This window comes from Sturnus vulgaris, unplaced genomic scaffold (genome assembly GCF_052056855.1).
Source record: "Sturnus vulgaris isolate bStuVul1 unplaced genomic scaffold, bStuVul1.hap1 Scaffold_195, whole genome shotgun sequence".
Classification (NCBI taxonomy): domain Eukaryota; kingdom Metazoa; phylum Chordata; class Aves; order Passeriformes; family Sturnidae; genus Sturnus; species Sturnus vulgaris.
Genome location: NW_028276170.1, coordinates 6,300,488 through 6,370,914, shown reverse-complemented (window position 1 = coordinate 6,370,914; position 70,427 = coordinate 6,300,488). Strand labels below are relative to the sequence as shown.

At 51.9% G+C, this 70,427-nt stretch overlaps 1 protein-coding gene and 1 pseudogene across 2 annotated transcripts; one reads left to right on the top strand and one right to left on the bottom strand.

The window, feature by feature from the left end:
* Positions 1–17,220: 17,220 nt before the first annotated feature.
* On the bottom strand, positions 17,221–24,906 carry LOC148218037 (class I histocompatibility antigen, F10 alpha chain-like). Of its 2 annotated transcripts, none has more exons than XM_088158152.1 (8): positions 24,759–24,906; positions 23,109–23,372; positions 22,331–22,603; positions 21,341–21,613; positions 21,141–21,248; positions 21,007–21,042; positions 20,856–20,887; positions 17,221–19,176 (listed from the first exon to the last, which is right to left on the bottom strand). In XM_088158152.1, the coding sequence occupies exons 1-7, from the start codon at positions 24,829–24,831 to the stop codon at positions 20,862–20,864; spliced, it is 1,053 nt and encodes a 350-aa protein (XP_088014278.1). In that variant the 5' UTR covers positions 24,832–24,906; the 3' UTR covers positions 17,221–19,176; positions 20,856–20,861. The 2 variants fall into 2 exon arrangements, with proteins under 2 accessions (XP_088014278.1, XP_088014279.1); XM_088158153.1 differs by having other exon boundaries at positions 17,221–19,162.
* Positions 24,907–36,881: 11,975 nt separating this feature from the next.
* LOC148218036 (class II histocompatibility antigen, B-L beta chain-like) lies at positions 36,882–39,921 on the top strand (annotated as a pseudogene).
* The last annotated feature ends 30,506 nt before the right edge of the window (positions 39,922–70,427 follow it).

Genomic DNA, 70,427 nt, shown 5'->3' with positions numbered 1-70,427 from the left:
GAAGCAGGAGGGCGTCCAAGCAGGGCTGCGGGGTCCAAAACAGAGAGGCAGCTCCCGGCGTTGGGATGGTGGGGGGGTAGCAATGACCTTTCTGCTCCGAGAGCCAAAAGCGAGCGAGAGCCAGCAACTGCCCCCACCCTCCTTTACCTGCTTCCAATCTCACCGTGTTCCCCCTTTCCCTCCCCCCACCCTCCGAGAGAAACTCCCAAAAAACCAGGGATGCCCTCCCTGGTGCTGGGACCCAACCATCAGTGCTTCTTAGCATGTCAATGGGAAAAAAATTCCACAGGCAGAGAGGAAAGGAAAAACCAGCCCCCAACAGACGCTTATCCAGTTCTTCACTGATTTGAGGTTTATCAGCTGTTGCAGACACTGGGATGATGGTACAATGTTTTAATGTTTGGTAATCACCTAATTTCACAAGTGTTTTTAATTATATCTGTTATCGGAAATGTTTTGGTTTGTTGTATCAGAATTATTCCCAGTTACTGTAAGTTTTTGGTTTTACTACATGTATGGTTTTGAACTTCCCTTCATGTTCATGGCAAGAGTAATGCATGCTGGTTTTAAATCAAAAAAGGGGGAATTAGCTCCTAAATATTTACATATTTATAAAAAAATGTTTTGCAATATTTATACCAAAAAGAAGTAAAATATTTAAATGTAAGGCTCTTGAATTGGATGTACAATGACAACGTCTAATTAATTCCTTAACTTAAGGAGAAGGTATGCATGTGTTTTTACCATCAACAACTTCAAAGTAGTCACCTGTTCATTCAGCCAAACATCAATTGCCTCCAAGAAAATGAAGCCCAGTGAGAAGAAAAAGAACCTAATCACCATGCAGCCTTCGTGGCCAGAACAAAACCAGAAGTAGGACTGCCAAGACACGGCTGTGTCTGGAAATCTACAGGCAAATTGCCAACAAAAGCCTTGTGTCATCATCATGGTATAGCATTCCTACTAACCTTCTTCAGTTATTCCCTGTTCCAGGATCCAAGAGCACATTCAGTGATGTCAAAGATCAACATTTCCAGCTAATGGACTATTTGGACTTTAAAACAATGGTCATTTATTCCCATTTCCCTAGGAGACATTGGACATTATTCTTTTGTTTTCTCATGCTGTGAAACCCTGTGTCCATGACATGATAGAATTTGCTAAGTTTTGTTGATTGTAATCAGTCTTTTGTGTATCTTGTCCCATATCTAACAGATAACCAGTGATAACCTTAATGAGATAACACACTCACAAGAGAGAGCTATTTTAACATCAGAACGTATAAGCCTTTTTGAATTAACAAAAAAGGGTGAGATGTTGCAGTCAGGTATTATAAATTCTAAAAGAAAGGTCTCATAAAATCAGGTCTTGCTCTCTGCTAAATCAATAGCTAGCCTGTCACTTCTTCTATGTGCAGCTAAGTAACTTGCTTGTTCCCAGGTGAAAACAATCTTAAGCATGAAAACAATTAACACAACAAGCTATTCTGGTAAGAGAACCATTTGCACCTGCAAGAAATAAGAAATCTGTCGTGCTGGGGACAAGGACGTTCATTCCCTTCCAGGAGCCCAATGCCCGGCTGGGGCTCCAGGGCAGGGGGTCCTTGAGCAGCTGCCCCAGAACCTCCGCCAGGGTCTCCCAGCGCAGCTGGAGCCGCTCGGCCTGGGGTCCCCAAAGGCCTCAGCGAGCCCCAAGTCCCTGCCAGGAACCCTCAACTCCCTCCAAGCCAGCATCCCCCACAGCCCCTGCAAGTTCCCCCCATGGCACCGGCCGTGGCCGTGTCCCCACATGTCACTGGCCATGTCCCACCATGTCCTCACCCATGGCTGTGTCCCCACCATGTTTCCATCCCTGTCACTGTCCCCCACATCTCCATCCATGCCTGTGTCCCCCCATGTCCCCACAAATGGCCACATCCCCCTCCATGTCCATGTGTCCCCATGTCACTCTCCATGTCTGTGTCCCCCCATGTCATTGTCCCCCCATGTCCCCACCCATGTCTCAGTTCAGTGTCTTTATTTTTACCCCAGTGTTGGATGTTTTAAAGGGATGAAAAGAAATGAAAATCAAATCCAGGCCCAAAGAAAACGATTTCCATGTCTCTGCAGGCTGAGGATTAACGTGCTTGGGAGGGAGGGAAGAACATTTTTTGTAGGAGTTTCCACCCCACTGTCTCCAAAATCTTGGTCTTTGCCCCAGTCCATCACCATTTGGCTGCAGAAGACACCCCTGGGCAATAGGAAATTAAAATCCTGGAATCACTGAGGTTTGATGTAGTGGTTTTGGTTTATTAATTTGAAACTTTTTTGTGAGAGAGGATTAAGAAGTAGACAAAAAACAGGTTTAACTTTAAATGGTACAAAGAGAAATTTTATTACTATAAACCAGAAGAAATATAAACTTAGAATAAAACTTGAGACAACTTTATTTCTTCCACACAATCTTTTTTACTACTGAAAACAAAGAAAAACATCAGGCAGTTTACCATCTTTAAAATAGTTTTTTACTAATTTACTTCAAAGAGGAGACTTTTTTTCAGTCTATGGAGATTTCTTCACAACAAACAGTTTTCTTGTGGTTTGGATGTTACAGTGATTAAGATAATGGAAATCTGATCACTACCTAAAAACCCTTTTTTCAGACTAAAAGTTTTTCTCACAACTTTTATTACGGACTATATTAACTTATGAGGCACACTTTAAGGATTATAACCGTTTAAACAAAAGCTTAGTTTATTTTTGAGAACAGAGGTTTTTTTCTCTTTTTTTTTTCTGTGGAACACCAGGGGGATTTTGATTATTTAAACGTAGATTACAGCAATTTTAACATGTGCTTACTTTAATATTACTGCCTTTGTTTATATTTACAGTTAGAACAGTCATATTCACTTCGTAATATTTTTATGTGGTATAGAGGAAACAAGAGTTTTTTTCTCCATATTTTAAAAAAGAGAAAATTTAGTTCATGAGTTTTCTCCTTTCTTTATTTGGTGTTTGACTTTTCTTTTTGTTTGATTTCGATGTTTTTATATTGTTTCTGCGTGTATTACTATTTTGGGTTTTTAAAATTTATTTTATTTTTTATTTAGGCGCGAGAATAAAGTATCTGTAAAGTTTTATTCTGGGCATTCCAAGAGTTAATACCTTGCCCAGAGGGCAGCAGATGGTTTTGTGATTTTTTCCAGGTGGGGCAGTCGGAGTTATTTACAATAAAGAGTCTTTCAAGGCCACGCTGGGGGCTGGGTGAGGACTGTAGGGTTTAGTCAGAGGAGTCGTGATGAGTTTCTGGTTTCATGGCTGTTCTCCGGCGCCCGCTGCACTCAATTCCAGCCACGGGCCGGGGGTTCTTCCTCCACCCTGCCCAGCAGGGCACCACCAGAAGAGAGGATTGAACACAGAAGAGCCAAATCCGCCCGTGCAGCCCCCGCCGAGCCTGAGCGGCGGCCGCCGGGGCCCCGCTCCCGAGAGCGCTGCGAGGAGATGGTGGCGCTGGAGCGGGCCGAGGAGCGCATGGCCGAGCTGCAGCAGGAGAAGGGCAGCCTGCGGCAGCTGCTGGAGGACGTGCGGGCCGCCCTGCAGAGCAGCGGTGCGCGGTGCCCGGCGCTGCGGCTGAGTCCGGGCCGCCTTCTGCACCGCGCTCCCGGCGGCGGCTCGGGTGGCCCCGAGCGCTTCAGGAGAGATGCTGCTCTCGGAAAGTCAGTGTTTAGAACCCCTCCACCTCCGGACTGAGACCGAAGTTGCTCGTTCATCCTCGGCATTAACTTTCCAGTAAAGTTTAGTTACAAGGGAGGCTTTTAGGAGAAATGTATGGAACCGGTGTGCCATTAAATATGTTTGTGATGAGCACTGTTCAAAGTGTAGGGGAGTTCAGCTTAACAAACCCACGTGTACAATGCTGCTGCTGCTTCTCCTGCACGTGCAGCCAGGATGTGCTGATAGCAGATGCTGGGTATGCACTGCTGCAGGGTTTTTCCTGAAGTAAGAAAGAACTTTGGGATTCTTCCCTGCACAAGCACGTGCAGTGCCTCAGTCATAAGTGCCTCAGAAATATCAGAAGTGTGTCTTCTTCAGAGTGTGGTCACAAGGGTTCAGAGTTGGAGCCAGTTCTGCGGGCAGGCTGATGAATAGTCTGGGGCTCCTCTGCAGAGCCCCATTCATTCTGGGGCTGCTTTCTGCTGGTTCTGCTGGACTGGCTCGAGTGAAACACACACCCAATTAACAGCAGTTAAATTACTCGGGCATGAAACAGTGGGGAACAGGCAGAGCAGTGAAGGGCAGCATGGACCAGTTGTTCTGGCAGGTCTGACGAGGTCTGGTTTGATACAGCACTCACAGAACTCTGCTCCACTTGCAGTAGATGACTGTTCCTCTTTACAATATCCAGCAAGGCAGGTCAAAGACACTTTTACAATTTTCATCTTCAAAAGGGAGAAGAAATCAGCAGCAAACATGAAGTAACCAGTCAGAGCTCCTGGGCAGAAACAAAAGAACAAAGAGTGATGGAAATAAACAGGTGGAGCAGGGATCCTTATCTCTGTGGGAGATATCCTCTGCTAATGGGCCATCTGGTAAAACCAGGTGGGGCAGTGTTCTTTTCCACAACCCATCCTTCCTCCAGGAAGATATCTTCTGTTAATGGGCCATTGAGTGCCACTGCATGACTGATAAAATTCCATCATCCCATTGGGAGATGCTCCAGCCGGGGGGAGGAGCCAAGCCTGTCCTACCTAGATAAAATCTGAGCTTTGGAACACCAAGGCAGCCCTTACCCACTGGTTTCCAGAGGACAAGAGCTACCAGACCTTTCTACAGCATCACTGCTTCAACAAGACCACTTCATCGGGACTGCTACCACCACCCTAACTAGCGGGGAGTCAGGTTGTATTCTGATTCTGTCAGGTGTTTTCTTTTCTACTGTTGCATGTATTTTAATTCTCTTCTCTTTTTTCCTATAAAACTGTATTTCTGACTTGGAGTCTCTCACTGGTTTTGCTTTCAAACCAGCACAATTTTGGAGGGGATTTTGGCTGAATCTTGATATTTGGGGAGTTTTTGATCCGTGTGTTAAAGTTTGGAGGATTTTGGATGGGAATCTTGGTGTTTGGGAGGTTATTACAGACATAAAATGCTCAATGACTTCCAGTGATGAACTTGGTCAAGGAGGAGCACCCAGTTTATGGAGCTCTCTTCTTGTTATTTCCCCCTAAACCAGGAATTTTCATTCCCCAGGTGTGCGCAGATGGAGGAGGCAGAAAAGCCCCAGAGATCTCTCAGGAGGAGGGGCTGCAAACCCAGCCCAGGGAGCTGCGAGGAGGAAAGACCCTCCCTGAGCCGGGAAGGCGGCCGGAGATCCAGGCAGAGCTCAGAGCTGGTGGAGAAGCCTCCTGGAGGGGAGAAGCCCCACAAGTGCTTGGAATGTGGGAAGGGTTTCAGGTGGAGCTCCCATCTGATCCAGCACCAGGTGGTCCACACTGGGGAGAAGCCCTATGAGTGTGGACAATGTGGGAAGAGCTTCAGAGACAGGTCCCATCTGATCCGGCACCAAAGGATCCACACTGGGGAAAAGCCCTACGAGTGTGGGAAATGTGGGAAGAGCTTCACAACGATTTCTCACCTGATGGAGCACCAGGTGATCCACACAAGGGAACGGCCCTACACCTGCTTGGAATGTGGGAAGAGCTTTGGGTGGAGCTCTGACCTGAGAAAACACCAGCGCATCCACACCGGGGAGAGGCCCTACGAGTGTCCCAAGTGTGGGAAGAGCTTCTCACAGAGCTCTAACTTGACCCAACACCAACGGAATCACCACTAAGGGAAGCCCTGTGAGTCCCCCGAGTGTGGGAAGAGCTTCGTGCTCTGCTCCAGCTCCATCCCCCGTTGGGCAGAGCCCTGGTGGTCCGTGGTCCTGATGATCCCCATTGTGTGGGGGGAAGTTGTTGGAGAGATTTCTCTCTCTTTTCCTTCTGTTGCTATGATTTGGTTGGGAATAAATTCCCTCGCTGTGCCCACGCTGTGTCTGTGTTGCCCATTTTGCTGTTTGGTGTCTTTGCTTGTCCCGTCTTAATCTGATCCTGGAGCTCCTGGTTAAACTCTATCTTCCTTTGCAGCTGGAGGGGCAGGGTCAGAGTGGCTTTGGTGGGTGCCTGGCATCAAGCCAGCATCACCCAGGCCATGGGCACCCCTGAGATCCCAGTGTGGTGATGCATTCCCCCACTCCTAGAGAAAGTGCCCACCCAGACTGAGGTCAAGATGAAACATGGTTATGACTGGAGCCCACTGTCTTGTGACCCTGCCAGCAGAAATCCAAAAGGAGACCTTTGAGCTCTCCTGGGCCACCATGGGCTGTGACCAGCAGTCTCCCTCTGAGGGAGCCTCTCAGAGCCAGCAAACCCTCGGCTTTGCTGTGCCTGGAGGATCACTGAAACACGACGTGTCCTGGGCCCATACCCTCACTGCTCAAGGCCCCATCCTTCGGCCAGTGGGAGATGCAAAAACATCTGAAGGGAGGATTTCACTGAGCTCTCGGGGGAATTGCCTGCACTGACTGTTCCTGTCTGTGTGTGTGCCCCTGCACATATGCTATAGCAAATCTGGGATAAATACAGCTTTCCTAGATGTGGAAGTACCTTGGATATCTAAGGCCTGTATGCCAGGTTTAGTTATAGTTATGAACTTACTTAAATACTTTTGTTATTCTATTGCTAGGTTGTTAAATGTAAGTCATAAGCTAAGTGTTGTTTTTCTATTAAGTTGCTAAGTACAACACGGAAGTTATAGCTATAAGTTAGGTTAAATGCTGTTAAGTGTTACTGCTCTGTTGAATTGTTAAGGTTAAGTTATAAGTTTAGTTAGGTATTAGTTCATTGTTGTACCTCTGTTGGATTGCTGGGGCTAAGGTATAAGTGATAAATTAAGGGAGAAGTTAAAGTGCTGCTTAGTGTTGATTAGGTTTTAGGCCATGTTCCTTTTAATCCTTGCCTGCACTCTCTTTTGTCCCATGCACCTGAACACAGCACACACCCACCCACACTCTCCTTGAGAGTTCTCAGTTCATTTCTGTTTTGGTTGCCTGGATTTTGTTTGGTTTTGTTGTTGCTTGTTTTCCCTTGTTGTGCCTCAGCTGTCCTGTAGGCAGTAGAGTGAATCTTGCCAACAAACATGTGCTTTGTCATTTAGTATTAAATCTGAATTTTGTTCATGCCCTTGTCACCAATTTTTAAGCGATCTTAAATACTCTCATTAATGATGAATGGATAAATGGATTTCAATGGATTTCAATCTCATTCATGACAGCACCACAATGTCCCGCATCACCGAGGGCCCTGACACACGCCCGTGTCACAAAGGGCCACCCCCGGCACCCAAGAGCAGAGGGACAGCCTGGAAGCGGCCCGGAGCAGCCCCGGCCTCGTGGCCTTGTAGCCCCTGGCGTGGCCAGAGCCCTGGGAGGCTTTGGCAACGGTGGGAGCCGGCAGCCCCAGCCCCGGCCTGCAGAGCCCTGGGGCTGCAGCCCGGGCTGGCCGGGGCAGGAGGAATTGGCCGGGCCGGACGTGCCAGGGCCTTGTGGGCAGTGGCTCCGTGTCCCGCGGGAGGCCGGGGACGAGGGGTGTCCCTCAGGGCTGTGCCCGGGCACCGGGGCTCGTCAGTGCCTCGCTCAGTGACACCCAGGGGCACCGAGCGCAGCCTCGGCGCCTTTGCAGGGCACGGGGAGCTGAGCGGGGCAGGGGCACCACGGAAACACCGAGTGCCTGCCCGGGGCAGAGCCGGGGCAAAGCCGGGCTGGAGAGCCGGGAGAGGCTGCTCAGAGCTGGCCCGGGCACTTGGGCACCTGGGAGACAGAGCCCGGCTCTGGGCTGACACTGAGCCCAATACCTGAGAAATCACAGCCGGCTTTTCTAGACACACTTCATTATTTTGTATTTTCTCAACGTAACTTTCTATCTATTTCAATGTTCATTTTACTTTTCTTTTTACCCTTTAGAAATAATTCCATTGTATTTTGTTATGTGTGAGGAGGGATGTGCTGGGAAAGGTTGCAGGTAATGGCGTTTTTTATTCAATATAATTTCAAATCTGAGATGTGACAAGTCCAGACTTTGACTCCAGCAGCAGTGTCTGGTTCCAGACTGCTCTGCTTTTCACAGTGACATCTCAGTTCATTCAAATCCAGCAGTCAAAGCCCTGGAAACACGGAAAAGCTGGGAATGAGGTTGAAGCCCTTGGAGGCTTTGCTGTGTCCGTACATTCCCCATCTCCCCTGGTGTCCGTTCAGCCTCTCCACTCCTGTCCTAGAGCACATTGCTGTACCCAGAGTTCAGTACGTGCTTTTACAGATAGATACATGTGATTATTGTGTACACGATTCTCTTGCAGTGAGTTACTGTGATGGTAATTCCATGATCCTCTGCTTTGTGCCCAAAGAATGGTTATTGTATCTAAACCCCGGCAGCCCGGGAGGGGATGTGTGCGGGGCCGGGGCGGGGAGAGGCTCCTTGTTCATTCCGCGGGCGTTTTGAAGCCTCGCTGCTCGGGTTTTCCGCGGCTCTCTCTGTGCACCGTGGGTTTCTGTTTGGCTGAGAAGCGGTTTTGCCCAAAGCAAACAAAGGATTTTTTTTCCCTTTTCTTGGCTCGGAGAGGCTGCAGGGGCAGCCTTGCCGTGCCTGGAGGCGAACTGAGCAGCTGCTGTGTCGCAGCCCGGGGGCTCCGCGCCGGCAGGAGCGGAGCGGCGCCGCTGCAGCCCAAAGCCGCTGCGAGCCGGGCCGAGCCGGGAGAGAAAACAGCCCGAGGCTTCAGCCCCGCTGCTTCGCCTGCCGGGACCGTGCCCGCGGAGCCCGGCTGGGGAGGAGTTCAAGGGCAGGCGAGCCCCGGGCTTTCCTCTCCTTCGGGACAGCCCCTGGTTGGCTTTTCCCCTGGGGGAGAAGCGGCGCCACCTGTACAATGTGTTGTTGCTGCCCGAAACCCCAAGTAAAACACAAACTGAGTGTCAGTTTATGCGGTGCTTTATTCAGGGCCCGGGGACCTGCGGACTCGCGTCCCAAGTCAGGATCCCTCTGGTTCCCTTTTTAGAGGGTTTTTTATACCCTTTTTACAAATGGTTTATGTGCAGAAGTACACATTCTTCTGTAGATACATTCACCTTGAAGATAGCATTTTGGCGTCATAAATCCTACATGGTTGCTTATCTTAGGACTATAGTGTTCTCTTCCTCAATCTCTCTCTGGCGCCACTGCCTTAGGACTATAGTGTTCTCCCCCTCAATCTCTCTCTTATGCCACTGCCCACCACCAGTACTTTATTTATGTTTAGACTTTAACCTTATCACTAACGGTTCTGCATGCTCTTAGCACAGCACATTCTTAAGTTAGTTTCCCAGGGCCTACTCTGGGGACTGCAGTCTTCAAGCCTTAGCATTACTACTACTATTATGGTTTATACACTTTATATTCTAATATTCAGGATTTCTAGTCCATACGGTAACAACTCCCCCCTTTTGAGCATTCTTTAGAGTCTTCTGCAAGGATGCTCAATTCTTCCAAGTGATAGTTTCTAGATATGATGGTGGAGGGTTGTTTCAGGAAGTTGGTTGAATCACTTCTTTTCGAGTCAGGGCCTTCATGATTTGCCGTGTATGTGTTCCTTCTTTAGCAATTATTCCTAAAAGACACCTATACATAATCACAATTACTACAATGATTATTACAATCATTATTCCATTTTGAATAATTGAGGATAACCAACCAGAGACCTGGATTCCTAAAGAACTGAATAAAGCTCCAACCCAATTATGTTCTGCATTCTTTTGTACTTCATGTATGTTTAGTTCAATTCGCTCCAATTGACCTATATCCTTTTCTACTTCCTTTGTGACATTTGGGATATGTACACAACAGTGATCATCCCTTCCTTGTAAATATCCACAAACTCCGTGTTCCTTTAATAAGAGCAGATCTAATGCCATTCTATTCTGGATTGTCATCCTGGTTGTGGCTTGTAATTGTAGATTAAGATCTCTAAATCCCTTTTTTGTTACTGCTGCCAATCTTTCTGTCTGCTCTAGTAATTTATATAACATTTCCCGGTTTCTATATGTAGATACAGGTGCAAATAAAGATTCAAGCATCCAACCGAATTTTACACTTTCCCCCGGCTCGTACCATTCATTCTCTAGATTTACTGCTTCGACTGTCTCAGGGCTTAATCCTCTTTTCATCCTTTTCTCTTGGTCTTCCTTGGTTAATTTGGACTGTTTCCAAAATGGACATAAGGTTGGTATCCCTAACGTTATTTGAGTAATCGGACCACCTATCGGTAAATGTGTAGTCCATTGGCCATGTCCCATTACCCAGACTGAATTTCCGGGGCTTCGTACTGTGGTTGATTGACAATCTTTCCGAGCTCCTTTTAATTCTCCCGTTATTGTATGGTTGTATCTCTGACACTCACATCCCCATTTCAACAACACCCGAACGGGTACTAATCCAATTTGGGATTCTGGGGTATCACAGGTTATGACTTTACTACAGTTCCAACCTGATATTTGGGCTAGTCTGTTGTGGTGCACTGTTTCAGCTTCGAGGGCCCCTGGATATTCCTGTTTTCTTGACCACTCGATACACCAGTGTATTGATCCGATATAACTATAGGGTTCCAGTAGGCTAGGACCCCAAATTGCTTTCCATTGCTCCCACTCTTCTTTCCCTTCTTGACACACTATCTCATGATAATAATCTACTACAGGTTTTCTTCTTTTCTGATTTACTTCAAATGTGCACCACCCAACATTTTTGTATTGACCTATTTCAGTGAATACAGAATTTGGTAATTTTAAACATTCCGATCTTTGCCCTGGGGTTGACCACTGTCTTCCATAGGTATAAACCTCTTCTACTATTCTAGTGCGATTTCGTAGCTCTCTGTGGCATTTCCTCATTCCATTTACTATTTTTGGGGGCATTTCTCCTAATGGGATGATTCCCCACAGTATAGGGTCACTTGCTGCCTTTGGCAAGGGCAAACACGCTGTTATCGCTGTTACATTTTGCATTTTCCCAAAATCCCTAATTAATCCCACTACCAAATTCTCTTGCCCCAATTCCTGTTTCTCATTTTCCATTTCTTTTGCTTGTTGGACCATTCTAGTTGCTCTCATCCTGCAAAGATTCCCTAATTTGAGAGTGCAATTGATTCTCCATGAAGGACCATCCCACATGTCAATTCTCATACTTGTGGGTGTTACTTGTATTGGATAAGAATGCCCTTCTGTCTTAAAACCCTCCACCAAAATTTTTACATCTAAGTTCCCATAATCGAAGCTTTCCCTAATCCATACCATGCATGAAAATTGACCAACCTGGGCTTTTTGCAAGTGTGAGATCATTAGGGTAGTATTACCTTTCTGCTGTTTCATATCCCAAATTGTCACAATTCCTTCTGAAAATACCTTATTTGTAGTGATCAATTTCCATTTCGTCTTTACTTCATCGAATCCAGCTCCCTGGTCATCAGAAAACAAACAGGTTAGATTTACATTTGCCCCTTGTGGTACAATCACTGTTGGTTTAGGGACAGTAACTTTAACAAAGGCATCTCCGATACGAGCAATGCTCAACATTAACATCGCAATCAAGGCCTTGCCCTGAACACCAGTTTTGTGTCGGTTAAAGGTTGGACTTCCCATCGTGACGGGACTTTCTTGATTCGGGTGTAGTGTATCCAATTGTCGATCCCTTGGACATTTACGGCTGTGTATGTAGTCATAATCACTTGTCGGGGACCGTCCCATGTTTCTTTTAGCGGTTCCACATTCCAGTTTTTTATGTAGACTTGGTCTCCAGGCTGTATATCGTGGACGGGATTCTCCAGAGGCAAAGGTCGATTCCACTGCAATGCTCCCCGTAGTGCTGTAAGAGTCTTATTGAGAGACAAAATGTAATTTACCAGTACCTGATCTCCCACCACATTAGGGTCCCCTTTGTAAGTTGCAGCATGATAGGGTTTGCCGTATAAAATTTCATACGGACTTACTCCTACCTTGTCTCTAGGTTTGATTCTGACCCTTAACAGAGCTAAAGGTAATGCTTGAGGCCATTGTATCTTTGCTTCTTGGCAGATTTTCTTAATTTGGCCTTTTAGTGTCTGATTCATTTTTTCTACTTGTCCACTAGACTGAGGTCTCCAAGGTGTATGGAGATTCCATGTTATCCCAAGTACCTTAGCCACTTCTTGCACTATTCCTGCCACAAAATGAGGTCCCCTATCTGAGGACATCCCTAGCGGGATTCCAAACCTAGGGATGATCTCTCGAAGTAAAGTTTTAATCACTTCTTTTGCTTGGTTTGTTCTACATGGGAATGCCTCTGGCCAGCCTGAGAAGGTACATACATAGACTAAAACATACTTATACCCCTGTGCTTTTGGTAATTCTGAAAAATCTATCTGCCAATAATCTCCTGGTTGTGGGCCTATTTGCAATTTTCCCATTTGCACTTGCCTACGTGTCATTGGGTTGTTCTTAATACAAACTGGACACATTGCATTGATCCTTTTGGCCATTGTTAACATCTGATTGGAGATTATTTCTTGTTTTAGAAATTGCACTAAAGCTTCTGCTCCCCAATGGCATTTGTTATGTTCAATTTCTAATATCATTCTCATTATTTTTGTTGGCAATATCACTTGTCCTATGGCAGTTACATACCATCCGGCCGCATTCTTCTTAGCTTGTACTAGCCGTGCTAATTTTTCATCTTCTGGTAGGTATACTGGTACTTCGTCCATGAAAGCTTCCGCAGGGTTGGTACGTGCTGGTAGCAACGCCATTTGGGTCCATACCTCGCGAGCAGCCTGTCTGGCTGCTCTGTCAGCCAGACGATTTCCCTGGAATGCTCTTTCTTCTCCCTGCTGGTGTCCTTTTACATGCATTACTGCCACCGCCTGGGGCTTATGTACTGCTTCCAGTAGTTGCACAATTTGTTCTCGGTGTTTAATTGACGAACCCTGTGAATTTAATAGTCCTCTCTCCTTCCATAATGCCCCATGTACATGTATTACCCCAAATGCATATTTAGAATCAGTCCAAATATTTACTCTTTTCCCTTGACTCAATTCCAAGGCTCGGATGAGGGCTTGGATTTCAGCTTTTTGTGCTGATGTTCCGGGAGCCAAGGCTCTGGCTTCTATAACCTGTCTTAGAGTTACCACTGCATACCCGGCGTACCTGGTTCCATTCTCCACGAAACTAGATCCATCGGTATACAGCTCCCATTCAGGTTCGTCTAAGGGCTCATCCTTTAGATCCTTGCGGGTAGCGTATACCTGTTCGATGGTCTCCACACAGTCGTGTACCAGGTTGCCTTCTTCTTGGGTGGCTCTAAGAAATTCGGCTGGACTGAGATGGTTAGTTACCTTCATTTCAACATCATCATGTTCTCATGTTGCCTGGTATTGCAGCATACGGCTGGAGGAGAGCCAATGCCCCCCTTTTTTTCCAAAACTGCTATTACCATATGTGGGACAAACACTTCCATTTTCTGCCCCATAGTTAGTTTTCTAGCTTCTTGTATCAGAAGCACTGTTGCAGCAACAGCTCTAAGGCAGCCAGGCCATCCAGCGCTTACTGGATCCAGTTGTTTTGAGAAGTATCCCACCGGGCGCTTCCATGTTCCCAATTTTTGTGTCAACACCCCAATCCCCAGTCTTTGCCTCTCATTTACATATAGTTGAAAGGGTTTTGTGAGATCTGGCAGCCCTAATGCAGGTGCCTCTTTTAGAGCTTGCTTCAAGTTCTGAAATGCCTTTTCTTGTATTTTATTCCATTTAAATTCAGGATTCTTGACTGCCTCATACAGAGGTTTTGCTTGTAGTCCAAATTCTGGAATCCACAACCGGCACCACCCTGCCATTCCTAAAAAGGACCTTAACTCTTGTGGATTTCGAGGTGTCGGTATAGCACATATGGCCTGGATCCGGTTCACCCCTAATTTCCGAACTCCTTGTGATATCTCGCATCCCAAATAAATGACTTGTGTTCTTACCAGCTGGGCCTTTTCTTTTGACACTCGGTATCCAGCTTGTCCGAGCATGTTGAGGAGTTCAATGCTGAGTCTTCGACAGATGTCTTCTTCTGTTGAGGCTAGAAAAATATCATCTACGTACTGTAAAAGAATAAATGAGGAAGGTGACTCCTTTACCTGAGTTAGTCTCCATTCTTCTAGTTCCCGGGCTAATTGGTTTCCGAAGATGGTTGGAGAATTCTTGAATCCTTGTGGTAAGCGTGTCCAGGTGAGCTGTCTTTTCCGTCCTGTAGCAGGATTTTCCCATTCGAAAGCAAAAATTTTCCTACTTTCAAATGCCAAAGGGATACAGAAGAATGCATCTTTCAAGTCAATTACTGTGAACCATTTAAATATCTCCGAGACAGCTGTTAGCAATGTATATGGATTTGCTACTACTGGATGAATATCCTTTGTTATACTATTGATTGCCCTCAGATCTTGAACTATCCTGTACTTGCCATTGGACTTCTTTACCGGAAATATGGGGGTATTGAATTCTGATTCACATTCCTGTAATATCCCTAAACTGACAAACTGATCTATTAAGGGTGCTACTCCTTTCCGAGCCTCTAGTTTCAGAGGATACTGCCTTATCCGTACGGGTTGTGCTCCTTCCTTCAATTCCACAACTACCGGTTGTGCTGCTTTTGATTTTCCAGGAATCCCTGTTTCCCATACCCATGGTACCACAGCCTGTTCTATTTCTGTGGGGATTTCTGTTGCCTCTACTTCTTTCACTGTAAATAATTTAGCTATATTATCTTCTGGAATTTCTAATTTTACTCTTCCTTTTTCAAAGATTATTTTTGCCTCTAACATTGATAACAAATCCCTCCCCATTAGTGATTCTGGGCTATTTGGCATGTATAAAAATTGATGATCAAATTCTTTCCCCCCAAACTTTATATCCAACGGACGTAAAAATGCCCTTTCTTCCACCTGTCCTGTAACCCCTACCACCCGAATGGTAGAATCACTTAGAGGTCCTAATTTGGTGTTAATTGCAGAATATGTAGCCCCCGTATCTACTCTAAATTCCAATGGTTCCCCGTCTACTTCTAAGACTACCTTCAGGTCCCGATCTAGTCAGCTTTGATTCTGGTAGCTTCCCATCATAGAGGCTTGGGTGTCACCTTGTGGCCCCCCCCGAACTGCACGTGAATTATTTATCAACCCCTCCCCGCTATTCAGCCCGAATCCCATACCTTGATTAAGTGGACATTCGTTTTTCCAGTGTCCTCTGTTCTTGCACAAGGCACACTGATCCAATCCCAATCTCATTTTTCCTTGTCCCATTTGTAATTGGTTTGGGAATCCCCTTCCACCCATCGAAATTCCTCCCCTAGCCATTCCTCGCCCCCGTCCGCGCCCCCGGCCACCTCCCCACATACCATTCCCCGTTATCTGCTGTAGTACTGCCAACATACTAGCTTGTTGTTTCTTAGCAGTCTCTTTTTCCCTATTATTATATACCTTCCACGCAACTTCTAAAAGTTTATCCAAATTCCGTGTATATTCCCCTTCTAATTTCTGCAACTTTTTCCGAATATCCTCTTGGGATTGTCCCATAAAAATTAAAGCTAGCTGCAATTTCCCTGATTCCCCTTCAATTTCTAAACTGGTATATTTTCGAGCAGTTTCCTTAAGCCTTTCTAAGAAAGCTGACGGGGACTCATTTTTCTCCTGCCTTACTGAATACAACTTGGACCAGTTTAACGTCTTAGGTATCCCGCTCCGTATTCCTTCTACCAACAATTCTTGATAAGCCTTAAGTCTATGGTAACCCCCTGTTGAATTAACATTCCACTTTGGATCCTCCCGCGGCACCAAATCATTTAATGTACCGTCCGCTATTTGCAACCTAATAATTTCTCGTGCCTTTTCCCTCATAGCTTTAAACACCATCTCTTTCTCAGTAGAGTCCATTATTGTATCCAGTAAGACTTGTAAATCATTCCAGTCTGGATTTTGTGTTTTAATCACCATTTTCACTACCCTTGCCGCCCGTTCAGGATCCTCCCGATAAGCCCCCACAGACTGCTTCCAAATTAACAAATCATTAGGAGAAAAAGGAACTTTCACCATTACTCGTTCCCCGTGGGGTCCAACCGCTTCCCACAACGGAGCCATCAATTGTGCACCCCTTTTTCCCTTCTTCTCCTGCCCGCTACGGGTCCTTTCACATAGAGGAGTACGCGGCTTATCAACGACTTTTCCTTTCTCTAAATCCCCCCCCTTTTCTTCCTCATTCACCTCTTCGTCCGACTCACTCGGTTCACTCTCCTCCAGGGGAGGGACACTAGGTGCTACCAACAGAGAAACATCCTCCTCAGGGTCTGACAACTTAACAGAATACTCCTTCCCTTTCTGCCACCCTTTGCAGCCCGCACAACCATCTGTTGCTGTTTTTAAGACCATAATGCCACACTCTTTCTGCCATTCTCGCTTATTTTTCAAACAATAAAACAAATCAAGATAGGGAATTTCTTCCCATTTCTCATTATTTTGTAAGAAGTGCATAAGAGGAGTTATAATATCAGGATTTAGAGTACCATTTCGGGGCCATTGCATACCCTCAGGTTCGTAGTGGGGCCACACATGATTACAAAAATCAATCAATTTCTTTTTACTCAGTTCTTCACCAAAATTCCCCACCTTCCAATGTTGCAACAGCCCAAGGGTGAATCATTCGGAATTTCCATCCCCGAACTAGCCAGAACTTTAAAGGTTTTAAAAGGCATCATAACACTCACACTCACACACTTTACTATTATTTCCACACTCACACACCCTTTACCACAATTCTTGCCTTTCTCGTCGCCGCGAGTGGCAAGTGCTGGATCTGCGCAATCACTGTTGCGTCTGACGACCAGCGCCTAGGCTTCCTTTTCCACAACCTTTAAGACGTCCTTTGCCCCCGGTGCGGGATCACCGTCCCGTCTTAATCGGCGGGCTTTCCCTTTCAATAAAGAATAAAGCACCTTGCGGGCTTACCTCACAGTCGTCCGTCAGGCGCGGGGTCGGGCACGGGTTGATGTCTCCCCAGAAATCACCTGGTGCCGGCGTGGAGTAGATCAGCTCGCGAACCGCCCCTGCCGCCCCCGGAGTCCTGCCGCGGTCGCCAAAACTGCTGCCCAAAACCCCAAGTAAAACACAAACTAACAGAGTGTCAGTTTATGTGGTGCTTTATTCAGGGCCCGGGGACCTGCGGACTCGCGTCCCAAGTCAGGATCCCTCTGGTTCCCTTTTTAGAGGGTTTTTTATACCCTTTTACAAATGGTTTATGTGCAGAAGTACACATTCTTCTATAGATACATTCACCTTGAAGATAGCATTTTGGCGTCATAAATCTTACATGGTTGCTTATCTTAGGACTATAGTGTTCTCCCCCTCAATCTCTCTCTGGCGCCACTGCCCACCACCAGTACTTTATTTATGTTTATACTTTAACCTTATCACTAACGGTTCTGCATGCTCTTAGCACAGCACATTCTTAAGTTAGTTTCCCAGGGCCTACTCTGGGGACTGCAGTCTTCAAGCCTTAGCATTACTACTACTATTATGGTTTATACACTTTATATTCTAATATTCAGGATTTCTAGTCCATACGGTAACAGTTAGAGAGTCATTGTCCCTGAACATATCTGTTTTAATGATTCAACAGGAGCCATGTTTAGATAAGGGGCTGCAAATGGGAGAAATATAGCCATGACTATGTGCCACCCAAACTAGGGTAAGCTCGACCACATGGTGCCACCCAGTGAAGTTTCTGCATTCAGCACACACAAAAAATGAGATCACTCAAGAACTGTTCTTTTTTCACCCCTTTCTCTCGATGCTGTCGGGCCCAATGTTGGGCACCAAAATTTCTTTCAGTTTGAAAGACATGTGTTTGCTAGGGAAGGCAGGACTCTCCCTCGGACTGGAAAATGTAAACCCCCTCCCTTTGAATTATTATAATTTTGAAATTAAGGGGGTTTTAATCGAAGATATGAGATAGGAATAACAGTTTCTTACTGGTATGTATAACAAGGCAAGGAAACAACAACTATGGAATTAATAACAAACAGAACCAGGGAGCCTGTGACAGCATTTCTGGCCGAGATGGGAAAGGATGGAGGAGAGGATTTGCTTCTCAAAGCCCTGGGGCAGTCAATCCCAGTGCCCCTGCCGGACTCTGAAAAGCACTAAGCTAGAACAGCAGATATGAACAGAAGATGTTGGGCTGGTGGACGAGATGTATCAGAGAATTTTTCGGCAGTAGTTCGAACCTCAGGACGTCCCAGCAGGGCAGGGCAGGGCGGGGCTTCAGCGCAGAGAAACTCAGAGCAGCGCTGAAGGAGCAGCGGGCAGCGGCAGCTGGGTGTGAGCAGAGGGTGATCGGTGCCTCTTTTAGTGAGGAAGGGGTTAATAAGGCCTTAGGTCAGTGGCTGCTCTTACGAGCAGAGGCTCACCCCAGAGGAGAAGGAGCAGCAGCTCTGTGCTGGGTCATGGGGACTTCCTCTCCTTAAGCAAGAGCAGCTCCAAACGTGTCTTCCAAAACCCAAAGCCTTGAGTAGCTGCCCACCCCCGCCCTCCTTTTTACCTGGGCCAGGCCAACCTTTTGTTTTCTCAAGCACCAACAAGTAGCTGCAGTTAGAATTATCTAGCAATTAATGGGAAAAATTCTATAGGTAAGAAGAAACAAAAGGAAAGAAAGCTAACCCTTAACAATAGATAAATATCTTAACTATTAGATAAATATCTAACAGTAGTAATGTCTTGAATAGTCGGCTATCATGCAAAAAAGAATCATGATTATTACAAACAGTTCTTTAGGCACAGAAGAGGAATAATTTAAAACATGTTTTCATCTGCATCAGTCTCTGAATTTTCAGTTGTTTCCGGAGCAGAACCCTTCTTAACTCTGGAGCAGTGAGTCCAGGGTCCTTTGCCAGCAACTTTGACTGAGGTGAGGGTGGTCAGCAGGACTTGGAATGGTCCTCTCCACTTGGCTTGTAGAGGATCACTGTCCCACCACTTCACATAGACCCAGTGTCCAGGCTGGAAGGGATGTGCAGGTGTGTCCAGTCCTATGGGTCTGGATAGCAGGATGTAATTCTGGAGCTTCTGCAACATGGAACCTAAAGCCATTAGATATCTCTGTAAATCCAGTTTCCCCTCCATGTGAATTTAACCTGGAACACGTGGAATCTGATATGGCTGCCTGTTGTAATGCAATGGGGGTTTTTCCCTTTGTGACAGCTTCACCAGCCTGACCGGGTTACAGCGTGGCTAATAATAATAATAATAATAATAATAATAATAATAATAAGAAGAAGAAGAAGAAGAAGAAGAAGAAGAAGAAGAGGAAGAGGAAGAAGGAGAAGGAGGAGGAGGAAGAGGAGGAGAAGGAGGAGAAGGAAGAGGAGGAGAAGGAGAAGAAGAAGAAGAGGAAGAGGAAGAAGGAGGAGGAGGAGGAGGAGGAGGAGGAGGAAGAGGAAGAGAAGGAAGAAGAAGAAGAAGGAGAAGGAGGAGGAAGAGGAAGAGAAGGAGAAGGAAGAAGAAGGAGAAGAAGAAGGAGAAGGAGAAGGAGAAGGAGAAGGAGAAGGAGAAGAAGAAGGAGAAGGAGAAGGAGAAGGAGAAGGAGAAGGAGAAGGAGAAGGAGAAGGAGAAGGAGAAGAAGAAGAAGAAGAAGAAGAAGAAGAAGAAGAAGAAGAAGAAGAAGAAGAAGAAGAAGAAGAAGAAGAAGAAGAAGAAGAAGAAGAAGAAGAAGAAGAAGAAGAAGAAGAAGAAGAAGAAGAAGAAGAAGAAGAAGAAGAAGAAGAAGAAGAAGAAGAAGAAGAAGAAGAAGAAGAAGAAGAAGAAGAAGAAGAAGAAGAAGAAGAAGAAGAAGAAGAAGAAGAAGAAGAAGAAGAAGAAGACGAAGAAGAAGAAGAAGCAGCGGGATGGGAATGATGGTGCCTGTGATATCCTTTTAATCCATTTGTGAACATGTGATCTGAGAGGCTGCATCCAAAGACCAGGGGGAGGGATATACACAGGGATACCCGAGGGCAAAGGTCCAAAGACAAATGAGAATTAGGGACGTGCCTAGGCATGCCTGACATGTCCTTACAAAGCCCATGGTTTTAGGCTAAAGCCTCTGCATCTGCAGGGCAGGGGCCAGACCTCATGTCTAAGGCCTTGCTTTTTAACAGCCTGCCTCCCAAGGTCTTAAATTTGTGCTTTCTTTATAGGGAATTTGGGCTAAATCCCAGTCCATCTCAGCCAAATCGACTACCACAGGAAGGGGCTGGATCCAGCTCTGGGGATTGCTCAGGCAGTGATTCCTGCCGGGATGAGAGAGGGTCATGGTGTCACCCTGTCCCTGTCCCCATCCCGCAGGATGGACCTTGCTGGAGCCCATGGAGAGCGGGAGCTGCTCCGGAATTCCACCTGATCCTGCCTCAAACTTGCTCCATCCATCCAACTGATCCTGCTCTGGAACACCTCCCTGATCCCACTTCATCCATCCCACACCAATCCTGTTCCATCCATTCTACGTAATCCCGCCCCACCCATCCTGTCCCAATCCCTCTCTGGAATTCCAACCAATCCTGCCCCATCCATCTCACACAAATCCTGCCCCATCCACCCTGCACCAATCCTGCCCCATCCATCCCACCTGATCCCGCTCCAGAATCCAGCTGTGATCCCACTCCACAATTCCATCTGATCCTGTTCTGGACCCCTACTCTGATCCAGAATCCCTCCCTGATCCCAATCAGTCCAATCCTGCCCTGATCCCTCTCTGGAATCCCACCCTCATCCCGCTCCATACCTGTGGTCAGGCTGTTGTTCCCACATCATTTCCTGCAGAAAGAGAAGATCCATGAGATTCTAGCACGGATCACACACCAGGATTAACCCCAGGATCCATCCTGGGATCTGCACAGAGGGGATCCAGAGCTGGATCCACCACTGGTACTCACTGGCTGCCATGCTGTATTCATTCCTGTCCCTCCTCCCTGTGGAGAAACAGTGGGATCAGCGTTGGTGGCACAGGATTCCCAGAACAGTGCCAGGTGGATCCATGCCCCTTCCCAGCCCCCATCCCGTGCGTTACCGGATTGGCGCTTCCAGATGACAAATCCAATGAGGACAATGAGGATGATGATGGCAGTGATGATGGACACAGCGACCACCACAGTGAGATTCCTGCCAGCTGTCGGCTCTGGGAAACGAGGGATGGTGAGCAGGGGGAGGGGAATCCCCATTTGAGCATTCCAAATTCCCAATTCCCACATTCCACATTCCCAGCCTCACCCCAAGCGTAGATCCCAGGCCCCGACATTCCGGGATGCTCCACCCGGCACCGGTACTGCTCCCGCTCCTCCGGCCGCGCCTCGATCCTGGCCCAGGTGTGGAAGGTGCCGTCACTGTTGGGAATGATCCCGCCCCACTCCGTCTCCTGATCCCAGATTTCATCCCCCTTCATCCAGTTGACTGCGATGGAGCTGGGGTAGAATCCGTACGCGTGGCAGGACAAGATCAGCGTCCCGTGTTCCTCTTTTCCAGACACATGGACATCAGGGGGCTCTGGAATGGGATAACGGTGAGAGACATCCATGGAATTCCACGGGAATGGGATGAGGGTGAGATCTAACCATGGAATTCCCACTTGAATGGGATGGGGGTGAGACCTGTCCCTCGAATTCCCACTGGAATGGGATGGGGATGTCATCTCCCCATGGAATTTCCACTGGTATGAGATGGAGAAGAGATCTGCCAATGGAATTCCCACTGTATTAGGATGAGAGAGAGATCTGCCAATGGAATTCTATGGGAATGGGATGGGGTGACCTCTACTCATGGAATTCTCACAGGAATGGGATAAGGGTGAGATCTGGACATGGAATTCCCAGTAAAACGAGATGGAGGAGACATGTGCCCCTGGAATTCCCACTGGAAATGGATGGGGTACAATCTGCCCATGGAATTCGGATTGGAATGGGATGGGGTTGAAATCTGCCCCTGGAATTCCATGGAATGGGACAGGGGTGAGATCTGCCCATGGATTTCCCACTTGAATGGGATGGGGATGAGATCTGTTCCTGAATTCCCACTGGAATGGGATGGGGGTGAGATCTGTCCGTGGAATTCCCACTGGAATGGCATGGGGGTGAGATCTGCCTCAGGAATTCCAACTGGAATGGGATGGGGGTGAGATCTGCCCATGGAATTCCCACTAGAATTCCCATGTTCCCAAATCCTCCATTCCCAAATCCCACATTCCCACAGGAATTCTGCTCCCACCTTTGCGGTCCAGCTCCTTCTGCCCATATCCGATGTATTTCTTGAGCCATTCCTGGCATTCGTCTTCCAGGTAATTGATCCACACCTCTGCCACGTTCTCATGCTCCCAGCGCCTCCTGGTGATCTCAGCAGCGCTGTCGGCCGCCACAAATCTCCTGGATCTCAGGTCAAAGGAGATGTAATCCCGCCCATCGTAGCCATCCTGGAAGGATCCATGGATGCTCCCGTTGGACAGGAGGTCACAGCCGTAAACTCGTAACTTTGTGTGAAGACCTGCAGGGATTGTACCCACAGAGACCCATGGAATTGTATCCCAGCCCCACAGAGCCCCATTCCAGCCCTATGGAGCGCCAGAGTCTGATGGAGACCCACAGAGCCTCATCCCAGCCCCATAGAGCCCCATCCCAACCCATGGATCCCAACCTAACCCCACAGATCCCAGCCCAACCCCATGGATCCATGTCCCCATTCACACCCATGGATCACAAGATATCCCATACCTGCCTAATGGATCCCCATCTCAGCCCCTTTGGTGACCTGTGAATTCACATTCAAGCCCTATGGATCCACACCCCAGCCCCACAGATCCCATCTCAGTCCCTTGGATCCCCATCCCAACCCACAGATCCCATCCCAGCCCCATGGATCCCACCTCAGCCCCAAGGATCCCCATCCCATCCCAACCCATAGATCTATCCCAGCCCCATAAATCCCAGGCCCACAGTTCCCACCCCAGCCACACATATCCCATCCCAGCCCCACTGATCCCCCCACTCACCCCTGCTCTGGTTGTACCGGCTCCTTGCTGTCTCCAGGTCCCTCGCATCCATGTGCTGGTTCTGCTCACAGATCTGGGTCTGGCTATCCCAATATCCCGGCTCGGCTCCGTCCTTTATCCACTGTGTCAGCGGCTCCACCCGGCCCCGCTCGCTGTCACAGCGTGTGAAGGGGATCCCATCCACAAACCCCATGGACATGAACTGGGGGATCCCCGGGCTGGGCTCCGACACGGCCACGTGCAGGTAACGCAGGGAGTGGAGAACTGGGAGGACACGGAGATTTGGGGGCGTTGAGAGAGTTATGGATCAATGAAAGAGGAACTGGGATAGTCGGGAAGGGGTGCATGGGGTTCCAGTGTCCAGGAACGGGCGCTCAGGGGACGCCTAGTATGAAGGAAAGGGGAATACAAGGATTGGGACAGGTGGGATGGAGGTTTCAAGGGATTCCTGTGCCGAGGAAAGAAGTCCAGGGGTCCCCAGTGCCAAGGAAAGAGGAGTCAGAAGGCAGGGTGAGCCGGGATGGATGGAATGGGAGTCTCAGCGGTCTTTGATGTAGAGGGAACAGGGAGCTGGGGACTAAAAAAATCACGAATGCGGGTCCAGGGGGGTCTCAGGGTCAAGGAAAAGGGGAGTCTGGAAAAGGGAAAGGTGGGATGGATGGGAAAGGGGGTGCAGGAGGGAAATGGTACGGGATAAGGGAGTGCAGGGGGGTCCCAGTGCCCAGGGGGTGTCAGGGGGTGTCAGGGGGTCTCAGAGACCAGAATCCTCCCTGGGAACCTCCACGACCCCCCAGGGACCTTCCTGGAGCCCCTGGGACCCCCTGCAGGAGGAGCAGGGGATGAAGAACTGGGGGGTGCAGAGACTGGGGTGGCAGGAAGCAGAACGGGGAGAGCCAGGAAAGCTGGGAAGGGTCTAAGGTTCAAGGAAAGGACTGGGAGAGGCGGGATGGGGGATCCAGGGGGTCCCTGTGCCCAGGAAAGAGGGTCCAGAGGTCCCCGATGTTGAGGGAAAGGGGGCCCTGGGAGCTGAGAAGGACAGGAATGGGGGGCCAGGGGGTCCCTGGTTCACGGGAAAGGGGGGTCTGGGGCTGGGAGAGGCGAGCGGATCCTGAAGGCGCAGCCTGGGAGATGAGAAAAAGACCGAGGGAGAGCGGTGGGGGAGGGGATGGGGGAAAGAAAGAATTCCAGGGAGTTCATCTGAGTCCCACTGGATCCCCGCAGCGACCCTCCTGATAGCCCTGGGACGCCCGGGACCCTCTGGGACGCCGTTTCGGGAAGCGGCGGGAGTGGGAAACGGGGGGGACACGGAAAGCTGGGAATTCTGGGGGGTCCAAAGGTCATGGAAAAGGGCGAGACTGGGGTCTGGGAAAAGCGGGATGCTCGAAAAGGGGGTGCAGGAGGGTCCTAGCCCGGAAATGGAGATTCAGGGGTATCTCAGTACCCAGGAAAGCATGTTCAGGGGGGTCTCGGTACCACATAAGGGTGTACGGGAGGGTCCTGGTGCTGGGGAAGAGGATGGGGGCGTCACAGAAGCCAAAATGGAGCTAAGGGGACAGGGGGGATCCCGTGCCCGGGAACGAAGGCTTAGAGGGTTCTCGGTGGCTGGAAATGAATGTTCAGGAGGGTCGCGGTTTCGGGGGTCCCACTCACCTCTCGTCGCGGCCCCCGGCTCCCGGAGCCCCAGGAGCCCCAAGAGCAGCCCCAGAGCCAGCGCTGGAGCCATCGTTCTGCTCCGCTGCGGGCCCGCCCGGCCCCGGCCCCAGAGCCGCCTCCGGCCCCAGAGCCGCCTCCGGCCCCGCCCCCAGAGCCGCCTCCGGCCCCGCCATTGGCGCTGCTATTTCCTTCCCACCAATGGTAACTCCATTCTATGTGACGTCATCGGTTGCCGGGTAGATCCCGGTCTCTCAGGTTGGGACGCGGAAGCGAAAGAGACCGAGGGAGCGCGGAGGCGGGCAGGGGACGGCACGGACGCCTGCTGCACTGGGGCGGGGCTTGTCCCCTCTCTGCCCAATCAGCGCGCGGGAACGAGGAGTGACGGCAATAGTAGCCAATCGCAGCGAGGGGCGGGCTCTGCACACGGCACGGACTCCTCCTCCCTTTCCCCGAGCTCCGCTATTTTTCGGAAACCTCGCCTGAGGCGGGGCCCTGGCGCTGGGCCCGGCCCGGGCAGGAGGCCAAGGAAGCGCTGCTGCCCTGAACCGCCGGGAGCTCGGGGTGAGTCCGGGATGGAGCCGGGATTCACCTGCAGCCTCTGTAGGAGCCTGGGCCGGAGAAGGGGATGCCTGAGAGAGGCCAAAACCTCTCTGTCGCTTCCCTCCTCACACTGCGCAGGGAACAGAACACATAAGGAAAGGCTCGAGGGTCTGGATAAGGGCGGGGAGAGTTTAATCACTGGTCAACACACCTGACTTGGGGAAATTAATTGAATTTATTATTGTGATAAATGTGACTCGTGCTAATTAAATTGTAACTATATTAGCAAAATTGTATTTAGATCAATAGAAGACAATTGTTACAGAGTGAAAGGGGGGGAGATGGGTGAGACAGGACAAAGGACATCTTCCAAATGTTGGGAGTCGAAGGAGGATGTTGGAAGCGAATAGTAGAAGGACGTAGGTCTGTCTGATAAGCAGCATCTAGAAATAGAGTTTTGACCTGGAAATGGGCCAAAATGGGACCATTCCAAGCATGGGATTTAATTCAAGTCTTGTTATGGAAAACATCTGCTCAGTCACACAGGGCGCCTGCGCTACCTGCAGGTCACACAGCGGTCACTGATGAAGATGATGAGCCTTCATCAGAAATAAGACCCTTAAAAGGATGAGAGACCCCCTAACCCATTAGTAGAGCATGCGCCATACAACATAGTGATGTAGATTTTAGGAACAGAAACTAGGAGGAGTTTTCTAGAAACTTCTGTAGCATATAGTATATAAACAGGATTTTTGGCCTTGATGCTTTGGTACGTGAGGAATGGGAGCCACTCCCCATATCACCGGTCGGTTTTGCTTATGCTTTATACGAACCTCAATTATACTAAATTATATTCTCAAATATATGCATTTTGATTGTATTCATCTCCAATACTTTAATTGTATCCATTTATAATTGTTACTATTAAAAATTTGCTGCTACATTTAATCTTGTTGCTTGATAAACTGGAAAAATAGAACGTCATTCATAACATTATCAAACAAGTCAGAGCAAGAGAATGAGAAAATAATTCCTACGAAAACATCTTCCCCTCACCCTTCCCTCCTTCCCGGATTTCCTGTTATTCTCCATTCCCTCCCCTGTCCCCACACAGGGGATGGGGGTCACAGTCAGATCGTGTCACTGTTCCCGGTTCCTGTCTGCAGTACAGAGGTGGCTGCCCTGTCCCCAGGACTGCACCTTGGAAGGTTCAGACTTCTCGCTCTGTCCACTCCATCTCCCCCTCCAATGTGCACACACACCCGCTTTTTTGCTTTTTTTTTTTTTTTTTTTTTTTTTTTAGTAAAACAAAACAATATTCATAATTCTCTTAAGTCTTTGTTCTTCCCTAGTTCAAGAATTTAACACAGCCTTGGCTGAACAACAGTCCATGCCAATTACCACCATTTTCTAGAAGTGACAATCTTTTTCGTTCCTTCTTACCTACAAGTCCCTGGCCCTGTTTCCAAGCAGATTCCCAGGGTTTGTTTAAGTCACATTCACCCTGTTCATTTCACCCGTCACTGCCGGAGCCCCTTCACCTGCTCGCCCTCGCAGGTTCCTCCAAACGCGTGTCCCTGCCCGCGGGCTGGGCTGAGCTGGGCTGAGCTGGGCTGGGCTGAGCTGGGCTGGTCTGGGGGCAGCGAGCCCGGCAGAAACCAACACCCGCGGGACGCTTTGGTTCGCAGGGCCCGAAGGTCCGGGGTTCCTCCCTTTCCCCTGTTCCACTTGGTTTAGGATTACATTTTTGGAGGGGATAAAAGCGTGTTTTTTCTCCAGCACTGGGTGGGTTTTTCCCTTGCATGGAGCACTTGGGCCTTCCCCGGGCCCCTTCTGCCCTCTTGCAGAACCAGTGGCATTTCCCACCACGCACAGTTTGTAACCAAGGGGCGGCTGCAGCCGAGGAGGCTCCAAGCGCCTCCTTCCAGACTGACTCTGCAGATGCCGAGGCTGCTCTGGGCTCTGCCGGGGCTCAGCACTGGGCGAGGCTGGGCCCGCTCTCCCCTCGCATTGCTCGGGGCAGCTGAGTCACAGGGGGAGAAGGCAGGGACACAAGGGTGTTGAGGTTTTAAGAGAGTTTTTATTCAAAAAACTGCCATAACAAACAGTCCTAACGACCCTAACTAACTAGCAGTGCTAATTACCATAACTAACTGTCCTAACTACTGTAACAAAAAGCTGTTCTCAAGTGCTTTGTCTCCTCTGCTGCACCCGTGGTTGCTTTGCTGCAGCAATCAGAGGGGTCAGGCTGGAGAGAGGCTTGGCTGATGATAAAAATGGGTGCTGCCCAAAGGATAAAAAAGAAAGAAATGAACCATTACTTTCCAGAGTCAAGTTCTTGGACGAAGGGGAATGGTTTGAAACTCAAGAGACGGAAGCGAGCTCAGATTAGGTCTAAGGAAGAATTTTTTTTTACCAGAGGAAACACTGACAGAGGGAGCCCGGAGATGTGGGAGGTGCCTCCTCCCTGGAAGCATCCAAGCTCAGGTCAGGCAGGGCTCTGACCCACTTGAAGATGTCCCTGCTCGTTGTGGGTCACCAGGTCCAGATGACCTCGAACAGACCCAGCCAGCCCCAACCAGGCGAGGATTCTGCTTGCTTTGCGTGTGAAAAGCAGCGAGGCTGGAGATTATCGGAGGTCCCCCCCCAAGAAAAGCCCTCCCTGGCGCTGCTGTTTCCCCTGCAGCCGCTTCGCGCTCACCTGCAGCAACTCCTGGGCAGAGAAGCGCCGCTCGTCGTCCGAGTCCAGGCTGCACTCGAGGAAGTCCCGCAGCAGAGCCGACAGGCGCCGCGGCTCCTGCAGCTGCGGGGTCCCGTTCTGCCGGATCAGAGCCCGAGCCTGCAGGAAAAGCAAAGGCAGCGCTGTGCCAGCTTCCTTCACACCCACAGCTGCTCACATCGACCCCGGTAACTCAGCCCCAGCTCCGGGGGCAGTTTCCTCCCCGGCAGAGGTGCTGCTCACGGCTCATTTTTCTATGCCAGCCAAAATCCCCAAACCCTGATGCAGCCACAGCCATTGCAACATCCAAATGATCTTGCCTTGAGAGGCCATTTCGTTGTCTGACTTTGTTAGTAGGAACCTCCATCAGAAACAGTATATTTTGCTTCTCCAAATACGGACACCAGCTTTACAGGCCATTTTCAAGAGTCAGTGTGGTCTGCGTGTGTTATTTTAAATTGCATCAAACACATGTCTGCAGTGCCACTGACACTGAAGTAAATGAATTCCTGATGCCCCATCCCAGAAATTGCCAGGCAAGGAACAGGAGGTTGGGGTTGCTGAAAGCTCAGGCTTAATGACAGAGAAAGTAGCTTGGACTAGGAAGGAAATATGTTGGACTACAGGGATGTTAAGCAATCATCTTCATGTTTTAGACAAGCTTCCTAGTGAGAAAAATCAGGGGGGAATTCAACTTAAACCTTTCTTAAAAACCTCTTTTAGAAACTCCTTCAGAAAATTTGTTGGGTTTGGGGAAGGGTTTTGGGGTTGGTTTGGGGTTTTTTTGCAAGATAACATTAGAGCTGATACACTGGCTTCACATTTTCAGGTCATCCTCATAGACAGAAGAGCTGCAACAATTTGAAACCCAAAGCAAATTGTTGCTGGAGACTGCAGAATATTCATCTGTGTTCAGGCTCGAGTCCTCTGGGAATTCCCTTCCCAATATGCAGAAACCTCCAGCAGCTCCTCCCAGTGCAGGGTCAGCCTGTGCTCACAGGCCTCTGCAAACACTGGAGAATTTGCCTCTTACCACAGCCCCTGTTTCCTTGAAGTAAGGAGGTTCTCCTTCCACCATCTCGATGGCCACAATGCCGAAGGACCAAATGTCCACCTTGGGGCCATAAGGAGACCTGGTCACAACTTCTGGGGCCATCCAGTGAGCAGTGCCCACTATGGAGCTGCACTGGTCCTGCTCAGGGCTGAGCTGAGCACAGAGGCCAAAATCAGCTGAGGACAGAAACAAACACTGTCAAAGACAGCTGCAATGAGGAAACCAAGCACAAAGATTCCCCACTCTCAGTGTGAGAATGCAGTAGTGAAGTCAGCTGGAAAAGTCCTCAGGGATGTGGCCAAGGAATGATGGAACTGGACCCTTAAATAAACCCTCAGCGTTCATGCAGTGGCTTTTACTGATTCCCTTGCAGTTTAGATTCCAACTCCCGTCCCTCTGGAAGGGCCATGCCCAGAGCAAAGCCACTCCTGACACTCTGCTCCTCTCCTGAGCTCTCTGCACGGGGCAGCCGCTCTCAGCTGGCAGCAGGGGCCGGGCAGTGCCAGCAGCAGCACTTGTGGGGCTCTGACCATCACTGGAAACAGCCTCACACTCACACCCCGGGAGCACCGTGCCTGGCCACGAACACCCACCCAGCTTGACAGAGCCAGCCATTCCCAGAAGGATGTTGGAGCTCTTCAGATCTCTGTGGATCACCCGGTTGGAATGGAGGAAATCCAGGCCCTGCAGACACTGAGAGACAACAAGAAACACAAGGGTAAAAATCAGTGGCCAGAACACATCAGACAAGAAAGGACAGTTTGGAATTCTCCCAGCAGCAACTTTGCTGTGACAGGCCAGGAGACAGTGCAGACAAGCTCCAGGAAAATGGTTCAAGGCAAAGCTGAGAACAGCAAATCAAATCAAATCAAAGAAAGACAGAGAGAGTACCACAGCAGCAGGAAAGAGGACAAGAACAGAGTAGAAGTGTAGTGATACTGGCAGGCCACTGACTCCAGAGGCTCTTCCTTCTCCAATTCTTAAAAACAACACAGAAACAAAGCCCTGAGCATGGAGCCCCTCCTGCTCTCACAGCCTGTTTGGAAGGACCATCGTGTCCAAGCCATGGGAAGCACAAGCAGGATCCCTCACCTCCCGACTGACAGCTGCCATCTCTCCTTCAGCCATGCGTGTCTGTCTGACAACGTCCTGCAAAGTTCCTCCATCCATGTATTCCATCACCAGCCAGAGATCTTCGTCGACGAGGAAGCTGGAAGAGGAAAACAACAGCATGGAGATGAATGTGCACTGCTCAATTCCCCCATGGAAAAGCCTCGAGTGGAGTTTTGTTTCCAGGTCACTTGTCAATGAGAACACGATCAGATGGAGAGATTCCTGCACAGGCCTTGGAATCTGCACAGTCTGAAGGAGAAGGAGACACCTGTGAGAAAGGAGATGCCTTAGATGGCAAGCAAGTGAAAAACGCAGTTTAGCAACAGCCCAAATCAGTGTGGAACCACAACACTTGCCCCCAGCTGGTTCAGCATCTGAACTCATCAGTTCCACCATTCCCTCCAGAACAAGGCAATGCAACTTCCAGAGTTATCCAGGCAAGGAGGCCATACAGCACTTGGGACAAACGTTATCAACTATTTGGGAAACCATGAACAAAGTCCCTTCAGAAACAGGCAAGGCCATTGAAAAATGGGCAAATGAGGCATTTCTGGAAACCTGGACTTCCTGGCATCTGCAGCAATGGAAAGGAGTTGGGAAGAAGAAGCCAAGGGAAATAATTTCTGCCATGGTTTATCAGCACTTATCATAAGGCACAGCACAGGGTTCCAGATTGAAGAAAAAAACAAACAAAAGCATGAAGCATGGGAGTGAACTGCCAGGCTGTTGTTGAAGATATGTCCAGGTCAGGCTTTTTCAAAACAGGCTACTGACTACGGATGAAAGATTAACACAGGGCCCTTGCACAGGATAAGACCTGAAGCACTCACCTGTCCAAAGAGTTGACAATGTTGGGGTGGTTCTTGCCTTTCAGGACCAGGATCTCATTCACAGCTCGTTCCCTGTTCTGCTCTCTGAGACTCATTTTCTTTATGGCCACCTGAAGTGACATTGCAGACCTTTAGCTGGAGGGGTCTGTGGCAGGAGACCACAGCAAGCATGGAGTGAATCTTTTTGGAGCGACAGAGCCAGGCTGTGCTAAACTGCCTTGGCATGGGACACCAGAGCTCAGCAAGTGCCATTCCCACAGCCCATTCCTCTGCTGGCTGGGGGCTGCTTACAGGACACGTGGCCAGAGACATTTGGCCTTGTAAGCTCTGCAGAAATGGTCCCTCAGCTGTCAGCCTCAAAGCTCTTAACAACATTTTCTGCACCTACAGAATCTGCATCTTCTCAAATGGCCTTAGTTTATCACCACTCCGATGATGATGATGATGATCATTATTATGATTTAAACACATTTTGCAAGCAGGAGGTAATTCTGGTGCTGTGAAACAGAGCAAAACAGCCCAGAACCCTTTAGCAACTCTATGGGACTTGGTCAGGATTTCAAATGCCACTGCTCTGTTTGGGATTGCACAATAAAGCAAACACAGACATCCACTGTCACAGGCTGTCACTAACACCAGACCCAGTTGTGTTTCAACTGCAGCGTTTAGGAGAGAGCTTTGCTCTGGACATCCATCTTCTCATTTCTCTCCCTCTCTCTCTGTGAACAGCTGGAGTAGGACTAAAACCCCAAAGTGAGCCCAAGCAGGATCTCTCCCTAATTAGGCCTAATTAGGCCTTTGAAGATGAAAAGCAGGAAGGAAAAACTGCTAAATAGTGTTCCTGTCCAAGGCTGGGATGAAGATAAATTGAGCCTCAATTCCACCTGCTGATGCATTCATGGTTTTAGATATGAAGACCAAGCCATGGTGTCCGGCTCTGACAGACACCACTGCCCTCCTTGCATTCCTCTGGGCACTTCAGAAGCACCAAGTCTGTCCCAGCTGTGTTCTGAAGGCTGACACTGCTCTGCCTTCAGAGGAGCAGCCTGTGCAGGAAAGCTCTGCTGGGCCCCCGAAGCTGCAGCCACAGCCCCCAGCAGAGGGGAAAGCCCTCGAGAGCTGCCAGACGTGCTGGACGTGGTGGCACTGACCTCTCCTCCAGTGGCCCTGTCGAGTCCTTTATAAACAGTTCCAAAAGCCCTGGAGACAAAACAGCAGAGAAGAAAGAATCAGAGCTTTAGGCCCTGGGAATGAAAGGCAGCCCAGACAGGAGATCTTTGCTGCCTGCAGCATTCACAAAACACCTGAGTACATCGACCCTTCAAACAGCAGTGCAGCAGCCACCAGCCGTCTGCCAGGCAAGGTGTGCAAGAGAAAACTGAGCCCAACACGAAGGAAAAGGGCTGGAGTGAATGTCCACACTGAATCCCTTTAGTTCAAAACCTGAGGTGGGGGGTGGGTGTCTAAAGAACTGGAAAAGAATGTATTTCATCCTTTTGCATTTCCTGCCTAAGACTTGCAGGATCCACAAGGGCCCTGCCATCAGGCAGGTGATGCATTTTCCCCTCGAGTGCAGCAGCTCTGTGTCTGTTACTGAATGTATGGGGTTTATTACCTGTGCTGAAAAAAGCACTTATTAGTTCTTCTTGAGAACTGTTTTCTGAGAGTCACCAGATGGTGAGTTGCTCTTTAGGGCAATCAAATTCCAGGCACAGAAGATCTTGCAGGTCCTGCTCCTTGCTGCAGGCAGGACACTGCCAGCCTCAGGGGCCTTTGACTGTGCCTTCTGACCACAGTTATCAATTCTGACCAGGACTGAGAGACAGCAGGATCATACCCCAGTGTCTGAAGGTGTTTGGAGCTCTCCTGACTCCAGCAAAATACCTGGGCCGTGCTTGTGCAGAAGGACCTGCCATGCACTTACCCTTGGCCAATCTGCTCCAGTCCCAGGTATTTCTCAGCAGGCTCCCCCACGCTCACGATGTTCCCTGAAAGAAACCACGTGGAAGATGCTCCCTCCCAGATGGAGACCCCCTCCTTGCAGCAGAGCCAGAATGCAGCCCCACTCCCTGGGGCCATGAGCCCCTTGGTGTCAGCTGGGGAAGGACAATGAATGACTCGGTGACATTCAGCTGCAGAGCAGCACTGGGTGCAGCTCATGCTGAGACACACACACAGCACCCTGCTCTGGCACACAGGAACAGAACAGACGTACTCAGCTGCATCAGGCACCGCTCCCCTGTCCCCTCTGGCTGCAGGGCTGTGCTGCTGTCAGAATGTTCAGCACAGGATCCCGCAGCGGAGGGAGGTTCAGTGTCCTCTTCCCAAGCAGAGGCAGGTTCGTCGTCCTCTTCCCGAGATGCTGCAGGTTCTCCATCATCTTTCCAAGCCGCGAGACGTTCACCATCCACATCCCGTGCTGGGATATGTTCACCCTCCTCTTCCCGAGCCACAGGATGTCCTCTGTCCTCATCCCACACCGGGATATGACCGTGGCCCTCATCCAACGCCATGGGAGCTTTTCTATCCTTGTCCCATGCCAGGGGACATCCACCATCCTCCTCCCGTGCCGGGAGATGTCCACTGTCCTTGTCCCACACTGCGGGAGCCTTGCTGTTGTATTCCCAAACCACGGCGTGTTCGCCCTCGTCCCCCAGAACAGCGGGAAGCTCACTGCTGTCTTCTTCCCCTTTGGAAGCAGAGGGAGCCAGAGGAGGTGCTGATGCAGCTTTGGTGCCCTGAGGACAGACAGCAGCGTGAGGGACAGGAAGTTCTGTCTCAGTTATCACCTTATTTATCCTCAGCTACACATCCAGCTGCACGAAGCACAAACAGAGTTCAGAGTTGTTCACACAATGGGCTAAAAGTGACATTGCCACTTATTGTTGGGAATTCGATATTTCACCATGGCTAAGGCAAATCCTCTGCCTGCAAAACCAGACCTGCAGCTCTTCTAAAACTCTTCAGCAGAAAAGGAGAAAACTGACAGGGATCCTTTTGCTGCTGCTGCTGCAAAGACCCTGACAGGGACTTTCCTTCAGCCTCCCAGGATGGCACTCGGCTGCCACACACAGAGCTCACAACTTGCTGCACAATTCTGAACACCAGAGGTTTCTTCCCACTCACCGAAGGAGGAGCTGCTTGGGATCCACGCATGAGGTGCCCTGGAATGGGAGAGGGAACATGAACCAGATGCTGGTAGGAAAAAAATTGCCTGTTGTGGGAAATGCCACGGAGCAAGGCAACCCCAAGAGAATATTTTGCTTTCACAGCATCCCTCCAGGAGCCACAGTCCCTTCACAGAGCAAGCAAGAGAACAGCACAAAATCCTGGGCTGTGTCAGCAAACAAAGGGAGTTCCAGGCTCCACTGCCACAGACGCCCTGCTCGAGGGAACAGAACCCCCCAGGCCTCATTGCAAACGCCTCGCTGGCTGCAGACACCCCCTTTTCCAGCTGCAGCTGCTGGCAGGAACTCTCCCAAACCAACGGTGTCTTCATGGCAATTTGGTTACAAAGTCAACTCAAAGGTCCAGAGGAAGAACAGAAAGCACACAGCAAGCCCAAAGCCACAGATGCTGCACCGAGATAAAACCTCGACTTACTTGCCAAGTGGGTTAAAAAATACCCCGAATAAGCCACAGAGCACAGAGTGCAAACTGCAGCAACCACTTGCTGGATCATTGTGGCCGCGCTGCACACGTCTGCAGGCTGCACCCCTGCAGGCACACACGGACACGGGTCAGGGCTGGGCTGGCTGCCGAGAATGCCTCGGGCAGGAGGATCCTCCGGCAGTCAGCAGGCACCCAGAGCCTCTGGGCACTGAGGCCTCTGTGTCCCACAGCAACGGGAGCAGCACTGGGATGTGGCAACGCTCCTGTGACATCACAGCAGCAGCTCACGGAAAGAACGCTTGGAAGGTTCTCTGTGTCCCAAAGGAGCACAAAGAATCCTCCAGGGCACAGCCTACTGCCCGAAGGATCCAAGAGGAACTCTGAAAATGCAGCAAACAAGGACACCCCATAGTCCAGCCTGAACACTGAGTGGGAACAAGGAAGGGACAAAACCAAAGGAAACGTGACCTTTAGTCACTGATGCTTCTGACTAAAACCAGCAAGGCTTGTTCCATCTGGGATCTTTGTTCTAGTTCTAAAAACAAGCAAAGTTCTCCACTCTCAATTTACAGAATGGAGAAACTGGGGAGGAGGTGGGATTAGGAAGGAGGAGGAGTAGGAAGAGGAGGAGGAAGATAGGAAAAGGAGGAGCAGTAAGAGGAGGAGCAGGAGCAGGCAGAGAAGGAGAAACAGGAGGTTCCTGTGCTCCCTGTGGCAGCAGCAGCCCCGGCCACGGGACCGTCGCCCCCACCGCATCCTGCAGGTGAGCGGGGAGGGAAAGCTGGTCCCAAATCTATCGGGGGGTCCCTGAGAGGGTTTTTTTATTGGGGTGTGTTTGGAGCTCGCAGATTGAGGAATTGAACCCCAAATATCGCCTGGCATCACTGGGAGGTTTTTTTCTGTGTGTATGTTTGGATCTTGCAGGACCCCAAAGCTGAGCCCCTTGGGGGAATCTTCTGGGGGTCCATGTGGCCATTGCCCAGTGTCGGCAGGGGGGAGGACATTGGTCCTGGGGACCCCGGGAGAGCAGAGGAGAGGAACCCCTGGGACCTCCAGAGTAGGGACAGCAGAGAGGGGTGATCTCCGGCAGCCTGGAAAGGGGGGGAGTCTGGAGAGGAGGGACCCCTGGGATCCCAGGGATCTCAAAGTGAGGCATCAGTGAAGAAGGGACCCCATGGACCCCCAAAAGCCCCTGGATCATCCCTAAGCAGGACCCTGGAGAAGGGGGAAACCCTGGAGCCATTGGACCCCCATCATCCCAGGGAAGAGAAACCTCTGGAACCCCAAAGTGGAGAGATCAGAGATGGGGAACACCTTGGGAGCTTTTTTTTGCTGAATCTTGATATTTTGGAGAATTTCATGGACGCAAGACACCTCCTACATTCTAGAGATGGATTTGGGCAGGAGGAGCCCCCAGCCCGAGGAGCCCCCACCTTGTTTTTCTCCCCAAACCAGGATTTGTCATTCCCAAGCTACGGCTGGATGGACGAGGAAGAAAAGCCTCACAAGTGCTTGGAATGTGAGAGGAGGAGGAAGAAAAGCTCCACAAGTGCTTGGAATGTGAGAAGAGCTTCCACTACAGCTCCCAGCTGAGGGAACACCAGAACATCCACACTGGAGAATGGCCCTATGGGTGTGGGAAATGTGGGAAGAGTTTCAGCTGGAGCTCCAACCTCACCAAGCACCGCAAGATCCACACCAGGGAACGGTCTGGAATGTGGGAAGACCTGGAATGTGGAATTCTGAGCTCATCACCCATCAGCACGTCCACTCCAAGGAGAGGCCAGATCGAATGATGGAGACACGAAGGGACCCAGAGCTCTCACTTGACCCGACACCAACGGAGTCACCACTAAGGGAAGCCCTTTGAGTGCCCCGAGTGTGGGAAGAGCTTCGTGCTCTGCTCCAGCTCCATCCCCCACGGGAGGATCGGTGTTGGATGATCCCCAGTGACCCCCGTTGGGCAGAGCCCTGGTGATCCGTGGTCCTGGTGATCCGTGCTGGGTGGGAGGAAGCTATTGGAGAGATTTCTTTCCCTCCTCTTTATGTTGCTGTGATTTGGTTGGTAATAAATTCCCTCGCTGTGCCCAGGCTGGGTCTGTTGTCCCGTGCCGGAGTTTGCTGAGGGATCTCTCCCGGTCCTTATCCCCACCCAGGAACTCTCGGTTCCATTTTTTTGTCCCCTGTGCGGCTGCCGAGGGCAGGGACAGAGCGACTTTGGGGGGGTGCCTGGCATGGGGCCAGCCGTCGCCATGGGCACCCTGAGATCCCGCACCCACCTGGGCACACATTTCTGGGCACACCTGAGCTCCCACCTGCCCAGCGCCCCAAGGTTCCCCCTCCGCAAAGAAACCCCACCCGGGGCTGCGATCCAAAAGCAGCCGGAGCGCGCTGCGGCAAATCAAAGTGCGAAGAGTTGATGACTCCTCAGTTGCCAGGGGGAGCCTCAGAAAAACGGGTCCCCAAAAGTGCTCTCAGCCAATCAGAGCGCGCAGCGCTGCTGAGCCCGGCCCTGCTCCGGCCTGGTGCTCCCAGTGCAGCCCCGGCGGCTGCTGTGGGGCTGGCGGCACCTGCTGGCGCTGGCCACGGGGCGAGTGGCGGCAGCTGGGGCCCTACTGGTGGTGCTGGGAGCCCCCCCCGGTGCGGGCGCGGAGCTCTCGGGTGAGCGGGAGGGGAGAAGGGGGAAAGGGAGCAGTGGGAGCCCGAAATGGAAGGGGGAGGAGGAGGAGGAGGAGGGGACCCCCAAAGGAAGAGCGAGAGGGGCTGAGGATTGGGGAACGTGAGGAAGGGGTGGGAGAGGGTCGGAAAGTGGGGAAAAGGGGAGGGTGGGACCTCAAAATCGAGGGAGAGAGGGTTGGGGATTGGAAGAAATGGGTGGGAAAGGGGAAGGAATGGGACCCCAAAAGTGATTTGGGAAGCGGCTGGAGGTGGGAGGGGAGAGGATGAGAACAAGGAAATTGGGGGAAGGGTGGGAAAGAGGAAGTGGGAGCGCGGGCAGGAGGGTCCCATGGCGGCCGTGGGGCACAGGGGGTGCGGGGTGGGGATCCGGGGTGGCCCCCGGACCTCTGGGGGGGTGACGAGGAGGCACCCCCTGAGCTGTGTCCTGCACACACAGCGGTGTTCCAGAGGATGGGAAAGTGCGAGTGTCACTTCATTAACGGCACGGAGAAGGTGAGGTTCGTGCTGAGGCACATTTACAACCGGGAGCAGCTCGCACACTTCGGCAGCGATATGGGGCTTTACGTAGGGGACACCCCGCATGGGCAACAACTGGCCCAGTACCGAAACAGCGACCCGGAATTACTGGAGTATTATCGGGCTCGGGTGGACACGTCCTGCAGGTACAACTACGACTTGTACGCCCCGTTCCTCGTGGAGCGCAGACGTGAGCGTGGGGCAGAGCGTGTCCCCACAGGCCCTGCCCTGGCAATGACCCTGGAGCCCCTCAAAACCTCTCTGGGAATCACCCCAGAGCCCCTGGCGTACATGTGCCGATTCCCGGGGCCTCCCATCCCTCCCAGTGGCCCCCGTGGCTCTCCCAGTCCATCCTGGTGCCCCCCCGCGTCTGTCTCATGCATGGTTGGATCTGACGCCTCTCAGCCAATCAGAGCTCGGCTCTCTGATGACTCATCAGTTGCCAGGCAGATCCGCAGCGCCGAGTGCCCCGCGCTGGACTCGGCCTCCCAGGGCCGGGCGCTTTTCCCCCAGTTCCTCCCAGTGCTGCCCCAGTCCCTCCCAGTGAGGCCCCAGTCCCTCCCGCACCTTCTCAGGCCATTCCCAGCCCATTCCGAGTCTGATCTCAGTTCATTCTCATTTCAAACTCAGACCTCTACCCACTCTCCCAGTTCCCTCTCAATCCATTCCTGTCTCTCCCAGTCCGCCCCCAGTGTATTCCCAGTCCATTCCTAGTCCCTCCCAGTCTATTTCCAGTCTCTCTTAGCCCATTCCCAGTCCTTCTCAGTTCCACACCACCCCTCCCCTCTCTCTGCCAGTTCCCCCCAGCTGATCCCAGTGCGTCCCCACTCTCTCCCAGTGCCCCCCAGTGTCTCCATCTCGCTGGTGCCCTCGAACTCCCAGCCCGGCCCAGGCCGCCTGTTCTGCTCCGTGATGTACTTCTACTCTGCCCACATCCATGAGATGGTTCCAGGGCCAGCAGGAGCTCCCGGAGCACGTGGTTGCCACCGACGTGGTCGCCAACGGCGAATGGACCCACCAGCTCCTGGTGCTTCTGGAAACCACCCCTGGCTTGGGGTCAACTACACCCGCCAGGTGGAGCACGTCAACCTGGAGCAGCCGGTGAGACAGCACTTCGGTACGGGGGAGGTACTGGGATGTGCTGGGAGTAACTGGGAGGGAGTTGGAGAGAGCCTGGTCTAAATGGGGAGAGTGCCTCGGGGTCTGGAAGGGCTGGGAAGGGATTTGAAGGATGCTGGGGAGGAAGTTATGGGGTTCCGGAGGTGCTGGTGGACACTGGGAGGGAGTTTGGGGGTGCTGGATGTAACTGGGAAGGAGTGTGGGGATGCTGAGTGTAACTGGGAGAGTGCTTGAGTGAGTCTGGAGGGGATGAAAGGAGTCTGGGGATGGAAAAGCAGGAGTTGCAATGAGGTTGGTTGTGCTGGAAAGAGACTGCTAGAGTGCTTGGTGAGTCCCGGAGGGGCTGTGAAGGGACTGGAAAAGGGTTTGGGGGTCCGGGAGTAGTGGGGGGAAACTAGGAGGGGGCTGTGAGACCCTGAGAGGGACAGGAGGGGCTTTGGTGGGTCCTGGAGAGGCTGGGAAGAGATAAGGAGGAGGTTAAAGGGAGCCCTGGATGGGCTAGGAGGGATTGGGAGGATGCTTGGAGGGTCTCGGGGTGTCCATGAGAGGTTTTGGGGGGTCCTGACCCCTGTAGACCCCCAGAGATGCCACCAGACACCGCCCGCAGCAAGGTGCTGATGGGGATCGGGGGCTCCGTGTTTGGCTTCGTCTTCCTGGCGCTGGGGCTCGGCTTCGACCTGTGAAAGAAGATGGGGGGGGAGGTGTCCCGGAGCGTATGTGCTCCCCCTGAGGCCCCCAACCGGGTGTCACCCCCTTTTCTCTGCTCTACTGAGCCAGCAGAGGCTGCAGCCCCTCCCTGTGGCCTCCGACGCAGCCAGGACCCCCTGCTCCGTCCCCACACTGATTTTGGGGGGGGGGGTCGTGTGTTCTCCTCAGCCCCGCTGTCACTCTGCCCCCGCTGGGAGCCCGGCTGCTCCCAGTGTTCCCAGTAAAGTTTCCCAGTTCGCCCCGTCCCGTTTATTGTGGGGCGGGACTGGAGAGGGACTGGGGGGGACCCCGGGGGGGGATCGTGACTGGGCGGGGAGGGCGGGTCCAGGTGGGGAACACTGGGTGCTGCGGGTCTGCCCGGCAACTGGTGAGTCATCACAGCTGCTCTCTCTGATTGGCTGAATCTTCTTCATCGCATTCTCTGATTGGTTGAGGAGAGGCCCGGGAGTTGAGAGAAGGAACAGGAGAGATCCCGCCCCGAGCACCGGCACGGGAACAACAGAGCCAGCCTGGGCACAGCGAGGGAATTTATTACCAACCAAATCACAGCAGCACAAGGAGAAGGGAAAGAAATCTCTACAACGCCTTCCCCAACCATACCAGGATCACCAGGGCTCTGCCCAACGGGCGTCACTGGGGATCATCCAACACCGATCCTCCCATGGGGGATGGAGCTGGAGCAGAGCACGAAGCTCTTCCCATACTCAGGACACTCGTAGGGCCTCTCCCCAGTGTGGACGCGCTGGTGGCTTCCCACATTCCAAGCAGGTGTAGGGCCGTTCCCTGTGTGGATCACCTGGTGCCGCAACAGGATGGAGCTGTAGTTGAAACCCTTCCCACATTCCAAACCCTCGTGGGGCTTCTCCCCTCCAGGAGGCTTCTCCACCAGCTCTGAGCTCCGCGTGGATCTCCGGCCGCCTTCCCGGCTCAGGGAGGGTCTTTCCTCCTCGAAGCTCCCTGGGCTGGGTTTGCAGCCCCTCCTCGTGGGGGATCTCTGGGGCTTTTCCTTCTCCTCCATCTGCCCACACCTTGGGAATGAAAAATCTTAGACTGGGGAAAAGCAAGAGGAGAGGGCCTTAGGGAGGGAGTTCCTCATTGCCCAAGTTCATCTCTGAAGTCATTTGGCATCCTGTGTGTAAGAACCTCCAAAACACACAGCTTCCTCCCAAAAATCCTCCAAACACCACAACACAGTTAAATAATCCCCCAAACATCAAGATTCAGCCAAAACCTCCCGCAAAATATAAAGATTCATGCCCAGCAAAAAAACAAAGCACCAACATTTGGCCCAATAAAGCTCAGAAATAGCAAGATTCACCCCTCTGAAAGTCATGGATCCCCCTCCTCGGTCACCTACGGGGTGCAACGTTCCTTGGGCTGGGGGAGAGGCTGCAGATACAGGGAGGGGTGGAACATTGTGCTGCTTCCAGTTTCTGCCCCTCCTCCTCCTCCTGCGTCCCTACTGTTCCTCACACTCCTCTTCCTCCTACTATTCGTCCACCTCCTGCACAAACCCATCTTCTCTTCCCACGGTCATCCTTTGACCATTTTGTTCTTCAACCCTGCTTCTCCTTCCCTTCTCCTGCTGCCCCCAGGCCCAGAACCCACTGCCGGCTCCCTCTTCCCCCCAAACCCACAGCATCCCAGCGCAGGGGCAGCGATGGAGCTGGGGCAGCTCGGGCTGGGGCAGCGCTGGGCTCTCGGCCGCTCCCGCCCGCACTCGCTCCCCACTGCAGCCGCTGCCGCCACCACAGCGCGGGGGGGCCCGGCCTTGGCGCTCCCCCCCTCCCACCTCCCCAAATTCCCCTGCCGGGGGGCGCTGGGGCCCGGGCCGGGCGCAGGTGGCTCCAGGTGGGCAACGCTGGGAGCTGCGGCTCTGCCTGGACACTGCTGCGTCATCACCGCCGCGCGCTCTCATTGGCTCAGCGCTGCCCGAGGGGCGGGGCTGCACCAAGCCGGGACACCCTGCTCCAGGGGGGATGGCCCCAAAACGGGGGACTCCCATGCAAGGAACAACAGCAAAGGGTCTCTACAAACACATGCTGCGAATCCGCTTGGACACAGGGCCGGGGACGTGGACATAAGGAAGTGACAGCAGAAGCCATCAGGGTCAGAAAATGTTATTAATTGACCACACAGACTGCTGCTCAGCCAAGGTCCTGCTCAATTCATGAACTCCCAGAAAAAGAAGAAAGACTTAACAGAGCCATGAATATCGTTAGCTATACAAAACTGGGGTGCATATTATGGGAGGAATGCAGTGGGAGAAATGGGAAGTCAGTACCTCTCAAGTACTTCACCCAGTTGGAAAACGGAGAGGGAGGTGCGGCCGGGAAAATAAGGATGAAAAGGGCGCTGTGTCCTCCAACAATTGCAGAGACCCCAAGGGAAAAGGCCAGTGGCCTCTTCCTTTTTTTATGAATTAAATTACTTTTACAAGACTCCTCTGTCTTCTTTGTGCACAGAAACCTCTGCTAATGTGAATTCTTCCTCACACCTTGGGGCTCGGCCAGAATTCCTTCCCCCGTCCGGGGTGGGGGTCAGTGAGTGGAGCTGAAGGTGCCTCAACCAGTTTGGGTGATCGGCTCCCTTGGGTGGCGGCGGCACCGGGCATGGATTGGGTACCCGAGAGTGACCAGGAGACAGACGAGTGACAGATCAGGGGGGCTGGGAAGAGTCGGCAGCCAGAGAGCACTGAAAATCTCAGCAGTGACTACAGTGGGATCTTCGGGGACTAAACATGGCAGGGCACCCATGGAGGGTAGAAAGGGAAAGCCACGAAGGCCTCCCAGCAAAAGGGATGATGATCCCAAAATATCTCTGAAGGGGCCTTTGGGAGCATGTTGAGGGACTTTCCACATTCTCCCAGAGGTAACCAAGGACATGGACGCCAAGGGGAGCAATAAGGGAAGTCCGGAAGGGATTTGGACAACAGGGGATGGATGGTGTTGGTGTGCTGGGAAGGGACTGGTTCAAGGGGAGTGTGCAGGAATATGGGTCAGGAGAGAAGAAGCAGGAGCAATGTATGTGGGAAAAAAATGAAGGATGGTAAAGAGGAGGAAGAGAAAAATACTGAGGATGGGGATGTTTTTCAGCAGGGTTTGATACTCAAGAGTCGCCAGCTGATCCATATCTTTTGTATCCCCGGTTGCCAGGACAGGCACACAAGGAGGTCAGGATTGCAGGGGGTTTCTCTGTGCTGGGCAGCGGCAGGAGCGGGCGCAGAGGGGCGGCACCGGGAGCACGGGCTGGGGGCCTGTGGGGAGCTGCGGGGCCGGGCCGGGGCTGTGGGGCAGCCGGGGCTCAGCGCCGGGCGCTGCCTGAGCCCAGCACCCCCCGGCAATTGCAGGCCCGGCAGTGGCCCCCGGCCCCCAGGAGGCTGCGGGACGCCCCGGCCGCTGCCCGGCCCCGTGGAGCTGCCGGCCCTGCCCGCCGGGGGGGCCGCGTTTGGACACTGCGGCAGGACAGGCACCGGCTCTGGGATACGGGCTGGCCACGGCAGCCACAGCACAAGGAGCAGCAGGACAAAGGAACAGCTGGGAAATGGGCATTGGACGTGCAAGCATCCAGATTAGCTTTTAAGCATTTTCTTTGGGTCACTGCAGAAAGGAATGATTTAGCAGAAAGCTCCGCAGCTGTCAGAGGATGAGCACCCCCAGGCACTGAGGGGGCTGCAGGAGGGGCAGAAGAAGCCCCTGGAGCAGTTGGTCACAAAGGCACAGCAGGGGAATGCAAGAAGGGATGAGGAAAAGGCCAAGGGGAAGGCAAAGGCCATGGCAGAGTTTCTACAGCCCCTGAGGGATGAACCCCAGGGCCCAAGGGGGCCCCAGCACCCAGGGGCTCTCACATCCTTACACCATCTTCAACCAGGTGCCCTCCTCACACTGACACCATTCAGTCCTTGATGGCAAAGATGCTTTCTGGGGATGCCCACTTACACAGGGTGGTAAACTGGATTTTGCCTTTGAGTGGGAACAAGAGGTAGAAGGGAAAATGGAAAAGACATGGACGGTCCTTCTGCAGGGATGCACGGAAGCACCAGCCTTATTGGGGCAAGCCTTGCAGAAAATATCACAAGAATTTACCCCACCCCCAGGGATTGGGTTAATGCAGGATGTGGATGACTTGCTGCAATCAGGAGGACAAGAAGTGGTAGAAGAAGCCTCTGTGAAATGGCTGAATGATCAGGCTAAAAATAATCTTTGAGTATTTGAAATAAAAGAGGAAATGGTGGAGAAAAGGGTTAAAGATTTGGGACATATTTTTGACTTAGGGTTTGTGGTGTATTGACCCAGAGAGGGACCAGGGAATCTCAGAAGTAATCCAGGACGAAAAAGCAGCTCCGAGAATTCTGAGGATTAATAGGAAATTGCAGGACCTGGATTGAAGATTCTCTGCTCTAGCCACAACATTGTATGACTTTTTAAACCCAAATATCCTCAATGTTGAGGTATGGACAGGAGCAAAGGGAAAAAACCTGAGAAAATGAAAAATAACAAAATGATTGGACCACCAGCTATGTCTCCTCCAGACTGAGAAAAATAAATTTGAATTCTATGTGTGTTGTAAGTGTACATTATATTATTGAGTTTTTGCAAATATTAAAATGAATGCTATATGTTGGAAAACTTTGCTGTATGAATATAGTTGCTTTTAGTTCTGCAATTAACAAAACTTATAAATAGTTGTGTAATAAGTATATTTTTCTTGGAGTATAATGTAAAAATCTTTTGTTCATGTAACAAACTTGGAGAATGGTAAAAAAGATAATCAGGAAATTCTTCACATTCCTGGATTATGGGACACCAAAACCCCAGGGAAGAAAAAATGATTTACAGGTCAGAGGAGAGTGATTCAGAATAATGCATGAAGGTCTATGAATATGCAACATGTTGCTGCATTTAGGAAGTGTTTTCTGAGTCAGTGTGTGCCCTTGGCTGAAGGCCAAGCATCCGGCCATTATAACCTTTGGCCAGAGCCAGGGCAGATATTCAATTCTCTCCCTTGGAATTGATCTTTGCAATTCCTTACCCTGGGAATTCTCCACCTAGTGCGGGCTGGAGATAAGGGATGTATATTTCAAGCAGTCTGTGGCCAGAATCCTGTCTCTTGTGAAATCTCTGCCACAGGAAGCTGGGCTGGCACAGAGCCTGCCTTGGCACTTTGCTGTTCACAGCATCCACCCAGGACTCTGCCTCTCAATTACACTCACACACTGGGCTGCCTGCGATTCCACTGTTGCAAAATACACCAACTCTAAATTTATTTAATATTCCATTTTACTAGTCAGGTTCGGTTTGCCTTTGTCTTAGGAAAGAAATTTTAAAAGATATTTTTTATGGACTGTCAGACCACTCAACAGAGATGAGTTTAACATCTCAACAGACTGGGAATAGCCCAAAAGATACCAACAAAGATAATAAACATCAAGGAACATCAAGGAAACATCAGCAAACATCAAGGAACACCCAGACACTGCCCCTGGCCCAGATGGAGACACCTGGTCTGGAAAAGACTGAGAAGGAAATCCAGGAATGCGGATCTAATTAACATCAGAAGAGGAGAAATCCCCCTGCAATAGGAAACCAAATCCTAAGAACTACACAACCTGGAAGGAATAAACACTAAACCAATGGATTTCAATAGGTCCAGACTCTAAAACGTTTAGGAAAATTCTAGTAAAATTCACGTCTCATGGAATGATTTTCTCTGCACACCCGGGCTATGTGTGGATGAAATTATTTCTGTTGCTCATCCTGACCAGAATCAAGTAATGCTTTGACTCTAACACTAAAGACATTATTGAAGAGTTTTTGTTTTTCCTGCAGTTTCAGTGACAAGATTACCCAATTAGAAATTTTTTTCATATTAATCCTACTTTTATTTTATCAGTTAGGTTTGGACCAGGGGTGTGACAAGCAATTTTTACTCCTAGGAGAAGATGTAGAAAAGACTTGCTTGCATTGGAATATTTTTCTATATTTAAATATAATATATTTGTGGCTGACTCTTAATGATGGCAGAATTTCGGAATAGGTTTTTCAATGCTCACCTTTAAGTTGCATTTTGCAAACTTAGAAGAGTATTAATCGTAAGGCTTTAACACATAAATAGTTAATACAAAATCGTTAAAATAAAAAAAAAAGAAAAATAAAGCAGATTGTGAGAGCGCACGTGTGAATCACCTAAGGGCTGCTCTGGAACAAAGGCATCCCTTCCAGGCAGCCAGGAGAGGAGCTTTAGAAATGCAAATTAACATTGCTCTGGAAAAGTGTGGACAATGCCCAAGGGCCTTCTTGCCAGGGGGAGGAATTTCCCTGAGTCCATCTGCCCCTCACCCCCAGCTCTGCCTGCTTGCACAGATGGAATTTGCACAACTAAAGGCAGAGCCCATAGTGAGGATATCTGACTGCAACAGAAATTGGTTAAGCTGCAAAGGGAACCAGCAAACGGAGAATGTTGAGCAAATTTCATGAAAAAAGTGTTTGGGGGGATCATCCCTCTCCCCAAAGCACTGAGGTGTTTTTGCTAGTCCAGAGAAATGAGTTGGGAATCCAAACATTTTGTCATTTCATAAGATAAAAGTGGTCAATTGATGCAGCCATGGCAGGAGGAGCACCCCAAAAAGGGAAAAAGATGAACGGCCACCAAAACAAATCCTACAACACCATGGACCAGCCCCTGGGATCCCTAACGAATTCATATCAGGACACAGAAAATCCATCCATAATTTGAGTGGCATAATTAGGTTAAAAAGTATCCTTGAAATAATAACCAAGCAGACAGCTCCAGCTCCTGACCTTCCTGCTGACCAAGCTGCTGAAATGAGGAACGAGACATTTCACCATGGGATGGGATCAGATTATCTACTTACAGAAGAAGGAGGAGTTTGTGGAAAATTAAATGACGCAAACGGCGGTTTGCAAACACATGATAATCGAAAAGTGGTGAAACAGATAGCAAAGGAAATATGAAAATATCTCGTATTCCAGAGAAAGAATGGGAATGGGACAAATTTTCGTGGTTTCCTGGCAGACCATGGCTTAAACGAATGCTGCTCCTCCTCTGACGTGCTGCAGCAACTCTCAGCTTTTTACCATGCACGACACCTTGCGCCAAACAGGATGCAGGAAAAGAGATTGAGTCAATGGAAATTAAAAGTTTGTAAAGGCAATTCTGGAGAAAATAAGAAAAGGAGGGATTGAAAGCAGTAAGATTAATACCGTAGTAGGGGTGCATATTAAGAGGGACATGCATTAGGTGGATCGGGAAGTCTGAACCTTCCAAGTACCTCAGCCAGTGGGGAAAGGGACAGGGAGATGCAGCCGGGAAAATGAGGATAAAAAGGAGGCGGCGTTTTAGAGACCGCATGGCAAATGCCGCATGGCCTCTCTCTTTGTTCAGGAATAAAGTCACTTTTACAGGACTCCTCTGTCTCCTGCGGGCACACAAACCTCTGGCCACGGGAATTTTCCCGCACAGCCCCGGGCACAGGGCAGACACCTCTGTGCCACCCACAGCAACCGGGACGAGCCAGCGCTGCTCCGGCACCGGCTCCTGCCGAGGCCCCAGCGGGAAGGAGACCGCGGGCAGCCGCTCCCGCAGCGCCCTCAGCCCAGCGCCAACACGGGCCGGCACCGGCACAACCAACCCGCCAGAGCCCCCTGCCGCCCCCGAGGCCCGCAGCGAGCCCCGAGCCCCCGCACAACCGAGCGCGGCTCCCACCTGCGCTGGGGCCGCCTCCGAGCTCCGCCGCCGCCTGTGGCTGAGGAATTCGATGGGATGTGTTGCCTTAACCTTTCTGACCACTCCCAGCCCATCTATGCCAGCATTCAAGCCCTGAAACAAGGTGTCAATAAACTTCTGGTAGATCATGGGTACGACTGGCTGAACTGGCTCTTAGGGCACTGGGGTCTCACTGGCTGGGTTAGGAATTTAGTTAAAATACGTTTGTATGTATTAGGCATCATATTATGCATTGTAGTAGTTATTCCTTGTATTTTACAGTGTGTTAAGAATTTAATCGACAAATCGCTTAAGAGTGTATTTTTAGTTAAAAGAAATGGAGGAGGTGTGGATATGGGTAATGCAAATGAGACTGATAGTACTGCAGATTGAATCAGCAAATGCAATCTGACAACGAGGATGCCTGGCAAGAGCAAACAGAGACCTGACTGCAAGAGGACTGGATCAAGTCTGGGTTATGGGAAATAAGATTTTACTAAGTCCAAATGTAAAGTTTGTCTATGTGAGAGTTTGTCTATGTAAGGTTTGTCTATGTGATTGCAGGAAAATATTACCAGCCTTCCTGTAAATGGTATATAAGCACATGTAGTGCTCAGTAAAAATTGGATTTTGATCACCATTCAGCGTCCCCGTCTCTCTCTCATCGTCGATAGTTCAAGTACTCCCAGTGGGTTCCTGGAAAGAGAATGGTGGCACATCTACTGCCTGCTACCCCCCTCTAGGCAATATTCAACTGTTTAGTTCACAGACTCATCTTCCAGCACTCTTAGTGGGGTCAGCAGAGCCACTTCCCACTGGTGGGGGCAAAGAGCACCCTCTGTGCCTTTGTGGTGGGAGCAGACAGTGTTGTCTCAAAGGAAAGGTCAGAGAGAGACCAAGCTGGACCTCTGCCTCCTGCCCCTCACCCCACAAGGGCAGGAGGGCACAAAACTGAGCACCTTTTTTTTTTTTTTCTGTCCTGTCATTTCCAGGAGCTTGACTAGCTCGAAGGAGAGGATTAGAAGGATTTCTTGAGGATCACTGCCAGTGCACAGCACACATGGCATCCCTCACCCCTTACATCATCATGGGATGGAGGGGTAGGAACCAACAACAGCCTTACCCCACTGCTCCAGAAGCCAAAATCCCCATGCAAGCATTTAGTTATGGCCTTCTTAGAGAACCACATTCCCACCCAAATCTTCCCCTCTGCAGCAGCTCATTCCCACAGGAACTGGCAGAGCAGATGGGGTTTGGACATTGGCTGGCTTCCATTGCACTCCTTGCCCTGGAGCTGGCACGGCAGGAGAAGGGCTCTGGTGAACCTTCTCCTCCTCCCATGTAGGCTCTAACCCAGCTGCCACAACTTCAAGTTCTCAGAGCACTTCTGTGCTCTGAGCAGCGGCCACGGGAGGAGGAGATGCAACTCCAAAGGCAGCAGTTCCCAGGCCCAGCTCCTGCCATCCCAGTGGGGCTGTTCGGTGGTTCAGGAGAGGAAGGGAAGGGCAAGTGCAGGTGGCAGTAGCTCATTTCCGACTGAAAGAGGGAAAGGTAATTTATTCACTTGGAAATCACTGCATTCAAGCTCTGATCTTTACCTGAAAGAGAAGTAGCACCTGCTCGTGTTAAATTTGGGTGAAGAACAACTGTTACATTTGATATGGTAAGCAGTTCAATTATCTGAGGGAAAGTGTACAGCAAAAATTAGCATTCACAGAGAGACAGAAAACAGCAGACGTTGACAAAAGGGAGGAGGAAAAGAAAGCACACCCCAAGCCAGTGTTTCACCCAAATCCAGGATTTTCTGTTTGTAAGGAGTGGGGTCCCCCCAGGTCCCTCCCCAGTCCCGCCCCCCAATAAACGGGACCGGGTGAACTGGGAAGCTTTATTGGGAACCCTGGAGCAGCTGTGCTTGGGCAGAATGACAGCGGGGCTGGGTGTGGGACACACGACTCCTCTAAAATCAATGTGGGGATGTGTTGGAGTCATTAAGTCAAGAGTTTCTCTGAATCCTTCAGAGAGAAATCAGAGTGCAGGGATTGAATTGAAGTCTTGAGATGGACTGAAATGTGTTAAGCCTCTCACACATAAAGCAGAGGTGAAGGTTTAGGTTGTAGCACGAGGGAACAATAAGTAAGTAAATGGAATATGTTTTAAGTGCTTTTAGTGAGTAAAAGGTCTTAGACGCCAGAGAAGTACTACATGTTCTAGTGAAGGTTGAAAGACATGCTAGTGTTTCCTCCGAGGCTCCAAGAACCTGGCTTCAGACATAATAGAGTTAGAGTTAAGAATATTGCTTACATTTTTCAGTTAGAACAAGACAGGCCATGTACATAGTTTATATGTAGCACCGCACCACTCTGTGGATCCCAATGGAATTAGGCTCTCTGATGGAGAGCATCTACAGACCCCTTGGAGATGGATCCCAGTAGTGTCCTGTGGATGCTCTACATCTCTGTCTTCTTGGTGCTCAGGGTCCCCCACAAACACTGAGTTCAGAGGGTCCATACACACTTGGGGCAGGTGGGAAGGCCCAGGTTCCTCCCCTGGCAGGGACAAGTCTGACACAGGCTCTGGCAGCAGCCTCTGGCTCTGCTGCATCCCTTTGCATCAGGAGCAGTGCTCTGCTGCAAGGCCTCAGCAGTGAGTCTGGGCAGCGCTTTGGGGCTCTTGGATGGATTCTGGCACCTCCTCAGCTGCCCCTCACGGCAATGTGCCGTGGATGTGGCCTTCCCGGGCTGGGGATTTTCCAGCGGAGCCAGTTGGTGTGAGGGAGGATGGGTGTTCAGTGCCTGTGGGCAGAGGTTCCCCCACAGCCCCAGAACTCTCCTCCTCCCTGGCTGGCTGTGGGCAGTGTGTGCAAACGTGGCCTCAGCAGATGAGCCTGTGGGCTACGGCCTCCCCCAGCCCCAGCCTGGCCCAAGCTGATTTTCAGGACAGCTGCTGGCTTTGGCTTTCTTTGGATACATTCTCCTGCCTCAGTTTTGTGTCCTTGTCCCTAGACCAGAGGCAATTGATCAATGGTGTCACCTTGATGGTACCTCAGGTGCTGTTAGGCCGCTCAAGTCCCAGGCCAAAGCTGCAGTCAGGTGAAGGAGGGCTGGGCTGGGGTGGTCTCAGCCTCTTTATTCAGTTCAGCCATAATGTGCAAATCTCCTTCCTGGCAGCGTTTAAGCCATTCCCCATAACATTTCAGTGTGTGACAGCGCTCTTGTGCCCAGAGCCCTGTGAGGCCCAGTGGCCCAGGACAGACCCCCCGAACACCACAGTGCCAGGCCTGGCTTTGCAGGCTGGGCTGTGCGGGGCCAGAGGAATTGGCCGGATGGACGCAGGCAGGGAGTTGTGGTCAGCGGCTCCATGGGCGGCTGCAGGCCGGGGATGAGGGGTGTCCCTCAGGGAGGGCTCTGCCTCGGCCCCGGGGGGGCCCAATGCGAGGGTGAGGGGCTGGGGGGGCCATGGGGGCGTTCGATCAATGGGGAGGGCCCGGGGAGTGCTGAGAAGGGGGTGGTGAGTGGGGGGGAGGGAGGGGTCCCATGGATTTGGGGAGAGCCTTGATGAGTGTGGGGGGAGTCCCATGGATTTTGGGGTCCTGGTGACGGGGGGTGGGAGCGGTGAGTGGGGGGGGTCCCATGGATGGGGAGGGGAGGTGAGTGAGGGGGGGGTCCCAGCGCTTTGGGGCAGTCGGTGAAGGGGAGGCAGTGAATAGGGGGAGCCCCGGTAAATTAGGGGGGGTCCCTGGTGATAACCGGAGGAGGGGGGGATAAGTCCCAAGGGACTCCCCCCGGTGCTGGGGACACCCCGGTGCCCCCCCAGCGCACGGCCCCCCCCATTCCCGCTCCTGTTCCCGGGGGAAGTCAAAGGGGAGGGGCGGAATCCCCGGGATGGGCAGGGGAGGCACAAAGGGGGGTCCGGGCCCTGTGCACCGGAGGGTGGTCGGTACACGAGGGGGGGTTCCAGTCCCGGTGTCCGAGGGGGCGTCCCGGTGCCCGGTGATTCGTGAGGGGGTGTCCGGTGATTCCTGGGGAGGTCTCCGGTGGTCCTCATGCGTGAAGGGGGGGGGTCCCGTGACTCATGGAGGAGTCTCCTGTGATCTCGGTGCCCGGGGCTGGCGATGTTTGAGGGGGGATCCAGCGGTCCCGGTGCACGGTGACGGTGCTGATTGATGGGGGAGGTCCTCTGGTGGTCCCGGTGCCCAGTGATTGATGGAGGGGGTCTCCGGCGATTCCTCGGGAAAGGGGGGGCGGTCCGGTGATGCCGGTGCACGAGGAGGGGAGAGAGGAAACTCGAGGGTCCTGAGGGGGTCCCGGTGCACGAGGACGGTTAAATTCGGGGGTCCTGGTGCTCGGAGGGGGGGTCGGTTCCTGGTGTGTGACACAGAGAGAGACCCCGGTGACACTGGGGACCCTGGCACGGGGCTGGTGACACTCAGGGGCTCCGGGTGGCACAGAGACTCTCCCCAAATTCTCTGTCACGAGGTCCTGGTGGCACGAGGGGCTCTCGGAGATACGAGGAACTGGTGGCACTCCAGGGACTCCTGATGGCACAAGGAGCTGGGGGCAGTTGAGGGGCTCTTGGTGACACAGGGCTCTCAATGTCACTCGCAGAGCTCTCGGTGACACGAGGAACCCCCCGTTCCTCCTGGTGACACTCGAGGAGCTCTTGGTGACACTCGTGGGGCTCTCAGTGACACTAGGATCCCCCAGATTCCTCTGGATGACACAAAGAGCTCCCCAAACTGGTCTGGGTGACACGAGGAGACGGTGGCACGAGAGGAGCCCTTTGCACGAGGATCTGTGGCACGAGGACCGCCAAAATTCCTCGAGCGAACCCCCCACTCAGAGCGAGCCCAATCCCCCCCCCCTGCCCTCCTGCTCCTCACCCCGGGGGTCTCCGGGTGATCCCGCCCCAGGTCCTCCCCTTTCCTCCTTTTTCCCCCAGGACTGGGAAGGTTGGAGGGACTGAAGGGAGGGTGAGGTGCGGGTTTTTTCCCGGGGAGGGTCCCGGCGGCCCCCGGGGCGGGGTCAGTGCTCAGCAGCGGGGCCGCGCCGCTCGCACCCGTTGGCCGAGATCGGGGGGGGCGGGGGCGGCTCGGGGACCCCGCTGGGCCCCCAAATCACACCCGGGTCTGCTGCTTTAGTCCTGTGCTCCCAGCGCTGATTTTTCTCTTTATTTAGTCTTTTGGTGTATTTTTTTTGCTAAGATTTAATAAACCTTTAAAATTTTACAAAGTCAGAGTCGTTTATCCAACCCTGCACTGCCGGGGTAGGAGGTGCAGTTGGAAGGAGGAAGACGTGTGGAAAGCTGGTTTGAAGGGTCTTCATTTACCTCTCATTATTATCCTGCTCTGAGTTTTTGGAGTTTTCTGACAGAAATCTCTCCCCTCTCCCACTCATCCACAGGGCTTGTGGGGCAGTTTTCCCTTTTTGGGGAAAATTAAAGCCATGCACAGACGCTCCTAATTAGGGGTAGCGGCAGTGAGGCTCCAGGGCTGCGTGCTGAGCCGGAGGCAGCGAACACGCAGGGCTGGGAAAGGCGTGCCGGGAGCTGCGGAGAACTTTGTTTGTGTTTCCAGGCCAATGGCGGCTCGGGCCCGGGCCCGTTCCAGGGCTGTTCCTCATCTCCGCCTTTGCCCTCCCACAGCCCGGGGGGCCCTGAGAGCGCGGGCCGAGGCTGGGCCGTGTGCAGAGCCCGGCCCTCGCTGCCATTGGCTGATTGTGGCAATGTCACTCCTGGTTGTCGCGCGCTGATTGGGCAGAGCAGCAAAGGCGCCATTGTGGCAGCGTCTGTGCGGGCCCGGCAGCGGCGGCAGCGGCCGGAGCCCGGGGAGGCGGCGGCGGAGCTCGGAGGCGGCCCCAGCGCAGGTGGGAGCCGCGCTGGGTTGTGCGGGGGCTCGGGGCTCGCTGCGGGCCTCGGGGGCGGCAGGGGGCTCTGGCGGGTTGGTTGTGCCGGTGCCGGCCCGTGTTGGCGCTGGGCTGAGGGCGCTGCGGGAGCGGCTGCCCGCGGTCTCCTTCCCGCTGGGGCCTCGGCAGGAGCCGGTGCCGGAGCAGCGCTGGCTCGTCCCGGTTGCTGTGGGTGGCACAGAGGTGTCTGCCCTGTGCCCGGGGCTGTGCGGGAAAATTCCCGTGGCCAGAGGTTTGTGTGCCCGCAGGAGACAGAGGAGTCCTGTAAAAGTGACTTTATTGATGAACAAAGAGAGAGGCCATGCGGCATTTGCCATGCGGTCTCTAAAGCGCCGCCTCCTTTTTATCCTCATTTTCCCTTCTGCACCTCCCTCTCCCCTTCCCTACTGGCTGTGGTACTTGGAGGGTTCAGACTTCCCGATCCACCTACTGCATGTCCCTCCTAATATGCACTCCTACTACGATATTAATCTTACTGCTTTCAATCCCTCCTTCTCTCATTTTCTCAAGAATTGCCTTTACTAACTTTTAATTTCCATCGACTCAATCTCTTTTCCTGCATCCTGTTTGGCGCAAGGTGTCGTGCATGGTAAAAAGATGAGAGTTTCTGCAGCACGTCAGAGGAGAAGCAGCATTCGTTTAAGCCATGGTCTGCCAGGAAACCACGAAAACGTGTCCCATTCCCTTCCTTTCCACATTTGACCGGAATATGAGCTACTTTCTCACTTCCTTTGTTATCTGTTTCACCACTTTTCCTTTGTGATCTGTTTGCAAACAGCAGTTTGAGTCATTTAATTTTCCACAAACTTCTCCACTTTCTGTTAATAAATCATCTGATTCCATTCCATCGGGAAACGTTGCATTCCTCATCTGAGTGGATTGGTCGGGAAGAAGGTGAGGAGCTGGAGCTGTCTGGTTGGGTGTTATTTTGAGGACATTGTGTAATCTAATTATGCTATTGAAATGATAAATGACTTCTCTGTCTCCTGATATGAATTCGTTAGGTCTACCTGGGGCTGGTCCATGGTGGTGTAGGATTTGTTCTGGTGTTTGTTCATCTTTTTTCCAGTTTTGGGGTGCTCCCTGCAGCCAGGGCTGCATCAATTGACCACGTTAATCTTATGAAATCATCAAATACTTGGATCCCCAACTGGTTTCTCTGGATTAGCAAAAACACCCCAGTGCTCTGGAGAGAGGGATGATTCCCCCCACACACACTATTTTTCATGAAGGTTGCACAAAATTCTCCCTTTGCTGTTTCCCTTTGCAGCTTAACCAATTTCTGTTGCAGTCAGATATCCTCACTATGGGCTCTGCCTTTAGTTGTGCAAATTCCATCTGTGCAAGCAGGCAGAGCTGGGGGTGAGGGGCAGAGGGAATCAGCCCAATTCCTCCCCCAGGCTAGAAGAGTTTGGTACATCTTGCACACAAAGCCCTAGCAGTGTTAGTTTGCATTTCTAATTAAATCGCCACATACTCGAATTTCCAACTCATTTCCCTGAACTTGTGGCTGCAAAAACACCCCAGTGCCCCAATACACCCTATATAACCTGGACAGTGACAGCACAGGTTGGAGTGAAGAGAGGGATGATTTTCCCCCTGCTTTTTTTCATGAAGTCTTCCCAACATTCTGCGTTTGCTGTTTCCCTTTGCAGCTTAACCAGTTTCTGTTGCAGTCAGATATCCTCACTATGGGCTCTGCCTTTATTTGTGCAAATTCCATCTGTGCAGGCAGGCAGAGCTTGGAGTGGGGGACAGAGGAAATCTGCAAAATTCCTCCCCCAGGCAAGAATAGTTTGGTAAATTGTCCATACATTTCTTCAGCAGAGTTAATTTGCATTTCTAAAGCTGCTCTCCTGACTCTGCCTGGAATGAATCTTATAAAAGTAGGATTATTAAGAAAAAACCTTCTAATGGTGTAGTCTTGTCACCAAAACTGCGGGAAGAACTAAAACTCTTCAACGCCATTTCTACTGTTAGAGAATCAACGAATTGCTTGATTCTGGCCAGGATGTGCAGCAGAAATCATTTCATCCACAAATAGCCCGGGTGTGCAGAGAAAATCATTCCATGATATGTGAGTTTTACTAGATTTTCCCTTTTTACAGTTTGAACCCGTAGAAATCCATTGGTTTAATGTTCATTGCTTCCAAGTTGTGTAGTTGTTACTATTTAATTTCCTATCGGACCCGGATTTCTTCCCCTCTATATTAATTAAGTCCGCACTCCTGGATTTCCTTCTCAGCCTTTTGCAGACCAGGCATCTCCAACTATGCCAGGGGCAGTGTCTGGGGTGGGTGTTCCTTGATGTTTCCTGATGGCCTTAATGGTCGTTATCTTTGTGAGTATCTTTTGGGCTATTCCCAGTCTATTGAGATGTTAAACTCCTCTCTGTTGAGTGGAGGAACATTCCTTAGAAATCTCTTTCAAATTCGTTTCCCCAATGCAAAGCACATGAAGCCTGAGTATAGAAATAGATTTTTAAAATTACACTCGGTATATTTTCAGACCATGGAATCCCCGGCAGCCCAGTGTGTGAGTGTAACTGAGGGGCAGAGTGGAATTGTGCCGTTGTCTTCCCCAGCAGCTGTGGCAGTGCAGGCACAGAAAGCAGCGAAGCTCCAGCAGTGGCAGCAAGGATTGGCCCCAGTGTGTGGAGATGCCAAAGGAGGGTGCCCAGGCAGAGGATTTCAGCAGAGGATCTGTGGGCAGGCCCAGGGGCTTGGCCCGATGTGGAGCCCTGGCTGCTGCTGCGTTGCCTTCAGTGCAGGGTCAGTGGTGCCCTCCCATGCTGCTCCTGCAGCCAGGAATTCCAAATTCCTTTGGCATGGCCCTATGTAACATCCACATCCCATTCCAATTTCTTTTCTGAGTCTGGTAGAGCCATGGCAGGGGTTCAGTCACTTTGTTTTTTCATTTTCTCAAGTTTTATACTTTTCCTTATGTCCAGAGCATAATATTAAGGCTCTCCGGGGTTAAAAAGTCATACAATATTGTGGCTGGAACAGAGAATCCTCAATGCAGGTGCTGCAATTGCCTATTAATCCTCAGAGTTGTCCCAGCTCCATTTTAGTGCTGGTTAATGTTAGTTCTGAGGTTGCCTGGTCCCTCCCTGGGTCAATACACCACAACCTTCAGTCAAAGTATGTCCCAAATATTTAATCTTTTTCTCCAGCATTTGCACTTTTTTTTTCAAATAATCAAAGATGCTATTTAGCCTGAACATTCAGCCAATTCACAGAGGCTTCTTCTACCACTTCTTGTCCTTCTTATTGGAGCAAGTCATCCACATCCTGCATTAACCCAATCCCTGGGGATGGGGTAAATTCTTGTGATATTTTCTGCAAGGCTTGCCCCAATAAGGCTGGTGCTTCCGTGCATCCCTGTAGAAGGACCGTCCATGTCTTTTCCATTTTCCCTGGGAAAAGAGTCACCCCTTGGGCCCTGGGGTTCATCCCTCAGGGGCTGTAGAAACTCTGCCATGGCCTTTGCCTTCCCCTTGGCCTTTTCCTCATCCCTTCTTGCATTCCCCTGCTGTGCCTTTGTGACCAAGTGCTCCAGGGGCTTCTTCTGCCCCTCCTGCAGCCCCCTCAGTGCCTGGGGGTGCTCATCCTCTGACAGCTGCTGAGCTTTCTGCTAAATCATTCCTTTCTGCAGTGACCCAAGGAAAACGCTTAAAAGCTGATCTCGATGCTTGCACGTCCAATGCCCATTTCCCAGCTGTTCCTTTGTCCTGCTGCTCCTTGTGCTGTGGCTGCCGTGGCCAGCCCGTATCCCAGAGCCGGTGCCTGTCCTGCCGCAGTGTCCAAACGCGGCCCCCCCGGCGGGCAGGGCCGGCAGCTCCACGGGGCCGGGCAGCGGCCGGGGCGTCCCGCAGCCTCCTGGGGGCCGGGGGCCACTGCCGGGCCTGCAATTGCCGGGGGGTGCTGGGCTCAGGCAGCGCCCGGCGCTGAGCCCCGGCTGCCCCACAGCCCCGGCCCGGCCCCGCAGCTCCCCACAGGCCCCCAGCCCGTGCTCCCGGTGCCGCCCCTCTGCGCCCGCTCCTGCCGCTGCCCAGCACAGAGAAACCCCCTGCAATCCTGACCTCCTTGTGTGCCTGTCCTGGCAACCGGGGATACAAAGGATCTGCAGCAGCTGGCAAGTCTTGAGGATGAGAGCCTGCTGAAAAACATCCCCATCCTCCGTATTTTTCTCTTCCTTCTCTCTTCCATCATACTTTTTCTTTCCACATACATTGCTCCTGCTGCTTCTTGCCTGAACCATATTCCTGCACGCTCTCCTTCACCCAATCCCTTCTCAGCACACCAACACCATCCATCCCCTGTTGTCTAAATCCCTTCTCGACTTCCCTTATTGCCCCCCTGGGTGTCCATGTCCTTGATTACCTCTGGGAGAATGTGCAAACTCCCTCCACATGCTGCCAAGGGACCCTTCAGAGATATTTTGGGATCATCATCCCTTTGGCCCGGAGCCCTTCCTGGCTTTCCCTTTCTACCATCCACGGGTGCCCTGCCGTGTTTAGTCCCCGAAGATGCCACTGTAGTCCCTGCTGAGATTTTCAGTGCTCTCTGGCTGCCGACTCTTCCCAGCCCCCCTGATCTGTCACTCGTCTGTCTCCTGGCCCCAGCGCCCCCCTGGATGGGAATTTGGGGAGGTGGGAGGGGGGGAGCGCCAAGGCCGGGCCCCCCCGCGCTGTGGTGGCGGCAGCGGCTGCAGTGGGGAGCGAGTGCGGGCGGGAGCGGCCGAGAGCCCAGCGCTGCCCCAGCCCGAGCTGCCCCAGCTCCATCGCTGCCCCTGCGCTGGGATGCTGTGGGTTTGGGGGGAAGAGGGAGCCGGCAGTGGGTGCTGGGCCTGGGGGCAGCAGGAGAAGGGAAGGAGAAGCAGGGTTGAAGAACAAAATGGTCAAACGATGCCCGAGGGAGAAGGTGGGATTGTGCAGGAGGTCGAAGAAGAATAGGAGGGAGAGGAATGTGAGGAAGAGCAGGTTCACAGGAGGAGAAGTTGAAACGGGAAGCAGCACAAGATTCCAAACCTCCCTGTATCTACAGCGTCCCTCCAGTCCCAGGGCATTGCCCCCCACCCCACACACGCATTCAGCAGGTGACCGGAGAGGAGGATCCACGATTTTCAGAGGGGTGAACTTTGGTGTTTCTGAGCTTTTTTGGCCTAAAAGTTGATTCTTTGTTTTTTTTGCTGTGCCTGAATCCTTATATTTTGCAGTGAGTTTTGGCTGAGTCTTGATGTTTGGAGAGTTTTTGATCTTTGTCATGATGTTTGGAGATTTTGTGCTGAATCTTGATGTTTTGGAGGTTCTTACAGACACAAGATGCACAGTGACTTCGTGATTTGCACTTTGGAAAGGAGGAACTCCCAGTCCTAGGAGCTGTTTTCTCTTGTTCTCTCTCCAAACCAGGATTTTTCATTCCCAAGGCATTGGCAGATGGAGGACGAGGAAAAGCCCCGGAGATCCCTCAGGAGGAGGGGCTGCAAACCCAGCCCAGGGAGCTGTGAGGAGGAAAGACCCTCCCTGAGCCAGGAAGGCGGCTGGAGATCCAGGCAGAGCTCAGAGCTGGTGGAGAAGCCTCCTGGAGGGGAGAAGCCCCACAAGTGCTCGGAATGTGGGAAGGGTTTCAGGTGGAGCTCCCACCTGATCCGGCACCAGAGGATCCACACTAGGGAACGGCCCTATGAGTGTGGGAAATGCAGGAAGAGCTTCAGGACTATTTCTCATCTGATGCAGCACCAGGTGATCCACACAGGGGAACGGCCCTACACCTGCTTGGAATGTGGGAAGAGCTTTGGGTGGAGTTCCAGTCTGAGACAACACCAGCGCATCCACACTGGGGAGAGGCCCTACGAGTGTCCCCAGTGTGGGAAGAGGTTTCAGACCAGCTCAAATCTCCTTCTACATGAGCGGATTCACACAGAGGAGAGGCCCTTCCGCTGCCCCGACTGCGGGAAGGGATTCAGACGCAACTCCCACCTCATCAGCCACCGGCGCATCCACACTGGGGAGAGGCCCTACGAGTGTCCTGAGTGTGGGAAGAGCTTCTCACAGAGCTCTCACTTGACCTGACACCAAAGTAGGCACCACTAAGGGAAGCCCTGTGAGTGCCCCGAGTGTGGGAAGAGCTTCGTGCTGTGCTCCAGCTCCATCCCCCATGGCAGGATCGGTGTTGGATGATCCCCAGTGACCCCCGTTGGGCAGAGCCCTGGTGATCCGTGGTCCTGGTGATCCGTGTTGGGAAGACACGTGGCTGGGGGGCTCTGCATCATCCTGTCTCCCTGTGGGCACCTGGATGAATGCTGGGGCAGGAACGTCCATTGGGACCCAAACTGACATTGGGAACTCCTTAGGGAGAGTGGATTTGTTGACTTTCAACCCCAGAAAATCTTCTGTGTTCAATCCTGTCTTCTGGTGGTGCCCTGCTGGGCAGGGTGGAGGAAGAACCCCCAGCCCTTGGCTGGAATTGAGTGCAGCGGGTGCTGGAGAACAGCCATGAAACCAGAAACTCATCACGGCTCCTCTGACTAAACCCTACAGTCCTCACCCAGCCCCCAGCGTGGCCTTGACTGCCCCACCTGATAAGAATCACAAAACCCTCTGCTGCCTGGGCAAGGTATTAACTCTTTCAATGCCCAGAATAAAACTTTAGAGATACTTTATTTTCGCTCCTAAATTGAAAAAAACAACAACAACAACAAAGACAAAATAGTAATACACACAGAAACAATATAAAAACACCAAAATAAAACAAAAAGAAAAGTCAAATCCTAAATAAAGAAAGGAGAAAACTCATGAACTAAAATTTCTCTTTTTTTAAACTATGGACAAAATACTTTTGTTTCTATATAACACATACAAATATTATGAAGTGAATATGACTGTTTGTTGGAGGTTGGGTGTTCCCCTTTTTCTCTCTGTGGAATTTTCCCCATTGTTATGCTAAGAAGCTGTGGCTACCCCCTGGCTCAGACGGCTGGTTTTCCCTCGAGGGGAGGGGGAGGGAAGAGGGGGAAACACCGCGATGTGCAGGCAGCAGGTAAAGGAGAGGTTTGGGAGTCTCTCTCTCGCTCGTGGAGTCGGAGGAAAGACGCCGGTGCTGCTGGGCCACCCCCTCGCCATCCCAGCGCCGGGAGCCGCGTTCTCTGCTGTGGGACACCGCACTGCTCCCTTTCCCTCTTTCGGTCTCCCAGCTCCGGACACCCTGCTGGGCACCGTGACCGACACCGTGAGCAGAGAAGTCTCTGCCCATCCCTCTCCCACCCGGGACGAGGCCGCAGCCATTGCCCCGGTCCTCCCGCAGCTGCGGGGACGGGACCTGCCCACAGCCCCGGTAACTGCAGGGCAAGGAGAGGGTGTCTGCGGCCAAAAAAGGGCTAGAACTGAGTTATTGTTCTGTTGGCTGTTAATTTCATAGCTGTTGTTTTTGTTTGTCTTGTTAGATATATTAGTGAAGAACTGCTATTCCTACCCCCCATATCTTTGCCTGAGAGCCCCTTGATTTCAAAATTATAGTAAAGTGAAGGGAGTGGGGGTTTATACTCTCCATTTCAAAGAGAGGCTGCTGTCTCTTTTGGCAAATACCTGTCTTCCAAACCAAGACAGATTTGGGCCTGAGGGCATTGAGAGGAGGGTGAAAAAGGAATAACAGCTCTCTTGAGTTACCTATGTTTTGTGGTAGGTGACACCATGCTGTCCAGCTTACCCTGGTTTGGGCTCCATGTGGTCACTGCTATATCTCTCCCATTTGCAAGCCCTTTTTTGAACATGGGTCTTATCACTGAGGTTATTGTGGACATTATCCAGTTCATTCTGTGGGTTGATCAGCAGAGAAATTAATGGATTTTTAACTTTCTCTGGAAGACAATCACATGGATTCAGAGCTTTCACACTCTGAGTGTGTAGTTTTGGGGTTTACTTCAATAATGGTACTTACTGTGAATAAGTGTCAGCAGGGAAAATGTACTCCCAACCCATCACCCAGTTTTTTAAGTCCTCTCCACCAGATTTGAAGGAGTTCAGATCCACTCTAAATGCTAATGATATCATACAGTTGTTGGTGTTGCTGATATGCCTGTTCTATTTAGCAGTCAGAGATCAGGGGACATTGATTTGGATAACAACCCTGATACCTACCCCAGGAAATTGGGATGCTGCTGCAGAGCCTGACCCTGCCCCACAGCCCACTTCAGAAATGAAACACCCAGAGTAGGTAGGGGAAAGAGATGAGCCAGATTCTGAAGGAGTACCTTTCGCCAGCTGGTGAGAAACCCTCCTTCTGCCTTAAAGAGGGAGAGTCTGATGGTGCAGCAGTGGAACCCACAGACATTACATCTGTCCAGGTTCCAAATGTACCACAAGGGCAGTCACAGCCAGCAGCACTCACCCCTGTGGAAACAGAGAAGTCTAAGATTTAAACAAAGCACCTAGAAAATAAGGATAAGAAAGGAGGGTCCTCATAACCAGCAGGGGAGTCAGAGGTTGAGATCATCACCAAGTCCCTGTTGTATCGAGGTAATCTGTGAAAAGACATTGTATGATGCACCGTGAGGCTTTTACCACCTGGTTACTGCAGGTGTGAGGCCTTATGGGTACAGGTGTGTAATTGGATGGTCCTGAGGCAAGGAATTTGGGACTCTTGACCCAGGACTCAGGTGTGGACCAGGTATTTGTAAGGGAGACAGGAGTCCTTTCCCTCTGGGAGTGGCTTTTAATGAGTGAGAGAGAGAGGTTTGTCCACAGAGAGAGAATGCAGGAGCACCACCATAGAATGTGCTGGAAGACCCTTGAGGAAGGGATCCAAGAGCTGAGAGAAGTGGCAGTGCTGGAGTTGCTCTTTGGGAGGGATGGACAGCATGACAATGACCCTGACAAGGTCAGGTGCACAGGGCAGATGTTGTGGAATCTGGCAAACCTGGGCCCATCTCAATACACCACCTTCATTGCAACAATTAATGCTGATAATAACAGAGACAGTGGGTTCTGTTGCTAACAAGCAACAAGCTTAGAAATTTTGAGAGTATGATCAATGGCCCAGTGCAGGCTCATGTCTCTGCTGTAATTGTGAGCCTCCAAGAGGAGATGAGGGAGGAGGTGAGGAAGAACAGTTCCCAAGCAGCACCAGTGCGAGTCACAGACCCCAAAGTTAGAGTACACTCTGAGTATTTTATTGATAACTTATATCTTGCACTTCGTGACAGTAAACTGTGTTAATCAGACTCTGTCATATCACGAGTTCCTGGAACACATTTTCAAGCCCTTCCAGCTGTAGCCCAAGGGAAGCTGTTTCTGTCTTGCATCACAAAATTGGCAGATGTTTTGCAAAGACAGCCCTTTAAAAAGGACTTGTTACTTGCATTAACATCCAAGAGGTTGCTTTCAAAGACAGACAAAAAACCCCATGAACAAACAGGAACCAACCAAACAACATATTAAAAACTTTATTTTTAGCTCTTGCTTTTAATATTTTCCAAGCTGGCCTCTTCTTCCACTGCAGTGTTTTTCTTTGAACAGAAAAACACCTTTGCCAGAGGATGTGACTTAACAAGGCACACAGAACTTACACACAATGGATAGATTAAAGCTAAACAGGCAGAGTCCCATTTCACAATCATCATCATTTATTTTCTGTTTATTTTGTTTTCAGAAGGGTGAGAACTGTATCTCAGATCCCCTGGCTAGTTTGGTGCCATAGCCACTGATTACCTGTCCTTTCTAATTATCTGTCCTTTCTGTAGTTCCTCTGGCCATTTGTTGCTCTTTGATTGCTGCTTCCTTCACCTGATATTTATATTTTCTGGATTTGTGGGGGTTTTTATATGGGTTTTGATTTTTTCTTGCTGGTTGTTTTGTTTGCCTGTTTTGTTGGGTCACAGTTTTGGTTTTGTTATTTGGTTGGGGTTTTTTTCCACTTACCAGTAGGAATCAGCTTGTGATTTGGATTGTCAAGTTTTGAAGACAGGTGTTGCACATAAAGGTTGTTTTTGTTTTTAAAGTCATCTCACACACAGCTCTGCAAGGCCCTGTGACTTTGAGGACTGTGGGCTCTCAGACAGCAAATTGTGCATGAATAGGAAACTTGTAGTTCCTATCTGCATTACACACAGCAAAATGTAAACTGTTTGGAATGGAATCAATTCTAACCTTTTTTTTTTTTTTGCTGCCATGCCATAAATTGTGTCAGATTCATCAATGAACTCGGTTCTTCCAGGATGGAGTGTGCAAGGATAATCCCTTAGCTCCTGTGTGGAGCTGGTGTGCACCAGGCCAGACACAGCACTGTCACCCATAGCCAGCCTCTGTCTGCACAGAGAGCAGGGAGCTGCAGCTCTGAGGAACTCAGGGCTTGGTGAGCAAACACACCAAACCCCTCATTTAGATCAGTTCCTTTACTGGACTATTTGTTGCTATGTATTTAGTATATATTTATTTATAGTATATGCTGCTGGTATATTTTTATATCCCCACCCAAAGCTGAAAAAAAAGAACCCTGGCAGTTTGCTTTAGCTGTGAAGTCAAGAGACTCATTTCAACAGGTTCCAGCTTTGCTCCTTGTTTGAATTCAAAGCAAGCAAAAACCTCTTCTGTTGGTCACATCAAACCAGCATAAGTCTGTGAAAGACAGAAGAGTGTAAAAATTAGTTCATTTTCTAGTACTTACAGTCTTCTAATTCAGCCATGGGATAATTATGCCATAATTCACTAGATCAAATAACTGGAAAAACAGTAGAAAATAATTTTTTTTAAAGCTAGGTTTAAAAAAAGTGGATTAATTTCATAAACAAAACCATGTAGTAAAAATACAGAAATTTAAACTTCTCAAAGCCCTTTGATAATGGAGCCCTGCACCCCAGTCATGTGCAGTGCAGGCTCAGCTGTCCCTTTGAGCCCAGAGCTGCCAAGGGTCAGGGCTGGGATGAGCCTTCACCCAAAAGTGAATCCAAAATCAGTCCAGAACAGGGCTCACACACAGAGCAAAGTCTCAAGACCAAAGCCAAACCTCCATCAGGTTGGATTTGTTTAAACACTGAATTGTAGAAAATTTGCTCATCCTGTAATATCATTATTACCATGAAACTTTACATGAGCTGCTAAATAACCACATTCCCATCCTGAAATGCATTCCCAAATATTGTTGTGAACTTGCTCTGCCTCTGCCGCTGCTCCTGGGGCTGCTCTTGGCCACGCAGCCTCGGTGGGAGCCAGCACTGGCTGCAGCCCCAGCGGGCTCCCCAGGACAAGGCCCAGCAATTAAGAGGCCAATTAAAGCACTGGGCAGCAGCAGAACCCTTATCAGAGTTATTTGGACAACAGGGACTTGCCACAGCTCCACAGCAGCATGACCATGAGCCAGGCTACCAAAGCAATGAGCAGAGTTTTAATCAAACTGCAGAGAAAAATCAGCAACTTACCGTCCTATCTGATAGAGCTTCCGAATGCCAAAATAGCAGCAGAGCAGGACAAGTGGCACAGTGAACATTGTCACTACTGTGCCGATCATGCAGGACCAGCGCACATCCTGGGGGCAGACAATTCTTGGAAGGCGCTCTGGATCCTGAGCATCTATTCCTGTTTCAGGGATAACATCTGTGGGAGCAATGGGGAGCGTGAGCCCGTGCTGTGCTCCACTGCTGAGCTGGCAGCTCGCTGCATACGGCCAGGACGTTCTCTGTTTGCCCCAGAGCTGGGGCCTGCAGGCACCTTGGCACCCCTTGGCACAGGCTGTGCCACCCAACAAAGCCCAGGAGGCCGGGAGGAGAGCCCGGGGCCAGCGCAGCTGCTTGGGCAGTCGCTGCTTCCAGGGAGCCGCGCCCAACCCATCCCTGAGCAGCCACTGCCAGCCCCGACCCTCCCTGCCCCGTGACAGCTCCCCCAGCCCAAGGGGACAGAGCCAGGCCCTGTCAGGACACACTGGAGCCCTGCTCTCCCCCTCTGCCCTTTCCCCACCATGGTCACCCCTTGCAGCCCCTCCCAGGTTTCGGGCGGTGTCTCCCACGGAGGGATCCCAGCAGGATTGCTCAGCCTGGCTGAGCCTGGCACAGCAATCACCTTCTGTGGCTCTGCCTGGCATCTCCTCCCTTTGTGTACCAGGGGCTGGCACGGAGCCATTGCTTCCTCCAGGAAGCGCTGCCTTCACCAAGGCCTTTTGGTCCACCTCTGGAGAAAGGAAGAGGCGCAGCTGGATCAGATGGAACCATTCCCCATTGGGGAGGGGGCATCTTCAGTAAGTAATATTTGTCAAAGACATGGATAAGGATCAGGAAAAGGCCCAGGCTCTTGGGGTTGCCACGTGGCCCTCCCTCCTCCAAACAGCCACCCCTCCTGATCTAGCCTGAGACCAGGAAATTTCAGGGATCTCAGGGTGTGCATGGCCTGTGGGACACTTTGGGCTCCCTGTCAGATGATGCCAAATGCCTTCCTGCAGAGGGTCGGGAGAAGCTGCAGCCAGGCCAGGCTGGGAAACAGCCCTGCAGGCTGTGACAGCAGCAGTGGGACAGCGAGGCTGCCATGGATCCCTTCCCGCTGTGCCGGGCACGGCGTGTCCAGATGTGCAGAGAAAGCCCCCGGGTGCTGAGTGTCAGGAGAAGGCTGAGGGAAATGCACCCACCACGGCGTCTCTGCAGATCACTCAGCATCTGGTCCAGCAGTTTGGCTGCCTCCAGGGATTTCTTGTTTCCTGTTTCTTGGGCCTTGCCTGTTGTTGGATCTTAGAGCAAAGTAATTCAACATCATGTGGATGGATTCCACAAAAGCAGTGCTCAGCTTGTGGGGTCAGCAGGTACACACTACTCACTCCTGCTATGGGAATTGGATTTGGACACAGCATCCAGCCCTGGAGCTGCCAAAGTGCTCCCTGCAGACACACCTGTAACTCAACAGCCACACAAGCTTCTGTCACCTGGTTCCTGCCAGGTTGTCAATGATTGTGCTGTGAGGGGAAGTTAAGAACTTACCTGCAGAAGCTCCCAAGAGTTCCAAATCATCTTCCACCCAACTTCCTTGAGAAGCCTTCCCAGGAACCTCACCTGGAAGGGAGTACAGGTCAGAAGCATTTCCATGGTGTGCTGGGATCCCCTTCTGCCTTAGGGAACTGGGCAGTGCAAGGAAGGGAAATGCAGCCACCACGGTGTCTCTCCAGATCACTTAGCATCTGGTCCAGATGTTTGGCTGCCTGCAGAGATTTCTGGTCTCCTGTGTCTTGGCTCTTGGCTTTTGGAAGACCTTAGAGCAAAATAGTTGCACTTCAAGTGTATGCATAGGGTGAGGCTGTGGGAACCAGATGTGAATGGACATGGCCAAAGCTGCAGAGGGGCCTGGGGAGCTCTATGGTAGCTCTGGTCACTCTGCACACTCTCTCCATGCCCTGTGCAGCATCTCTGGAGGGGAAACCAGGCCAGCCCAGGGCCCGTGTAGGCTCTCTGCCTCCCACAGAGGAAAACCTCCCTAAAGCCCTATGGAAAACCATCCCCAAAGCTTCTTGGGGAGAAGGGAGCGCTGTCCCAGGAAAGGGGAGCCAGGCCCCCAGCTCACCTGCTCCCTGTGCTCTCCACGGAGCTGCCTGGGCAGCCCTGGCAGGCAGGGCCAGTGCCAGGAGGAGCAGGAGGAAGAGGCGCAGAGCAAGGGCCATGGTGCCTTGCCCTGTGCCAGTCCCGCAGCTCTTGCTGCCCCCGCTGTCCTGACACCGCTGTCCCAATGTCAGCACCACTGCCGCCGCCGCCGCTGCTGCCGCAGCAGTTGTGCTCAAGGCCTGACTGCTCGGTGCCTGTGGTGCTGTGCAACCACGGGGCTCTGGCACCTCTGCGACCTCACAGCCTGCTGTGACCTCACGGCCAGGGTGGAATTTTGTGGGGAGTGGGATCTATGTTCTTTGGGAGGGAGCTCATCCTGCCCAGCAGCTCTGTCCAAGGGCTGTGACACAGTCCCAGCCCAGCTGATCTCACAGCCTGGGGGATGAAGGGATGGAGAGCAGCTCTGCCGGGAAGGGCTTGTGGGTGCTGCTAGATGAGAGGCTGGACATGAGCCAGCAATGACACATCCAAAGGAGTGAATGTTGAAGGAGGTGATTTCACCCCTCTGGTCTGATGAGACCCCACCTGGAGTACTGCATCCAGCTCTGGGTCCCAACACAGGAAGGACATGGTCCCGTTGGAGCTAGTCCAGAGGAGGGACAAAATGATCTGAGGGCTGGAGCCTGTCTGCTTTGGAAACAGGCTGGGAAGCTGGGGGTGTTCATGCTGGAAGAGAGAAGGCTCCAGGGAGACCTGATTGCTATGTTTCAGTACCTTAAGGGGACTTGTAAAAAAGAAGGGACAGAATTTTTAGTGGGGTCTGCCTTCTCCGGGCAGGCCTTGGCAGCACCGCAGCCCTTCATGGCCTCCCACTGTCCCGTGCCCTCCACGCCTCCCTCAGGCCTGCCTGGCTGCTGAAGGAGCTCCAGAGGAGCCGCATCAAGAGGCACCTCAGAGCCCTCAGCAATCCAGCCAGCAACACACGGGCAGGACACAGATGGCGCTTCCAGGCTGGCAGAGGGGTGCTGGCCATCTCCAGGGACCGGTCTCTCAGGGATCCCCGCCGCAGCTCCGGCCTCTGCCCGCCCGTTCTGTCAGAAGCCTTAAGGCTTCCACAGAACCACCAAAGGCCAAGGGCCTTTTGGCCACTTTCCCTTCCACACCGCACACTTGGCCAACTTGGCGAGCACAAGCACCCTTTTTGCCCTCTTCCCCATTGGCCTGAAGACTCTGGGCACCAAAAGAAAGCTCCTGGACCTCTGTGTATGACAACAGCAATTTACTAATCCTACAGTAGGGTGAAACAAAGTGCTTGCAGAGCAGAGGTGTTCCCTGCAGGCTCAGGTGGCCCCAGCAGACGCAGCCTCCCAGATCAGTTCTCCACAGTGCTCACGCAGGACAACCAGCCCCTGCGACACAGGGAAGGCCGTGACTTCCAGAGGCGGCGGAATCCATCTCGCATCTGCTGGAGTCGGGAGGAGGGAATGCTCTGTACAACTCTGTTGATGTACAGAGTCTGAAGAGCCAGGCATGAGATGGCAGGGCTGGTGTCATCTGTCATGTCCTGAAGGGCTGGAAGAGAGAGGAACAGAGCCACAGTCAGAGCTTGCATCTGCAGGGACCTGGGGAGACCCTCCTGCCCCATCCCTCCCACACGGCAGCTCTTGCCATAGCCTGGAGGAAGCAGGAGACAGCAAGGATCAGCTGGAAGGCGCTGGCCACGAATGTCCCTCCCGCAGGCCCCTGGAAGGTCTCTGTGCTCTGCCCACGCCGCCCCTCGTGCGCGCAGGGAGCAGAGCCCTCCCAGCCGGGGCAGGGAACGCAGCTGCCAGCGCCAGCCCCCGCTGACAGCCCGCTGGCCTCGCTCACCCCTGCACATGAGCTGCAACTCTCGCTGCTGCTCTCTCAGGAACCGCCCGGCCATCGCTGCCAACACAGAGCCTGTCACGGCCCCAGCCGCACAGCTGCCCCGCAGCGGCGCTGCCAGCCCTGCGGCCACAGCAGCGCCTTCCCCTGCAGGGCTCAGGCCCGGCCCTCGCCGCATCCTGACGCCCAAGGACACGGCTGCGAGAGGGCGGCAGCGGCGCCGAGGGCAGGCGGGGCTCCAGAGCCCCGGCCCGGATGGCGCTGCCGGGGCAGCAGGCGGGGCTGGGGCCGAGCTGCGGCGGGGCGGGGAGGGAGCCGGGCTTGTGGCTCACCAAGAAACCTGACGGCCGCCTCTCGCAGGGGCTCCTGTGGGCTCCGCAGGTACGGCAGCGCCTGGCGCAGCAGCTCGGCCGCTCGGCTCCTGTCCTGTGCCAGCTGGAGAGAGCGGCAGGACACGGAGGGAAGGGTTGGCGCGGGCTCTGTCCCTTGGCCCCGGCCTGCCCTGCCCGCACAGCCCTGAGCGGGGCAGAGGGCCCGGCAAGGCGCGGGCTTGATGGAGCTCGGGGCTCCATCAGCTCCGGCCCTGGGGCCAGAGGAGCCTGGAGAAGAGCCCGCGTGGGCAGCCCAGGGAAAGGAGCAGCGTTCTTACCAAGCACTCGCCAAACCTCCACATCTGATCCGCCATCAGCAGGTGCTCAAGATCTCTCCTCTTCAGGAAGCTTAGTGCAGAAAGCAGCGTTTCACAAGAGGCCTGCAGAGCAGCAGAGACCCAGAGATGGCACGGCAGCCCAGGGCACAGGACCTGCCTCCCTGTGCCAAGGCCAGGAGGAGGCTGGAGCCCATGAGGTGCCCGGGTGCAGGGAGACAGCTGAGCCCCCTGCCAGGAGGACAGCAGCGCCCAGGAGTCCTCACCTCTGCCACACGCATGTTCTCATCGTGGCAGTTGAAGAAGAGTGGCAGCAGGCTCTTGCTCACAAGCATCTTGAGGAGCCTTTTACCCTTGGCCGCTACCAACCTCATCACCTCTTGGAAGAGGCGAATGGAGAGCAGCTGCACATGGCGGTTGTCCTGTTGGAAAGGAAGCAAAAGCCCTCCTCATCAGCTGCTCCAGGCCCCTCTGTGCACAGCCCCAAAAATCCACGGGGCCCCACACTTGGGGACAGCACCCAGTGGCCGTGGCTGGGGACACAGAGCCTTACGTTGTCCAGCAGTGGCCAGAGCGCGCCAGCCAGCCGCAGGGCGATGGGGCTGGGTATTGCGAGGTGTCTGTGCGAGAGCAGAAAGCTGAGCACCGCGACGGTCATCTCAACGATGTCTTCATCTGCATCCCGCAACAGGTCCACAAGGCTTTCTGTCAGGCTGTACATTCTAATGCTCTGCATGGAAGACAAGGCAGGGCAAGCCCACGCTGCTGCTGCTGCTGCCGTGGAGCCCAGGGGCCAAAGGCCTGTCCTGAAGTACTCGGGCAGCTGAACAGCAACGCAGGAGAGCTGGGAGCAGCTGCCACAGCTCCCAAAGCCCAGCCAAGCCCAAGGGGCTGCTTTCCCCAGCCCCACGCTGCCAGCACAGCTTCAGCCGCTGCTGTCTTCTCACCATCGAGGGGTCCTTGCTGAGCTGCACGAGGCCTCTGAGCACCAGGCGACGCATCTCCCTGGACGTGCTCTGCAGGCGCCTTGCCATGATCTCCAGGAGGCTGTCACCCCATTCTTTGATGTCCAGGAGGTCCAGGACCTGAAAGGCACAAAGCAGTGACCGGGGTGCCCAGCTGGCAGG

Coding starts and splice junctions, on each gene's coding strand:
- LOC148218037 (XM_088158152.1), bottom strand. CDS start 24,831: ATGGCTCCAGCGCTGGCTCTGGGGCTGCTCTTGGGGCTCCTGGGGCTC. Junction 21,614..22,330: donor GAAGGAGCTGGACCGCAAAG/GTGGGAGCAGAA, acceptor ATCCCATTCCAG/AGCCCCCTGATGTCCATGTG. Junction 20,888..21,006: donor TGAATACAGCATGGCAGCCA/GTGAGTACCAGT, acceptor CTCTTTCTGCAG/GAAATGATGTGGGAACAACA.